The 72089-nt window shown below is 48.2% G+C and overlaps 2 protein-coding genes across 2 annotated transcripts; both read left to right on the plus strand.

Annotated features, from left to right (window-relative positions):
• The first annotated feature begins 30660 nt into the window (after positions 1–30660).
• Positions 30661–34427, plus strand: LOC120999792 (cleavage stimulation factor subunit 2-like). The gene is given in 7 exon segments (XM_040430771.1): positions 30661–30742; positions 32673–32897; positions 32900–33411; positions 33413–33539; positions 33542–33609; positions 33611–33716; positions 33719–34427. Coding segments are annotated over 6 exon segments (1431 nt in total). The 5' UTR covers positions 30661–30742; positions 32673–32749; the 3' UTR covers positions 34189–34427.
• A 5308-nt stretch (positions 34428–39735) lies between these two features.
• On the plus strand, positions 39736–47539 carry SAYSD1 (SAYSVFN motif domain containing 1). Its single transcript, XM_040430772.1, has 3 exons — positions 39736–39992; positions 45290–45481; positions 46881–47539. The coding sequence occupies exons 2-3, from the start codon at positions 45296–45298 to the stop codon at positions 47211–47213; spliced, it is 519 nt and encodes a 172-aa protein (XP_040286706.1). The 5' UTR covers positions 39736–39992; positions 45290–45295; the 3' UTR covers positions 47214–47539.
• The last annotated feature ends 24550 nt before the right edge of the window (positions 47540–72089 follow it).

A 72089-nucleotide genomic window follows, 5' to 3' on the forward strand; every position in this document is an offset into this window, starting at 1 on the left:
TCGATTACCTAATGCATAGAGGTGCCTCCTCGATTAGGACTATCCTCGATTACCTAATGCATTAGAGGTGCCTCTCTGATCAGGACTATCCTCGATTACCTGAAGCATTAGAGGTGCCTCCTCTGAATAGGACTATCCTCGATTAACCTAATGCATTAGAGGTGCCTCCTCTGATTAGGGACTATCCTAGATTACCTGAAGCTTAGAGGTGCCTCCTCTGATCAGGACTATCCTCGATTACCTGAAGCATTAGAGGTGCCTCATCTGATCTGGGGTATCCTCGATTACCTAATGCATTAGAGGTGCCTCCTCTGATCCGGAGTATCCTCGATTACCTGAAGCATTAGAGGTGCCTCCTCTGATCCAGAGTATCCTCGATTAACCTATGCATTAGAGGTCGCCCTCCTCTGAGTCCAGAGTATCCTCGATTACCTAATGCATTAGAGGTGCCTCTCTGATTAGGACTATCCTCGATTACCTGAAGCATTAGAGGTGCCTCCTCTGATCCGGGGTATCCTCGATTACCTAATGCATTAGAGGTGCCTCATCTGATCTGGGGTATCCTCGATTACCTAATGCATTAGAGGTGCCTCCTCTGATCCGGAGTATCCTCGATTACCTGAAGCATTAGAGGTGCCTCCTCTGATCCGGAGTATCCTCGATTACCTAATGCATTAGAGGTGCCTCCTCTGATCTGGAGTATCCGCGATCACCTTAAGCATTAGAGGTGCCTCCTCTGATCCGGAGTATCCTCGATTACTGAAGCATTAGAGGTGCCTCCTCTGAAGAGACTATCCTCGATTACCTAATGCATTAGAGGTGCCTCCTCTGATCTGGAGTATCCTCGATTACTTAAGCATTAGAGTGCCTCCTCTGATCCGGAGTATCCTCGATTACCTGAAGCATTAGAGGTGCCTCCTCTAAATAGGACTATCCTCGATTACCTAATGCATTAGAGGTGCCTCCTCTGATCAGGACTATCCTCGATTACCTAATGCATTAGAGGTGCCTCCTCTGATTAGGACTATCCTAGATTACCTGAAACATTAGAGGTGCCTCCTCTGATCTGGGGTATCCTCGATTACCTAATGCATTAGAGGTGCCTCCTCTGATCCGGGGTATCCTCGATACCTGAAGCATTAGAGGTGCCTCCTCTGATTAGGACTATCCTCGATTAACCTAATGCATTAGAGGTGCCTCCTCTGTTCAGGACTATCCTAGTTACCCTGAAACATTAGAGGTGCCTCCTTGATCTGGGGTATCCTCGATTACCTAATGCATTAGATGGTGCCTCCCTCTGATCAAGACTATCCTCGATTACCTGAAGCATTAGAGATGCCTCCTCTGATCCGGAGTATCCTCGATTACCTAATGCATTAGAGGTGCCTCCTCTGATCAGGGGTATCCTCGATTACCTGAAGCATTAGAGGTGCCTCCTCTGATCCGGGGTATCCTCGATTACCTAATGCATTAGAGGTGCCTCCTCTGATCAAGACTATCCTCGATTACCTGAAGCATTAGAGGTGCCTCCTCTGATCAAGACTATCCTCGATTACCTGAAGCATTAGAGGTGCCTCCTCTGATTAGGACTATCCTCGATTACCTGAAGCAATAGAGGTGCCTCCTCTGAATAGGACTATCCTCGATTACCTAATGCATTAGAGGTGCCTCCTCTGATCAAGACTATCCTCGATTACCTAATGCATTAGAGGTGCCTCCTCTGATTAGGACTATCCTCGATTACCTGAAGCATTAGAGGTGCCTCCTCTGAATAGGACTATCCTCGATTACCTAATGCATTAGAGGTGCCTCCTCTGATTAGGACTATCCTCGATTACCTGAAGCATTAGAGGTGCCTCCTCTGATTAGGACTATCCTAGATTACCTGAAACATTAGAGGTGCCCCCTCTGATCTGGGGTATCCTCGATTACCTAATGCATTAGAGGTGCCTCCTCTGATAAGGACTATCCTAGATTACCTGAAGCATTAGAGGTGCCTCCTCTGATCAGGACTATCCTCGATTACCTAATGCATTAGAGGTGCCTCCTCTGATCTGGGGTATCCTCGATTACCTGAAGCATTAGAGGTGCCTCCTCTGATCAGGACTATCCTCGATTACCTAATGCATTAGAGGTGCCTCCTCTGATCTGGGGTTTTCTCGATTACCTAATGCATTAGAGGTGCCTCCTCTGATTAGGACTATCCTCGATTACCTGAAGCATTAGAGGTGCCTCCTCTGATCTGGGGTATCCTCGATTACCTAATGCATTAGAGGTGCCTCCTCTGATACGGGGTATCCTCGATTACCTAATGCATTAGAGGTGCCTCCTCTGATCAGGACTATCCTCGATTACCTAATGCATTAGAGGTGCCTCCTCTGATCAGGACTATCCTCGATTACCTAATGCATTAGAGGTGCCTCCTCTGATCAGGACTATCCTCGATTACCTAATGCATTAGAGGTGCCTCCTCTGATCAGGACTATCCTCGATTACCTGAAGCATTAGAGGGGGTTCCTCTGATCAGGACTATCCTCTATTATCAGAAGCATAAGGCTACTTTCACACTCACGTTTGGTGCGGATCCGTCCTGGATCTGCACAGACGGATCCGTTCAGATAATACAACCGTCTGCATCCGTTCAGAACGGATCCGTTTGTATTATCTTTAACATAGCCAAAACGGATCCGTCTTGAACACCATTGAAAGTCAATGGAGGACGGATCCGTTTTCTATTGTGCCAGTGAAAAGTCTGAGACTGGGACGGAGGTTCACCTTCCAGTAGGACAATAAGCCGAACCACAGGGCTAAAGCTTATCAAAAAGATTTAAAACATTCTTGGCAAAAAAGTTGTGATAAAAACCTTAGGCCTTTTAAGTGTCCATATATGTTGCTGTGGTATCCCGGCATTTACATGCATACAGGGAGCAGCTCCCTGTCGCTGGTGTGAACATGCCCTAGGAAAGGACGCCGAGCGGAGTGCACAGAGGATGCATGAAAATGCCAGTATACCGCAGCGAGATTTATGGGAGCTTAAAGGGGTCCTCTCACTTCAGCAAATGGCATTTATTATGTAGAGAACGTTAACACAAGGCGCTTACTAAGGTATTGTGATTGCCCATATTGCCTCCTGTGCTGGCTGGACACGTTTTTCCATCACATTATACACTGCTCGTTTCCATGGTTACGACCACCCTGCAATCCATCAGTGGTGGTCGTGCTTGCACACTATGGAAATAAAGCACCAGCCTATGTGCGCTCCCACGGTCGCGGCCACCAGAGAGGTCTGCGCTTTTTCCTACAGTGGGCAAGCACGACCACCACTTATGGTTTGCAGGGTGGTCGTAACCATGGAAACGAGCAGTGTATAATGCGATGGAAAAAATGAACCAAGCCAGCAAGGGAGGCAACATGGAGAATAACAATACATTAGTAAGTGCCTTGTATTAACTTCCTCTACATGATAAATGCCATGTGCTGAAGTGAGAGGACCCCTTTAAACAAGCAAAGTTTTTATGACAACTTTTTTTTTGCTAAGAATGTAAAATCTTTTTGACATAAATAAAGAGAAATGAAATAGTCCCAATCATACATTTATTTGACACCTCGGACACCACACGACTCATTGTCCCGCCGATGCAATACTCGCTGTGGTAGGAGCCACCCTCCCCGTCCGTCTATAACCCAGATCGTATTAACACAATTTATCCTTATTTACCTAAAGATATAAAGTTTCTTGTTGACAAGATGTTAAGTGGACGGCTTCATTGTATATCTTGGCAGCGGTCTGCTCGTGTAAGTGCCGTGATAACATCAAACATATAAATGAGTGAGTTTGTGTGAGAAGAAGCTCAGCTCTTGGCACATTGTCAGAGTTTACAATGCGGCATGGAAAGTAATCCAGACAAACATGTGAGAGGAAAGGCCTTCAGCCTGCTGCTAATATTCACCAGCATACTGCCATCTAGTGGCTGCACCGGGGTGGTGCGGAGGCTGACCAGAGCTGTCCAACTCCTGAATGTAATAATCAAGGAATGGCACAACATAGAGTCAGAGAAAAGACGCTCCAGAATAAATACTTCATAGGAATTGAACTATGAGGATATGAAAGAACCAGTGAGAAAACTGCAACTGAAATCTTTGTGTAACCCTTTAATGCTTGTCTTCATCTTTAGGGAACCAGAGACCTCAGATTCTTCAGAGACCGATTTGCAATTATATTATAGTCTATGTACAGTGGCCCTTTTGCTAGGAACCCCTTTGTAAAGACCTCGCGTGGCACTAAAGTGATATTTTTCCACTTTAATGTCTCCCGTGAAATGTAAAGCAGTGTGCGGTGGCGAGGCCTGGCAGAGGACAGGACGGAGCAGGTGCTGAAGCTGTCATGTTTGCATCTCTTCTCATGCCTCTTCCATCTCAGCACTGATTTATCCCGATTGAATGCGGGCGATTATCCTGGGGGACTTCAGTAACAAATTCAATAGGTCCAGCGCCTTGGAATTTAAAATAAAACGCAAATTTTATTTACAGAAATAAATAAAAACTCCATGGTGTCCTCGGGGGTTATCCTTGGAAATGAGAAGGTGAGCGGCAGCCATGCTGGGACTGAGGAGAGTGAATGAGGAGAGGAGAGCCATGCCGGGGAATAAGGAGAGGGGAGCCATGCTGGGGAATGAGGAGAGGGGAGCCATGCCGGGGAATGAGGAGAGGGGGGCCATGCCGGGGAATAAGGAGAGGGGAGCCATGCCGGGGAATAAGGAGAGGGGAGCCATGCCGGGGAATAAGGAGAGGGGAGCCATGCTGGGGAATGAGGAGAGGGGAGCCATGCTGGGGAATGAGGAGAGGGGGGCCATGCTGGGGAATGAGGAGAGGGGGGCCATGCTGGGGAATGAGGAGAGGGGAGCCATGCTAGGGAATGAGGAGAGGGGGGCCATGCTGGGGAATAAGGAGAGGGGAGCCATGCTGGGGAATGAGGAGAGGGAGGCCATGCTGGGGAATAAGGAGAGGGGAGCCATGCTGGGGAATGAGGAGAGGGGAGCCATGCTGGGGAATGAGGAGAGGGGAGCCATGCTGGGGAATGAGGAGAGGGGGCCATGCTGGGGAATGAGGAGAGGGGAGCCATGCTGGGGAATAAGGAGAGGGGAGCCATGCTGGGGAATGAGGAGAGGGGGGCCATGCTGGGGAATGAGGAGAGGGGAGCCATGCTGGGGAATGAGGAGAGGGGAGCCATGCTGGGGAATGAGGAGAGGGGGGCCATGCTGGGGAATGAGGAGAGGGGGGCCATGCTGGGGAATGAGGAGAGGGGAGCCATGCTGGGGAATGAGGAGAGGGGGGCCATGCTGGGGAATAAGGAGAGGGGAGCCATGCTGGGGAATGAGGAGAGGGAGGCCATGCTGGGGAATAAGGAGAGGGGAGCCATGCTGGGGAATGAGGAGAGGGGAGCCATGCTGGGGAATGAGGAGAGGGGAGCCATGCTGGGGAATGAGGAGAGGGGGGCCATGCTGGGGAATGAGGAGAGGGGAGCCATGCTGGGGAATAAGGAGAGGGGAGCCATGCTGGGGAATGAGGAGAGGGGGGCCATGCTGGGGAATGAGGAGAGGGGAGCCATGCTGGGGAATGAGGAGAGGGGGGCCATGCTGGGGAATGAGGAGAGGGGAGCCATGCTGGGGAATAAGGAGAGGGGGGCCATGCTGGGGAATAAGGAGAGGGGAGCCATGCTGGGGAATGAGGAGGGGGGGGGCCATGCTGGGGAATGAGGAGAGGGGGGCCATGCTGGGGAATGAGGAGAGGGGAGCCATGCTGGGGAATGAGGAGAGGGGAGCCATGCTGGGGAATAAGGAGAGGGGGGTCATGCTGGGGAATAAGGAGAGGGGAGCCATGCTGGGGAATGAGGAGAGGGGAGCCATGCTGGGGAATAAGGAGAGGGGAGCCATGCTGGGAATAAGGAGAGGGGAGCCATGCTGGGGAATGAGGAGAGGGGAGCCATGCTGGGGAATGAGGAGAGGGGGGCCATGCTGGGGAATGAGGAGAGGGGGGCCATGCTGGGGAATGAGGAGAGGGGGCCATGCTGGGGAATGAGGAGAGTGGAGCCATGCTGGGGAATAAGGAGAGGGGAGCCATGCTGGGAATAAGGAGAGGGGAGCCATGCTGGGGAATGAGGAGAGGGGAGCCATGCTGGGGAATGAGGAGAGGGGAGCCATGCTGGGGAATGAGGAGAGGGGGCCATGCTGGGAAATGAGGGGAGGGGGGCCATGCTGGGGAATAAGGAGAGGGGAGCCATGCTGGGGAATGAGGAGAGGGGAGCCATGCTGGGGAATGAGGAGAGGGGAGCCATGCTGGGGAATGAGGAGAGGGGAGCCATGCTGGGGAATGAGGAGAGGGGAGCCATGCTGGGGAATGGCTCCCCTCTCTTTATTCCCCAGCATGGCTCCCCTCTCCTTATTCCCCATACTGTATCCAGCAGCAGGGGATCGGTGACGTGAATAATAATTGTCTTTTTAAGTAATTTCAACCCTGTCATAAATAAAATCATCCCCCAGAAAACCCCTTTGGTGTGACATCTGATGCAAGGATCCCACATCTATCAGACAATGACCCTACTACTAAAAGAAACCACAATACTCTTTTATCATTGATGATGTGAAGGGCACCTGTAGGCTTAATAGTGGTTATCTGGAAACTTAAAGTGGCCCTGTACCCTCATAAAACTTTTGATATGTCAGAGGGACGTATCAAGAGTTTAGATCAGTGGGGGTCTGTGTGCCGAGACCCCCACGATCTCTAAACGAGGGGAGAGTCGCACAGAGAGTCCTTTCTGTCCTGCAACAAGGAGAGAGAACGTGCCCCCTCCCTCCTCTTTCTAGAGGTCGTTGGGGGTCTCAGTACTCAGACCCCCACCGATTTAAAATGTTGACATGTTCCTATGACATATGGAACGTACAGCGCCACTTTAAGAGAGTAGAGTGAATTAAAACACAACTATTACATTACCCAATACTCTGGTGGTCACAGACCTCAGCTGTAATGCCCGCATGTATGACACCGCTCGGGCTGGTGATTATATGGCGCGGTCGCGTGGCTGTACCGGAGGATCGGTGATATAACGGGTCGTTGTTTTCTTATAACATTTCCTGCTGTTAGCTTCATTTCTTAAACTCCCAGAAGACCCCTTTAACTCCAATTTCTTGTGACGTATTCAGAACATTTGTAACCTAAACGTGTGCGCGGCCATTCGATTAGTTCACTTTATTCTCACGTCTTGAAGTCTAGAACAAAATTTGTTTTAATGCAAAATGGCAAATAGTAACAGAATCGGGAATTGTGCCTTAGAGCAATAATAGAATTGCATCAGCTTCAGCCCCGTCCTGTGTAATAACTGAGAACATTGCTCAGCGATTATATGGAAGAAAGAAATACATGGTAAAGCCTACAAGCTAGCCGCGGTTCAGCATTTGTAACGACTTCTATACCTGGTTATGGTATTGTGGCAGAGGAAACTACCCAGAATGCTGTGTCCAGCATAGCCAGACAACGCCAGGCATGCCCTGTGTCATGGTATTGCGGCAGAGGATCGACTACCGAATAGCTGTATCAGCATAGCCAGACAACGCCAGGGCATGCCCTGTGTCATGGTATTGCGGAAGAGACAACTACCGGAATAGCTGTGTCCAGCATAGCCAGACACCGCCAGGGCATGCCCTGTGTCATGTATTGCGAAGAAAATCAGACTACCGGAATAGCTGTGTCCAGCATAGCCAGACAACGCCAGGGCATGCCCTGTGTCATGTTATTGCGGTAGAGAATCGGACTACCGGAATAGCTGTGTCCAGCATAGCCAGACACCGCCAGGGCATGCCCTGTGTCATGGTATTGCGACAGAGGATCAGACTACCGAATAGCTGTGTCCAGCATAGCCAGACACCGCCAGGGCATGCCCTGTGTCATGGTATTGCGACAGAGGATCAGACTACCGGAATAGCTGTGTCCAGCATAGCCAGACACCGCCAGGGCATGCCCTGTGTCATGGTATTGCGACAGAGGATCAGACTACCGGAATAGCTGTGTCCAGCATAGCCAAACACCGCCAGGGCATGCCCTGTGTCATGGTATTGCGGAAGAGGATCAGACTACCGGAATAGCTGTGATCAGCATAGCCAGACACCACCAGGGCATGCTCGATCCCCATTCACCATAATGGGATCCGTCGGGCTTCTGGGTGAATACCGCTGCTTGCAGAATGTTTGTTTCCAGCAGAAAGCCAGAAACCCAAATGTCCCATTATAGTGAATAAGGATCAGGAGGCCCCGGCAGTGTCCGGATACGGCAATTCCAGGGCTCTGCTCCTCTGTCAGAATACATTTCCAGAATGCCTAACCCTTTTTTCGTTTTTGAGTTTTCATTTTGCTTCCCTATCCTCCTTCAGCCATAACTTTTTATTATTCCGTTTCACATTTAATATGGCATACAATGTAGTGGGAAGCAGAAAAAAAAATCCAAATGTGGTGGAATTGGAAACGCAATTCCTCCACTGTTTTACAGGTTTTGTTCCCACGGCGTTCCTTTTTCTGACAAAAATGACCTGCACCCTGAATTCTCTGGGTCAGTTCGATTACAACGATACCACATATGTATAGGTTTTTTATGTCTAAATAATGTAAAAATAATTATAAAACTTCGAGAATTTTTTTTTTCTACATCACCATTCTCTGACCCCCATAACTTTTTTATAGTTATATCTACTGAACTGTGTCCAGGCTCATTTTTTGCAGGACAATCTGTAGTTTTTATTGATATCATTTTGGAGTGTGTGTGACCTTTTGATCACATTTTATTACTTTTTTTGGGTAAGAGAAGCAATGAAAAAATGGCAAATTGGCCCTTTTTTCCATTATGCCATTCGCTGTATTGGAAAAATATTTTTATATTTAATAGTACGGGAGTTTTCGGTCGCAGTGATGCCCATGTTGTTTTATATTTCTTGTTATTTATGTTTTTTTTATTCTACAGAAAGGGGATAACTTTTTATATATATTTTTTTAATTATATTTAAGTTTTTTTACTCTTTGTTATGATTTTGAAGCTCGCATTTGAGTGTACAAAATCCTATTTTTTTTTTAATTCTGAACAATAATGGATTTTTTACATCTATTTATTGCTCACAATTGTTCATTTCTTACGTTGGCCTGCCACCTGCTGGCCAAAATAATTGCAGATTCAATACCCTTCAGCGAGACCTAGAGCATTGAATTCAATGGCATCCTCATTGGCCGCAGAGAATGACGGTAAGAAGCCAGAAAGCACGAGCTCCCGGGTTTTTCACATTTTAGATGCCGTGATCTCACTTGATCACAGCATCTAAAGGCTTTAATTACCGCGATCAACATTATTGCCGGTCACGGTAATTAGCCGCGGGTCTCTGCTTTTGAAACAGCGGAGATCCACCAGGCATGACACCCTCTGCACGTGCGAGCGGGCGCCTTGTTTGCCCATCAAAGGGGTTATCCTGGAAAAGATGAAGACTTATCCTCAGGATAAATCATCATTATCACATCAGTGGGGTCCTCGTCCCAGCATCCCCACTGATCAGCTGTTTCAGGGAGCCGCCGTGCTCACCGGAGCTCTGGTTAGTGCTAAAGGCTCCCAGAAGCTTTCCAAGGACAGCGCCGTACATTGTATAGTGCTGTGCTTGGTATTGCAGCTCAGTCCCATTGACTTGAATGGGGCCGAGCTGCAACTAGGTCATGTGACCGACGTACGGTGACATCACTGGTGTAGGAAGAGGCTGCGGTGCTCAAGGTCTCTTCTAACAGCTGATCGGTGGGGGTCCTGGGTGTCGCACCCCTGCAGATCTGATGAACTACCTGAAGATAAGTCATAAATACACTGCTCAAAAAAATAAAGGGAACACTTAAACAACACAATGTAACTCCAAGTCAATCACACTTCTGTGAAATCAAACTGTCCACTTAGGAAGCAACACTGAGTGACAATCAGTTTCACATGCTGTTGTGCAAATGGGATAGACAACAGGTGGAAATTATAGGCAATTAGCAAGACACCCCCAATAACGGAGTGGTTCTGCAGGTGGTGATCACAAACCACTTCTCAGTTCCTATGCTTCCTGGCTGATGTTTTGGTCACTTTTGAATGCTGGCGGTGCTTTCACTCTAGTGGTAGCATGAGACGGAGTCTACAACCCACACAAGTGGCTCAGGTAGTGCAGCTTATCCAGGATGGCACATCAATGCGAGCTGTGGCAAGAAGGTTTGCTGTGTCTGTCAGCGTAGTGTCCAGAGCATGGAGGCGCTACCAGGAGACAGGCCAGTATATTAGGAGACGTGGGGGAGGCCGTAGGAGGGCAACAACACAGCAGCAGACCGCTACCTCTGCCTTTGTGCAAGGAGGAACAGGAGGAGCACTGCCAGAGCCCTGCAAAATGACCTCCAGCAGGCCACAAATGTGCATGTGTCTGCTCAAACGGTCAGAAACAGACTCCATGAGGGTGATATGAGGGCCCGACGTCCACAGGTGGGGGTTGTGCTAACAGCCCAACACACGTGAAGGACGTTTGGCATTTGCCAGAGAACACCAAGATTGGCAAATTCGCCACTGGCGCCCTGTGCTCTTCACAGATGAAAGCAGGTTCACACTGAGCACATGTGACAGACGTGACAGAGTCTGGAGACGCCGTGGAGAACGTTCTGCTGCCTGCAACATCCTCCAGCATGACCGTTTGGCATTGGGTCAGTAATGGTGTGGGTGGCATTTCTTTGGAGGGCCGCACAGCCCTCCATGTGCTCGCCAGAGGTAGCCTGACTGCCATTAGGTACCGAGATGAGATCCTCAGACCCCTTGTGAGACCATATGCTGGTGCGGTTGGCCCTGGGTTCCTCCTAATGGAAGACAATGCTAGACCTCATGTGGCTGGAGTGTGTCAGCAGTTCCTGCAAGACGAAGGCATTGATGCTATGGACTGGCCCGCCCGTTCCCCAGACCTGAATCCAATTGAGCACATCTGGGACATCATGTCTCGCTCTATCCACCAACGTCACGTTGCACCACAGACTGTCCAGGAGTTGGCAGATGCTTTAGTCCAGGTCTGGGAGGAGATCCCTCAGGAGACCGTCCGCCACCTCATCAGGAGCATGCACAAGCGTTGTAGCGAGGTCATACAGGCACGTGGAGGCCACACACACTACTGAGCCTCATTTTGACTTGTTTTAAGGACATTACATCAAAGTTGGATCAGCCTGTAGTGTGTTTTTCCTGTTTAATTTGAGTGTGACTCCAAATTCAGACCTCCATGGGTTAAAAAGTTTGATTTCCATTTTTTATTTTTGTGTGATTTTGTTGTCAGCACATTCAACTATGTAAAGAACAAAGTATTTCAGAAGAATATTTAATTAACTCAGATCTAGGATGTGTTATTTTTGTGTTCCCTTTATTTTTTGAGCAGTGTATATTTTCCTGGATAACCCCTTTAAACACAGATGTGGATATATATATTGTAGGTCGCGCCACCAACAGATAACTAAGGGACCACGTGCACTATCCAATGGCGACCCCACCCCCGCCAGTGAAAAGAACAAGTATAAATGATATAGAAAGGAAGGCACTCTTATATCTGGTGTTACAACAAGTAGGAAAATATTAATTTATTCGGATAAAAAAACATACTATTTGAACAATAATAAAAAAAAAAAATATAGAAAATATATATAAAAAAAAGGCGTAACTGTCTTTATCTCTATCCGTGATCTGTAATTGTTCTGTGAAGATATAACTATTAATGAAGCTCAGTACTCACGGAAAGAGGTGCAGGCAGAATGCATTATTATTGCAGATGTAAAATAAAACTTCGGCTGGGTACATGAAGTGATTGCTAAATGTGTAAACGATAGAGATAAAAAGATTCTGCAGTTGAATATGGCGACCAAGTATCTATAACATATATCCAGATATAATTCATCACTTAAATGTTAAAGTTACACCTTCAGATCAATGTATGCAAATTTTAAAGAACAAGCCAGCAGAGAGGAACGGGGACAGGCAATCTAAAGACACGTGGGACGCCACGTACAACGCAAAAACCAACAGCGAGAAGAAAGCACACCTAAGATACCGCGGTCTACTTCCACCTTCCACAAGTTGCGGTAACGTAACCAGCGATCCCCTATATCTTTCCTCTATACTGTTGACAAAAGTATTGCTTCTTCATTGCACATGCACTCACCAGTAGGGTGAGGCCATTAATTCTATATGGGCGGATTCTATTACTACCCACCGTTATCAACGCATGGATTTTAATACATTATAATACAGCGGGCCAACTCTATATGAGCTGAATTTAAACACTCCTTACCGTTACCGATTTACTCAATACAGCTGATAGTGCCTAAAAAAATCAGAATACAGGTGGATAAAGATCCCTTCTTACACTTAACCAGTGTATACATCTACAGGGGAGCCATATGTATTCAGCTTTCAGCAAAGATCGGATGTACTCAGAGTGAACTTGTATATTGTACAAAAATTGAATTCGATATATTCAACGTGAACTTTTATATTCTACAAAAATTGGATGTATTCAGCGTGAACTTCTGTACTCAGCAGAGATGGATGTATTCAGCGTGAACTGCTATATTTATACTTATGTATTCAGCAAGAACCTGATATATTCAGCAAATACCGGATGTACCCAGACGATTAGTGTTGCCATCTGCAGCCTGTGCTGTCAAAGCATAAGTTGTGGTAAGCCCAACACTCACCTAGGGCTGACCGCCTTAAGAAGGCACCTGGCCTCACATCACAGAGCCCAGTGGGAGCAACGCCATCAGAACCCACAAAGCCACACGCCCTGCTCCCACGTCCTGCCTCTTCTACTCCAATTTGTCCTCCACTCCAACTTCCACCGTGCCGCCAACTACTGCCATATAAAATGGTGGACTCGGAGGCCTTTAGAAAATTTGTGGCCATTGGCACACCGCAATGGAAGGTCCCCGGAAGGAAATATTTCTCCCAGAAGGGCAATCCAGAGCTATATGGCCATGTTCAACGGCAAGTAAATATATCGCTGGCACACAGTGTCGGAGCCAAGATACATCTGACCACAGACACGTGGCCTAACAAACACGGGCAGGGAAGGTACAAAACTTTTACTGCCTACTGGGTGAACCTTCTAACGGCCTTCAAGCATGTAACCCGTGGCATCCGTGTAGATTTAGTGTTACCGCATAATAGGCCTGCCTCTTCTTCTCCTCCTTTTCCACTGCTACCGCCTCTTCCACTGCGCCCCCCCCCCCCCCCCAGAACCTATTCGAGGTGCCAGGTGAGACGTTGCCATGCTGTGCTGCGGCTGTTGTGCCTGGAAGCCAAGAACCACATCGGTCCTGCACTGCTTTCAGCTTTGTGGTCATAGGTCGATCAGTGGCTAACCCCGCTCAATTTGACAGTTGGTAAAGTGGTGTGCGACAACGGTGCCAATCTGCTGAGCGCGCTGAAACAGGGCAAAATGACACGCGTGCCGTGCATGGCTCACGTCCTGAACTTAGTCGTGCAGCGATTTGTTGCCAAATACCCCAGGTCCAGGACATCTTGCAGCAGGCCAGGAAAATCTCTGGCCATTTTAGAAGATCTTACACGGCCATGGCTCACCTTGCTGATGTTCAGCGGCGAGCCACCTGCCCGTCAGACGTCTGATTTGTGACTGCCCGACGCGCTGGAACTCCACCTTGTATATGCTTGATATGCTGCTCCAGCAGAAACGTGCCATTAATGACTACCTGTACGAACTCTGCGGCAGGACAGCTTCTGGGGAGCTTGGTTTCTTTCCACCGCTCCAGTGGCTGCTCATGCTCGACGCATGCAGACTTCTGCGGCCATTTGATGAGATCACCAAACTGGTTAATCGCAGCCAGGGCACCATCAGTGACATCGTACCTTACGCCTTCTTTCTGGCGCGTGCATTGCGTTGTGTCATTGATCAAGCCGTCGAGGAGCAGGAGCAGGAAGATGAGGAAGTCGCAATGCTGGATGAATTCCCAGGGGGGCTACTCCATCTGAGACAAGTCAGCAGGAGTCTGAAGAGGAGTCAGAGGAGGATGGTGGCTGGGGGGAGGAGGAGCAAGAAGAGCAGGCTTTGAGAGACTTTAAACTTTTCGGGGATCCCTGGTGTTGTCCGTGGCTGGGGGGAGGAGACCGGGACGACATTCTACTGTGAGATGAGCAGGAGCCAGGGTGCTCTACCGCTTTCAATTTAGTGCAAATGGGGGCCTTCATGCTCCAGTGTTTGAAGCGGGACCCCCGTATAAAAAGCATAAAGGGCAAGGACCAGTACTGGGTGGCAACGTACATGTAAAATATAAGAAAAAGAACTGGATCGCACATCCTCAATACTATGCTTTTATCTAACTGCTTCTCAGCATAATTAACATCGCTTCTCAGCACAATTTATCGTATACCTAACCCTATGCTGCATGCTGTACATAAGTGGGTGGCAACGTACTTAGACACCCGGTACAAACACAAAATGGCGGACATGTTACCAGCTTCACAGAGGGCTGTCAGAATGCAGCATTTCCAGGCCTTGCTGCGAGAGTTGCTGCATTCTGCTGTTGCGGGCGCTGGCAAGGAATTTCCACCAACAACAAAACAGTTGCGGGTACCAATCTTACCGCACCTGCAAAAAGAGGCGGTTTGAAGATGTGTTGGTCACTTCGGATATGAGATCATTCTTGCAGCCAACCCATCGACAGCTGCCCTCCAGATCCAGCCTCAGGAAACGCCTAGACCGACAGGTGTCTGACTACATCAGGTTAACGGCTGATGTGGATGCTCTGAGAAGCGAGGAACCCCTGGACTACTGGGTGTGCAGGCTTGACCTGTGGCCAGAGCTGGCACAATTTGCCATGGAACTCTTGGCTTGCCCCTCGTCGAGTGTCCTGTCCGAAAGGACGTTCAGCGCAGCAGGAGGGATCGTGACCGATAAGCGCACTCGCCTAGCTCACGACAGTGTGGACTACCTCACATTTCTGAAAAATGAATGAGGCATGGATCTCAGAGGAATTCAACGCCTGTGATGACCACGTGTAATTGAATTTCCTCATGCCAGCCCACACATATCCGCCACCACCCAGAACAAAGAATGGTCCTTGTCTTATGTATAAACAGCGGCATAAAAGGCCTTTTCTGTCCGGTGAATGCCTAATTTTTGGGGCCTCTACTCCAGTGGCCTACAGTAAAATTGTTATTCAGTAACCGCCTAATGTTCCTCCAGCCACATCATCACAAGTTCTTTTCTGTCAGGTGAATGCCTAATTTTTGGGGCCTGTACTCCCGTGGCCTAAAAAAAATGTTCTAGGCTCCAGCAGGGCACATTTTGAGAGTTTCCCTTTAAGATGAATAAAAATGGCCCCTGATTAAAATACATATTTTTTGTGGGAATTTTTGCCATTGATCCCCCTCTAGTATATCACTGTCCATGTTGTAGGACTATTTGTACACTTTTACTAGGTATTTGGTGGCTGCAAATATAACCTGAAGATTTTAAAGGTTCGCCTGCCATGAAAGTGAATGGGGCCGGTCGCGAACGAGTGGTTCGCGAAGATTTGATGGCGAACGCACGTTCGTGAAACGTCCTGGCCGATGTTCGGCCATCACTACTCCAGAGCTGCACTCACTATTCTGCTGGTGCAGTCACTGTGTACTAGGGCTGCACGATATGGGAATTTTGTGCGATTGCGATTAGGGCCCTAAAAATTGCGATAACGATATGCGATGCGATATTTTAAGGGAATTGTGCTAGAGGTCTATTTGCTTGGATTTTCCCAATGAGCCGCTGACGCGGCTGGGTATGACATAGTTATAGGGGATCTGTGGATGGCACTGTTATAGGGGATCTGTGGATGATGCACTGTTATGGGGGATCTGTGGATGATGCATTGTTATGGAGGGGATCTGTGGATGGCACTGTTGTGGGATCTGTGTGGACTATTGTGGGGGATCTGTGGATGGCACTATTGTGGGGGATCTGTGGATGGCACTATTGTGGGGGATCTGTGGATGACGCTGTGTTGTGGGGGATCTGTGGATGACACTGTTATGGGGTGGATCTGTGGAGGACGCTGTTATGGGGTGGATCTGTGGAGGACGCTGTTATGGGGTGGATCTGTGGAGGACGCTGTTATGGGGTGGATCTGTGGAGGACGCTGTTATGGGGTGGATCTGTGGAGGACGCTGATATGGGGTGGATCTGTGGGGGGCGCGGATATGGGGTGGATCTGGGGGGGGCGCGGATATGGGGTGGATCTGTGGAGGACGCTGATATGGGGATCTGTGGAGGACGCTGTTATGGGGGATCTGTGGAGGACGCCGTTATGGGGGATCTGTGGATGGCACTGTTATAGGGGATGTGTGCTATGACACATAGGGCCATGAGGGGGGGGCAGCATAAGACATATAGCATCTTATGCTGGTCCCCCTCATGGCCCTATGTGTCCCCTCATGTGTCCTAAACTGTGCACATAACTGGCTTTGTGTTTAAAGTATTTTACTGGTGTGTAAAACAATCTCTCTCCTATTGATAACAGGTCCAGCCTCTGTACTCACTCTCACTATGAATGCACTACAGCGAGCGGGAGCGAGCTCTGACGTCACTTAGTAACGCTCCTCCCACTTCAGGAAGCAGGAGCCGGCCGGCCCGCTCGCTGCAGTGCATTCATCGTGAAAGTGAGTACAGAGGCTGGACCTGTTATCAATAGGAGAAAGATTGTTTCACACACTAGTAAAATACTTTACACACAAAGCCAGTTATGTGAGCGGGGCCCCTTCATATATAATAGCAGCATTTTCGGGTCAGCCAAATCGCCATATCGCATTTGCCGATTATCGCGATTCGATTATTTTTTTCGATTTATCGTGCAGCCCTACTGTGTACATACATTACTTATCCTGTACTGATCCTGAGTTACATCCTGTATTATACTCCAGAGCTGCACTCACTATTCTGCTGGTGGAGTCACTGTGTACATACATTACTTATCCTGTACTGATCCTGAGTTACATCCTATATTAACTCCAGAGCTGCACTCACTATTCTGCTGGTGCAGTCACTGTGTACATACATTACTTATCCTGTACTGATCCTGAGTTACATCCTGTATTATATTCCAGAGCTGCACTCACTATTCTGCTGGTGCAGTCACTGTGTACATACATTACTTATCATGTACTGATCCTGAGTTACATCCTGTATTATACTCCAGAGCTGCACTCACTATTCTGCTGGTGGAGTCACTGTGTACATACATTACTTATCCTGTACTGATCCTGAGTTACATCCTGTATTATACTCCAGAGCTGCACTCACTATTCTGCTGGTGCAGTCACTGTGTACATACATTACTTATCCTGTACTGATCCTGAGTTACATCCTGTATTACACTCCAGAGCTGCACTCCCTATTCTGCTGGTGCAGTCACTGTGTACATACATTACTTATCCTGTACTGATCCTGAGTTACATCCTGTATTATACTCCAGAGCTGCACTCACTATTCTGCTGGTGCAGTCACTGTGTACATACATTACTTATCCTGTACTGATCCTGAGTTACATCCTGTATTATACTCCAGAGCTGCACTCACTATTCTGCTGGTGCAGTCACTGTGTACATACATTACTTATCCTGTACTGATCCTGAGTTACATCCTGTATATACTCCAGAGCTGCACTCACTATACTGCTGGTGCAGTCACAATGTACATACATTACTTATCCTGTACTGATCCAGATTTACATCCTGTATTATACTCCAGAGCTGCACTCACTATTCTGCTGGTGCAGTCACTGTGTACATACATTACTTATCCTGTACTGATCCTGAGTTACATCCTGTATTATACTCCAGAGCTGCACTCACTATTCTGCTGGTGCAGTCACTGTGTACATACATTACTTATCCTGTACTGATCCTGAGTTACATCCTGTATTATACTCCAGAGCTGCACTCACTATTCTGCTGGTGCAGTCACTGTGTACATACATTACTTATCCTGTACTGAACCTGAGTTACATCCTGTATTATACTCCAGAGCTGCACTCACTATTCTGCTGGTGGAGTCACTGTGTACATACATTACTTATCCTGTACTGAACCTGAGTTACATCCTGTATTATACTCCAGAGCTGCACTCACTATTCTGCTGGCTGCAAGGCTTAAATGTTCCAACATTAACTGCTGGTTCAGGGTCTGCACGGGACTTGCTTTGAGGATTTGCATTCTTGGATGTGAGGTGTTTATGCCTCGGGAGAGGTCATCAGTTTCTGATTGGTGAGGGTCTTACACCCAGGGCCCCTCCGATAAGCTGTTTGAGAAGGATCCTGTAAGCGCCGCAGCCTTCTCCCACCTTTTTCTAGGCTGTGTGATGTAATGTTCATTGGTCACATGGACTAGGAGCAGCTCAGCACCATTCAAGTGAATGGGGCTGAGCGCAATACCATGCACGGCCACTATACAATGTATGGCGCTGTGCTTGGTGAGCTGAGAGAAGGCCACGGGGCTAGCACCTGTGCCTTCTGAAAACAGCTAATGGGCGGGGGTCCCAGGTGTTGCACCCCCACCAATCAGTATTAAAATCTCGGAAACCCCTTTAATAGTTCATGAAACACGGATGGCGTCCGTGTTTTTTACAGACCCTTAGACTATGATGGATGTGATGGATCCATAAACACAGACAAAATAGGGCATGCTTCTGTGCTAATAAAAGTTAGGTTTTTGGAAGCGGAGTAGGAGGGGGAAGCAACAGGAGGCAAACTGAAGCGCCCTGCAATCCTTGGTGGCGGAAGGACATGCGCCAAACTGCTATCCGCCTCAGGCCCAGCCGCCACTGCATTTACCCAGTGTGCTGTTATGGAGATATAACGGCCCTGACCGTGCTTACTGGTCCACGTATCCGTAGTCAGGTGCACCTTGCCACAGATGGTGTTGCACAGTGCACACCTGATTTTGTCCCCTACTTGGTTGTGCAGGGAAGGGATGGCTCGCCTGGAAAAGTAGTGGCGGCTGGGCACAACTTACTGTGGGACAGCCACCGCCATAAGGCCTTTAAAACTGTCCGTCTCCAGCAGACGGAATGACAGCATTTCAAAGGCCAGTAATTTAGAAATGCTGGCATTCAGGGCCAGGGATCGTGGGTGGGTAGGGGGGTACTTCCTCTTCCTCTCCAGCGTTTGGAGATGGAGAGCTGAACGCTTCCGTGGGACATTGTGGAGATGCTTGGTGACCCAGGTTGTGGTGTTGCTGGCAGATCCTCTGTTTGCGGGGTGGCAGGTGGCACTGTCACTCCAGAGGTGGATGAAGAGGCCGAGACTGCAGCAGAAGAGGAAGCAGGAGGAGCCAGAGACCTTTCTTGGTTTTTGAGGTGTCTACTCCACTGCAGCTCGTGCTTTGCACTTAGATCTCTGGTCATGCAGGTTGTGCTCAGGTTGAGAACATTTATGCCTCGCTTCAGGCTCTGATTGCACAGCGTGCAAACCACTCGTGTCTTGTCGTCAGCACATTGTCTGAAGAACTGCCATGCCAGGGAGCTCCTTGGAGCTGGCTTTGGTGTGCTCGGTCCCTGGGTGCAGTGGGCAGTAGCAGGCGTACTGTCTAGAGGACGGCCGCTCCGCTTTTGCACCCTGCTCCCTCTTCTGCTGTGCTGGTGGCTCTGTGCGACCACCGCCTCTTCCTCCGAACTACATGGGTCACTCGCATGACCTTGATTCCATGTGGGGTCGAGGACCTCATCGTCTTCCACCCAGTCTTCACCCTGCCCTCCTTGTCGGTCTGCACACTGCAGAAAGCCCCAGCAGTTGGCACCTGTGTTTCATCATCATCCGAGACGTGCTGCGATGGTCCTCCCATGTACCCATCCTGAAACATAAGTGGTTGGGCATCGGTGCACTCAATCTCTTCCTCTTCTGGGGCAGGGCAAGGTGGATGGCCCTGGGAAACCCTGCTAACAGAGTCATCAAAAAGCAGAAGAGACTGCTGCATGACTTGGGGCTCAGACTGCTTGGCTGATTTGCAAGGGGGTGAGGTGAAAGACTGATGGACATCGGCTGCAGGTGCCAACTGTGGTCTTTCAGCAGGAGACTGGGTGGGAGACAATGTGAAGGAACTGGAGGCACTGTCAGCAACCCAATCTACTATCGCCTGTACTTGTTCTGGCCTCACCATTCGTAGAGCCGCATTAGGCCCGACCAAATACCACTGCAGGTTCTGTAGCCTACTCGCACCTGAGGAAGGGGTTTCACTTGTGAGTGTAGCTGGCACAGATCGACCACGTCCTCTCCCTGCAACAGGAGCTCCACCAGCAGCACCACGACCTGGGCCACTTCCCTTATTTGACGCTCTCCTCATATTTCTCAAATTTAGGATCTTGCCCTAAATGGGTGTTTAACTAATAGTAGAATAGAACAACAGTATGTAAAGTGTATCTCACACGTACAGATGCAGACTAGGCCGCAATTAAAGTTTTTTGCCCAAAAAGGGTGTTTTATTAATAGAAGCATATAACCACAGTATCTAAAGGGTGTAATCTCACACGTCCTGATCCAGACTAGGCCGAAATTTAAGTTTTTTGCACAAAATGGCTGTTTTGCAAATATCTGTATAGAACCACAGTATCTAAAGGGTGTATCTCACAATGACATATGCAGCAAAGGCCTCATGTACACTACAGTTGTTTTTTGCTTCCCCAAATTGTGCGTCTGCCAAAAAAAAAGGATGCCGCATACGTTTTTTTTTTGGAGGATCCGTTTTTTTCCACAGATCCCTTGTAATAATTGCCTATCCTTGTCCGCAAATGTGAAAAAAGTAGGACATGCACTATTTTTTTTGCTGAAGGGAAAGACGGACAACGTACCGGAACACAAACGGATGAACTATCAGCATTTTTTCTCTGACCCATTGAAATGAATGGGTCCCCATCTATCCGAAAAAAAAAACAGAACGGAGGCCGAGAAAAACAACTGTCATGTGCATGAGGACAAAGGCTGCAAAATTCTTTTTTTTGCCCAAAATGGGTGTTTGTTTAATAACAGAATATGACAGCAGTATATAACCCTTGAATTTCACACGTGCTGATGCTGCAAGGGCTGTAAAATTGTGTATTTTGCCAAAAAAGGGTGTTTTTAAAAACCCAGGAAATTATGGCTCTATTTCTAGCTTAAATTGCACACTGAATAATCCTGCAAAGGCACCAGATGTTGGATATTGCCAAAAATTGGTGTTTTTTCAAAGCCAGGAAATTATTTACATTTTTTAAACAATCACAGATGCAGCAAGGGCTGCAATATTAAGTATTTTGCAAAAAAAGGCAGTTTTTTTTTATAACAGAATATGAAAGCTGTATATAACGATTGAATTTTACACGTCCAGATGCAGCTAGGGCTGTAAAATAGTGTATTTTGCACAAAAAAGGTGTTTTTAAAAACCCAGAAAATGATGGCTGTATTTCTAGCTTAAATTGCACACTGACTAATCCTGCAAATGCACCAGATGTTGTATATTGCCCAAAAAGTTTGTGTTTTTTTAAACCAGAAAAAGTTTTTTTTTAAAACCAGATTATTAGTGCAGCATTTCAAGCTTGGATTTGAATGTCACAAAAGCTCAGATGCAGTGCTGGTGCACTGAGCTTGCATAAAATGGCCGCCGCCACCCACCTAACTAACAGATGGATAAAAGTTATTTTTTTCTGTCACTGGGCTCAGGGCAGGGTAAAAAGATTGTGCCCTGCACCCACACAACTAAATGTATGAAGATCGCTGAGTTAAATTGGGGTTCTGATCACAGATTCTCTCCTATTCTCTCCCTGAAATCACCAGCAGCCGCCTCTCCCTACACTAGTAAGAGCTGATGTGACGTGCAGCGCTACGTGACTCCAGCTTATATAGAGGCCCTGGTCACATGATGCACTGGCCAATCACAGCCATGCCAATAGTAGGCATGGCTTCTAAGGTCAGACAGTTAAACGCTTGTTAATTGGCTGCTCTGCAGCCTTTCAAAAAGCGTTAAGAAATCGTCGAACAACGAACCGGAACTTTTACTGAAATGTTTGGGTTCGGGTCCGGGGTCCAAAAATCCTAAAGTTCAAAGTTCGGGTTCACTCAACCCTATTCATGACCTATCCTAAGGAGAGATCATCAGTATCCAAAAACCCAGACACTCTTTAATGGGTTGTACAGAACTAGAAAAAGTTCCCTTTTTTGTCTCCAGGTTGAGCCCCATGGGTGACCACAGACAGAGAAGGCCTTGTTTCTGGGGACTCATTTAAAGGGTTTTTCCACAAATATCATTAATTATAGTTTATCCACAAGATAAATGTCTGTTTCACACGAGCGAGTCCATTGCGGGAATCGTGCTCCGTGTGAGAGTGTGATCCTCCGCTCTGGACTTGCAGGAGCGCACGGCATTATCATGATTTATAATGCTATGTGTCTCTGCTTGACCTTATTTCTACAGAATCATAGTGACAGCTTTATGTCACTATGATTCTGTGGAAAAAAGGCCATGCAGAGACACATAGCATTATAAATCATGATAATGCCGTGCGCTCCTGCAAGTCCAGAGCGGAGGATCACACTCACACACGGAGCAGCAGAGCGCTGTACATGGAGAGTGGACGGAGCAGCAGAGCGATGTACATGGAGGGTGGACGGAGCAGCAGAGCGCTGTACATGAAGGGTGGACGGAGCAGCAGAGCGCTGTACATGGAGTGGACGGAGCAGCAGAGCGCTGTACATGGAGAGTGGACGGAGCAGCAGAGCGCTGTACATGGAGAGTGGACAGATCAGTAGAGCGGTGTATATGGAGGGTGGACGGATCAGTAGAGTGCTGTACATGGAGAGTGGACAGATCAGTAGAGCGCTGTACATGGAGAGTGGACAGATCAGTAGAGCGCTGTACATGGAGAGTGGACGGAGCAGCAGAGCGCTGTACATGGAGGGTGGACGGAGCAGCAGAGCGATGTACATGGAGGGTGGACGGAGCAGCAGAGCGGTGTACATGGAGGGTGAACGGATCAGCACAGCGCTGTACATGAAGGGTGTTGTCACGATGCGCTCTGTGCGTGGTTCCAGGAGGCGGGGACGGTCGAGGCGCACTCACGTCAGCGCGCCCAGCGTCGCACTTTCCCTTGGTAACCACACTGGGGCTGAGTGCCGAGCTGATCACTCGGTGCTCGGCTGGATTGGAACTCAGGAGTCATGTGACGCTGGCCACGTCACATGACTCCACTAGCACCCTATTTAAACAGGCAATCTGCTGGCCACAGATTACCTGTTATTGAGGTCCTTCCTGCAATATTACTTACCTGGTTTGTTGATCCTGCTTGTCCTCTGATTACCCGTCCGTCTCATCCCTTGGTCTTGGGCGTTTCCTCCTGGTTCTGACTTCGGCTTCTCCTGACGATCCTCCGCTTGCTCCTTTGGTTTCTGACTTGGCTTGTTTGACTACTCTGCTGCTTGTATTGTCTGTCTTCCCTGCACTTATCCTAGCTGAGGGTTTGTCGACCAGTTGTCCCTTGTCACTAGGACTTGCGAGGAAAGTAGGTAGGGACAGGGGCGCGGGTTGAGCTTAGTGTTCACTTCCCACCCCCTGTGTGTGTGACAGGTGGACGGAGCAGCAGAGCGCTGTACATGGAGGGTGGACGGAGCAGCACAGCGCTGTACATGGAGGGTGGACGGAGCAGCAGAGCGATGTACATGGAGGGTGGACGGGAGCAGCAGAGCGCTGTACATGGAGGGTGGACGGAGCAGCACAGCGCTGTACATGGAGGGTGGACGGAGCAGCAGAGCGCTGTACATGGAGGGTGGACGGAGCAGCAGAGCGCTGTACATGGAGGGTGGACGGAGCAGCAGAGCGATGTACATGGAGGGTGGACGGAGCAGCAGAGCGATGTACATGGAGGGTGGACGGAGCAGCAGAGCGCTGTACATGGAGTGGACGGAGCAGCAGAGCGATGTACATGGAGGGTGGACGGAGCAGCAGAGCGATGTACATGGAGGGTGGACGGAGCAGCAGAGCGATGTACATGGAGGGTGGACGGAGCAGCAGAGCGCTGTACATGGAGGGTGGACGGAGCAGCAGAGCGCTGTACATGGAGGGTGGACGGAGCAGCAGAGCGCTGTACATGGAGGGTGGACGGAGCAGCAGAGCGCTGTACATGGAGGGTGGACGGAGCAGCAGAGCGCTGTACATGGAGGGTGGACGGAGCAGCAGAGCGCTGTACATGAAGGGTGGACGGAGAGCAGCAGAGCGCTGTACATGGAGTGTGGACGGAGCAGCAGAGCGCTGTACATGGAGAGTGGACGGAGCAGTAGAGCGCTGTACATGGAGGGTGGACGGAGCAGCAGAGCGCTGTACATGGAGGGTGGATGGAGCAGCAGAGCGCTGTACATGGAGAGTGGACGGAGCAGCAGAGCGCTGTACATGGAGTGGACGGAGCAGCAGAGCGCTGTACATGGAGGGTGGACGGATCAGCAGAGCGCTGTACATGGAGAGTGCACGGATCAGCAGAGCGCTGTACATGGAGAGTGGACGGAGCAGCAGAGCGCTGTACATGGAGAGTGGACGGAGCAGCAGAGCGCTGTACATGGAGAGTGGACGGAGCAGCAGAGCGCTGTACATGGAGGGTGGACGGAGCAGCAGAGCGCTGTACATTGCTCCGTCAGTCCCATAGATTATGTAGGTTCCTCCACCTCCCTGAATAATGTAGGCTTAAAGGGATTCTGTCACCAAGATTTGTGCTATAGAGCTGTGGACATGCACGGCTAGATCGCCGCTAGCATGTCCGCAATATACCTGTCCCATAAAGCTGTGTGCTTTTATTGCAGTGCTCCAGACAAAAAAAAAATGACCAGGAGCCATTGGCTTCTAAACTAAAAAATTTAGGAGCCAAATTACATTTTTTTGTCGCCTCTGTTCATTCGGCGCAGGCGCTCTGAGATGAGGAGGCTCGTCTCCTCAGCACTCCCTCAGTGCGCCTGCGCCGATGACGTCTTCTCTTTCGGTGATGTCATCGGCGCAGGCGCACTGAGGGAGTGCTGGGGAGACGAGCCTCCTCATCTCAGAGCGCCTGCGCCGAATGAACAGAGGCGCCTGCGCCGAATGAACAGAGGAGGAGATCACGGCTGGCCCTGTCAATCAACACGGCGAGGGGGCGGTTTTCTGCTGCGGCTACCAGCAAGTAGACGCCCTACTTGCTGGTAGAGCCCTGATTTACATATTATAAAACTTCGTTTTCTAAAGAAACGGCCGCATGAAAGTAAGACCATTATATTCTCCTATATCGCACTATAAGGAATGTAACTATCCAAAAAAAAATATATGATTTTTGTGGGGTGACAGAAACCCTTTAAGCATGCATGGGATAGGCATAAGGCCATCCTTCATCTAAGATAGGGCCAGGGGCTATCCATAGTACTCAGTATATTGGGCAGACTAGATGGGCCAAATGGTTCTTATCTGCCGACACATTCTATGTTTCTATATGTGTAATTTTTTGGGTAAATAAATTCCATTAATCCATTCACAATGTCATGCTCTTCCAGAGGTTTTTAAGATTATTGGTCAGTTTCTCTGCCTACAAGATATTATGACAGAGGCTTGGTTTACTTTTGCAGTTCTCAAAACTGAATTTGACTCAGCAGAGATCACATGCCTCTTCTTCACAGCAAAAATGTTATAACATGAACAGAGTTGAGAAAAATACCTTAATCCGAATGCAGAATCAACCTAATTAAACTAATATGGAAAGTTGTTATTCTAAAAAAATCTTCATCTACTTGCATATAAGTTATACCAGCAAGAATTAGTCTTTATGTAGAAAACTGATTTAAATCAAGCCTTACTGACTAGTGATTTAAATCATTTTGATTTAAATCAAATCCACCCTGGTTCCTATGCTTCCTGGCTGATGTTTTGGTCACTTTTGAATGCTGGCGGTGCTTTCACTCTAGTGGTAGCATGAGACGGAGTCTACAACCCACACAAGTGGCTCAGGTAGTGCAGCTTATCCAGGATGGCACATCAATGCGAGCTGTGGCAAGAAGGTTTGCTGTGTCTGTCAGCGTAGTGTCCAGAGCATGGAGGCGCTACCAGGAGACAGGCCAGTACATCAGGAGACGTGGAGGAGGCCGTAGGAGGGCAACAACCCAGCAGCAGGACCGCTACCTCCGCCTTTGTGCAAGGAGGAACAGGAGGAGCACTGCCAGAGCCCTGCAAAATGACCTCCAGCAGGCCACAAATGTGCATGTGTCTGCTCAAACGGTCAGAAACGGACTCCATGAGGGTGATATGAGGGCCCGACGTCCACAGGTGGGGGTTGTGCTTACAGCCCAACACTGTGCAGGACGTTTGGCATTTGCCAGAGAACACCAAGATTGGCAACGGCCACTGGCGCCCTGTGCTCTTCACAGATGAAAGCAGGTTCACACTGAGCACATGTGACAGACGTGACAGAGTCTGGAGACGCCGTGGAGAACGTTCTGCTGCCTGCAACATCCTCCAGCATGACCAGTTTGGCATTAGGTCAGTAATGGTGTGGGGTGGCATTTCTTTGGAGGGCCGCACAGCCCCCCATGTGCTCGCCAGAGGTAGCCTGACTGCCATTAGGTACCGAGATGAGATCCTCAGACCCCTTGTGAGACCATATGCTGGTGCGATTGGCCCTGGGTTCCTCCTAATGCAACACAATGCTAGACCTCATGTGGCTGGAGTGTGTCAGCAGTTCCTGCAAGACGAAGGCATTGATGCTATGGACTGGCCCGCCCGTTCCCCAGACCTGAATCCAATTGAGCACATCTGGGACATCATGTCTCGCTCTATCCACCAACGTCACGTTGCACCACAGACTGTCCAGGAGTTGGCAGATGCTTTAGTCCATGTCTGGGAGGAGATCCCTCAGGAGACCGTCCGCCACCTCATCAGGAGCATGCACAGGTGTTGTAGGGAGGTCATACAGGCACGTGGAGGCCACACACACTACTGAGCCTCATTTTGACTTGTTTTAAGGACATTACATCAAAGTTGGATCAGCCTGTAGTGTGTTTTTCCACTTTAATTTTGAGTGTGACTCCAAATCCAGACCTCCATGGGTTGAAAATTTTGATTTCCATTTTTTATTTTTGTGTGATTTTGTTGTCAGCACATTCAGCTATGTAAAGAACAAAGTATTTTAGAAGAATATTTAATTAATTCAGATCTAGGATGTGCTATTTTTGTGTTCCCTTAATTTTTTTGAGCAGTGTACAATTGTCTGCAGCGGTATCACAGATCCGGCAGCCGGCCTCAATAACAGGGCATGCGATCTGTGGCACCTGAGGGGTTAATTGCCGCGGATCGCATACCCTGTTAGTGAGGCCGGGTGCCGGGTCTGTGATACCGCTGCCGACACTTATGTTTTACATTCATTGGTGGCGCAGTGGCGACAGCTCCTCCCTGCTATCTCCCCATTGGTGGTAGTGGCGGCCGCGTCACAGTGGAGAGGGAGGGACTCCTTCCTTCTCCACTGTGCTACTGAAGAGAACTTAGGCTGCGCAGGATCGCGGCGGTACAGTCGCAAATGGCGACAAGACTAAAAATTCTTGTCGTCATCTGCAAATTTTAAGGCGCATTGGCGACCGTTTTGGTCGCCATCTGGAGCCCTGTATTGTGCTTAAAAAATGATTTAATATATATGTAAATGAGTCTTGTATGTGTCCAAGGGGCTGTACGGACCTTCCTGGAGCCCAGCCACGCCCGCCTGTGAAGGAGCCCAGCACCGCCTATGTCCTCCGAATCTCCTCCTTTCATCACCGACAGATTGCCGCGAGGTCGCGCATGCGCAGTGTCGGTATAGTGTTCCTTCCCTGTGCTGGCATCAGCCTCAGGGAAAGAACTGCGCATCGCGAGATTACGGCAATCTGTCGGTGATGAAAGGAGGAGATTCGGAGGACATAGGCGGTGCTGGGCTCCTTCACAGGCGGGCGCGGCTGGGCTCCAGGAAGGTCCGTACAGCCCCTTGGACACATACAAGACTCATTTACATATATATTAAATCATTTTTTAAGCACAATAAAAGCACACAGCTTTATGGGACAGGTATATTGCGGACATGCTAGCGGCGATCTAGCCGTGCATGTCCGCAGCTCTATAGCACAAATCTTGGTGACAGAATCCCTTTAAGGCTTATTGTAAGTCCAAGAGAGGCAGTTCTGTTAGTGTTAGGCACCCATCTGCAGAAGCCACCTTGACGTCGGTAGATGAGCCCGACACGTTTGATCAAAAATGTGCGCAAGGAGCTTCTATTTTTTCATTTATAGTAGGTAATCTAGAATGACCCCCATTTCTCAGTTCTGTTGCTTCATGTGAAATGTTGTGCAGCCATGCTTTTATTAGTTCACTGATTGGATAGAGTCAGACTGTGCAGGGACCCCCCCCCCCCAGCCGGTTACACCCCTCTGTACCCTTACTACAGACTGCTAGAAACGGCACAGCACAGAGCCATAGGAATAGAAGCTCCACAATGGGGAATACATAATTCATAACTTCTAGCAGGAATAATAGAGGAATGGCACAACATACAGCCATAGGAATAGCTATTAACACAGGCAGGTCAGGAGGGGGGACGGGTCCTCTTTAAATGTGTGAGGTGGGAATGGAGCAGTGGCCACTCATGCACTTTGCCGCTTCATAATTAGGGATGAGCGAATCAACTTCGGATGAAACATCCAAAGTTGATTCACATAATATTTTGTTCTAATACTGTACGGGGCAGAAGCAGGAGCTCCATACAGTATTAGAATGTATTGGCTCCGATGAGCCCAAGTTATTGCTTTGCGAAGTACCAATTGGAACCGCACCCGAGTTCGGGAAATGTTTTTTTTTTTTTTAAAAAGGACCCGTCCCCGCTCCTGACATGTCCGTGTTAATAGTGTCATGTATCCCCCAATTCTGGAGCAGCTATTCTTATGGCTGTATGTTGTGCCATTTCTGTATTATTCCTGCTAGAAGTTATGAATTCTGCATTATTCCCCATTGTGGAGCTTCTATTCCTATGGCTCTGTGCCGTTCCTAGCAGTCTGCAGTAAGGGTACAGAGGGGTGTAATAAAAGCATGGCTGCACATTTCACATGCAAACAACAGAACTGAGAAATGGGGATCATTCTAGATTAAAGTGGTATTATACCTACTATAAATGAAAAAATAGAAGCTCTTTGCTCACATTTTTGATCAAACGTGTGTCGGGCCCATCTACCAGCGTCAAGGTGGCTTCCGCAGATGGGTACCTAACACTAACAGAACTGCCTCTCTTGGACTTACCTAAGCCTACAATGTTCAGGGCGGTGTAGGAACCAGCTACAATTGTACACTTGCTTGGCTGTTCTCTAAACTCCACACAAGTGGAAGGGGCATGCTGGGAGTTGTAGTTTCACAACAGCTGGCGTGCCGAAGGTTCTGATCCTTGGAATAGAAGCCCCACAAATGGGGAATGCATGTCAGGAGCGGGGACACGCTCGCTTTAAGGAAACCCCTTCATAATTGTGCCTCCAATTTCAGAAGAAGAGTCAGGGTGGGTGCGAGCTGTGAGACCCCCACAGCGGCTGACACCAGAGGATGCGCCTCCTATGGGCCGTATCCCAAAAGCACATTCAGAACTTCCTATGGATTTTAAAGGAGAATCTGCAGGGTAAACTACGCGGCAGATTATTTTTACACTTGAGATTTAAAAAGAAATGTCCGGACCGTTCTTGACACGGAATCCACATCCAGAATTTCACTGAAAATGGCCAAAAATATTCGGTGTGAACATAACCAAAATATATTCGGTACACTTAGGCCTCCTGCAACACGACCGTAGGTGTCCCTGTTGCCGTATTGCGTTCCGTATGCATTCCGCCTCACGGATGAGGACCCATTCACTTCAATGGGTTCACAAATCCGGACCCCTACGGAGTGCTTCTGTGGGGTTTCGTCCCCGCAAAGAGATAGAACATGTCCTATCTTTTGCGGAACAGGCGGATCTCGGACTCATTAAGCTACTTTCACACTAGTTTTGGCTTTCAGTTTGTGAGATCCGTTCAGGGCTCTGCGGCCCAAAACGGATCAGTTTGCCCTAATGCATTCTGAATGGAGAAGGATCCGCTCAGAATGCATCAGTTTGGCTCCGTTCAGTCTCCGCTCTGGAGGCCGCCTGCGGCGTTTTACTGTCCGCCTGACGTAACTGAGCCAAACGGATCAGTTTTCTCTGACACAATAGAAAACGGATCCGTCCCCTATCGACTTTTAATGTTGTTCATGACGGATCCGTCTGGCGATGTTACAGACAATACAAACGGATCCGTTCATGACGGATGAATGCGGTTGTATTATTGTAACGGATCCATTTTTGCCAAAACGCCAGTGTGAAATTAGCCTAGAAATGGTCGGCGATCCGCTGTGGCTGCCCCAGGGTTCGGTGTCAGGAGGCCTTATACCGTATATGACCCGTATATAACGGCCTCCCTGTCTACATCACTCATGATGAGGCTGCCATCTCAATCATTCTCCTCAGAAAGCCGCCCGCCCTCCACCTATTTATACCGCAGGATCACGTGCGCACACGAGCTTCCTCCGGCCAATCAGAGCGCGTCAGTCTCCCGCTGATGACGTCATTAGTCTCTAAGAGGACGTGGTGCAGTCGAAGCCGGAAGGAGTTCAGTTGGGCTCCCGCGGGGTGCAGGTGAGAGAAGTGGGGTGAGGTCTGGATAGGTGGGGCCCTGCAGGTGCACAGGAGCGGCTTCCTAGTCCAGAATCACTGTGACCCCGGTGTAAGGGACGGTTTCCCGCCATATGGTGTAGTTACCTCAGCGCTCCGCCGCCATGTTCACACACGCCGCAGGCAGCAAGCGGTCACCGCAGAACTGGGGCCCGGAGCGGCTGACTGAGGGCCCCCGGGATCTAGAGTGAGCTGTGTATCTAAGCCTGCATGTGTGCGATACCTTCTACTGAGCAGTGTATCTACGCCTGCCGTGTGCGATACCTTCTATTGAGCCCGTGTATCTAAGCCTGCGTGTGCGATACAATGGCTCAGTAGAAGGTATGTCATGAGTGATACATCTGCTGAGCTGATGTATCCAAGCCTAACACGTGTGGGATGCTGTGTATCTGATCCTGTCACGTGTGAAACCCTCTACTGTAACTGTACCTAAGCCCATCATGTGTGATACTGATGTATCTAAGCCCTATAATGTATGGTGTCATCGGCTGAGCCCCCTTTGCAGAGCGGTTACTGCAATTTTAGAAATATTTCGGTAAGAGCATGAAAGGTGTATAGTAAGTATCAGACGGTCCCCGGTGACGTGCGCCTCACTGGAGTACAACCCCCTTCAGGAGGGGGGCTGGCGATGACCGCAGGGCTCTCACTAGAAGGGGCCGTCCACGTATTATGGACCGTGATATACGGGCACTGGCCATGTGCTCTGTGCTGTGCTCCCATTGACTTGAATGGGTCAGAGATCTGTAAGATTGGGACGCGTTATCTCTGCGGTGCGGAGGCACGGATCGGAAGCGCTTCCTTAGGCAATCGCTCCGTGCCTCCGCACAAGACATGTTCTATCTATGGCCGTGTGTTGCAGATCATGGACCTATGTCCAAGTCAGAGTCCACATCCCGAAGCGACGCGCACACGGCTGGTGCTTGTGTATTGCGGTCAGTAGTGGTAGTAGCAATGGCTCCCGGTTTTCTTTTATCGCCGATTGTGCCGTCTCCTCAAATAATTAAAGTTATAAAGTTTAATTTCTTTATTATGAAAAATATGGTAAAAAACCAACACAGGTTTAGAGGAGCTCTCCCTCTGTTGACGGATCAGTTGTAGTAAGGATCAGTGAAGTGGACAGAACTGGTCACTGCAGTTCTGTGTCGCAGTGACCGGCTCCATCCACTGCAGAACAGCTGATCGCAGGGGGGCGGGGCTTTCGGCCATCACAGGTAAAGGCTATGCACACATTTGCAGTGTTTTTTGTTTTTTTCTATTATGTGATAGAAAATATTCTGTAGTATTGTTTCATTAAAAAAAAAGTTCTTAAAGGGTATTCTCCAGCTTTTAATATTGATGACCCATCCTCAGAGTAGGTCATCAACATCAGGTCAGTGGGGGTCCGACAGCCAGCACCCCCGCCGATCAGCTGTATGAGGAGACGGCGCGCAGTGTGCACCTTCCATCTCTCTTCCTGCTGCTTTGACATAGCAGTATCAAGAGAGGGGATGTGCACACTGCGCGCCGTCTCCTCATACAGGTGTCGGGCCCCAACGATCTGATATTGATGACCTATTCTGAGGATAGGGTCATCGATGGTAAAAGCCTGATGGACATTGAGATTCAGGCGGATACTTGTGTATTAGATCTGTCCTCCTAATATATGCACTAAACATTGAAGCAGAAGCGTCCATAGCATTGAAAAAAAGGAATGGCGGTGCCTCCTGCCCGAGCATTTGCACCTATGTCCGGGCCATGGAGCATCGCCGAGTGTATATTCGTTTGATTTTCGGGGTCATGTAGACTTCTGAGCCGGGCTTAGCTGGTACTTCTCCTCTTCATCAGGTGACTTTTATGGATCTCTGTGATTTTTTTTTTTTTTTTTCCTGGTACTGATGAGATATTTTTCACGCAGATATAAGATCTCATCCAAGGAGGAAAAGACGAGGAGAACGCCTTGGACGATTGTGGTGAGGATCCACGTGCTATCAAATGGCGGGATTGAATGTTCGAGATCCTGCCGTGGATCGATCTTTACGGTCGGTCTTCGTCGGGAACATCCCATATGAGGCCACCGAGGAACAGCTGAAGGATATTTTTTCTGAAGTGGGACCAGTTGTCAGCTTTAGACTGGTGTATGACAGGAAACTGGTAAACCAAAAGGTTATGGCTTTTGTGAGTATCAGGACCAGGAAACCGCGCTCAGTGCCATGCGCAACCTGAATGGAAGAGAGTTCAGCGGCAGAGCTCTGCGGGTCGATAACGCAGCCAGTGAGAAGAACAAAGAGGAGCTGAAGAGTCTTGGAACAGGGGGACCTATAATCGAGTCTCCATATGGGGATCCAATGCCCCCAGAGGATGCTCCGGAGTCTATAAGTCGAGCTGTTGCTAGTCTACCCCCTGAACAGATGTTTGAACTTATGAAACAGATGAAGCTGTGTGTGCAGAACAGTCCCCAAGAAGCCCGAAATATGCTCTTACAGAACCCACAGCTGGCCTATGCCCTCCTTCAGGCTCAGGTGGTCATGAGGATTGTGGACCCTGAAATCGCCATGAAAATCCTTCATCGTCCAAACATGGCTCCACCCATGTTAACAGGAAACCCACAGACCATTCAAGGTCCAAATGTTCCACTTGGTCAAGCTAATGCTCCTGGTTGGGCCGCCTGCACCTGTGGGAGGTATGCATGTGAATGGTGCTCCACCAATGATGCAGTCACTACCCATGCAGAGTGGAGGTCCAGGTCCTATAAACCCTGGACAAGGACCAATTCTTCAGGGCGTTAATATTCGGATCCTCGAGCTCCTCTACAGCGTGGTCCTCCAGCAAATAGCGCCCCACCACGTGGGCTTCTTGGGAGATGGCCCTAATGACCCACGAGGAGGAACACTGCTTAGCGTTACCATTGATGAGCAGCCTAACCGTGGCTATTTGCCACCACCTTTACAAGGTGGTGGACTTTGCACCATGATAATAGAGGTCCTGCAACCCTTGAAATTAGAGGGGGCCCCATGGGAGAACCACCTCGTGTCATGATCGGAGATTCAAGAGGAGCGCCCATGTTGGATCCACGTGTTCCTGCTTTGGATTCAAGAGCCCCTAGAGACTCCAGGGCAATGGAACCTCGACCCATGGATGTAAGGGGCTCTGTTCCTGCTCCCACATCCAGAGGTCCCATGCCTGGCATGCAGGTGTCAGGATCTGTGGGTCCTCAGCCACCGAGACCAGTTGCTAATGTTCAAGCAGCTTCGGGACAAGGTGGCTTTAGTCCTGGACAGAACCAGATCACCCCACAGGACCATGAGAAGGCTGCTCTGATAATGCAGGTTCTGCAGTTAACCTCAGACCAGATCGCCATGTTGCCACCTGAGCAAAGACAGAGCATCCTCATCTTGAAGGAGCAGATTCAGAAGTCCACAGGCGCCCCGTGAGCGTGGCATTACCGTCATGTGGAAACTAAAGCAGTCTTTTTCAGAATTTTCTGCGCTGCTAGTTTTTGTGTGATTTAGTGTCTGTAATAAACGGTATTACATTGAATATTTCCGCACAGCTCGGGTGTAGGCCTCAAGGCCAAACTGAGAAAATAATGATCCTTCTTTCCGGTATCTGCAGATGATACCTGCTGGTTCACCATGTCCTCTGTTCTGTAAAATAAAGTATTACCACTGATTGTAAGACTCCGTCCTACTGTCAGACGTCCACCAGTCGGTAGCAGATGTGAAGTAGATTTAGGAAAGTGTCCCCTAAGAAATCAAGTGAACCGTTCCCATTTCTCTAGACTCGTGTGGAGTAAGTGTCCATTCAGACGTCCGTAAGTGTTTTGCGGATCCGCAAAACACTGACACCTGCAATGTGCGATTCGCACATCAGACACTATATAGAAAATGCCTTTTCTGGTCCGTAATTGCGGACAAGAATAGACATGTTCTTTTTTTTTTTTTTCAGGAACGGAATTGCGGATCCCAAGAAAACGGATGCAGATCCCGAAAAATGCGGATTCACATCTGTTCCAGCCCCATTGAAAGTGAATGGGTCTGCAAATTGCGCAACGTATGCGGGCCCAAATTACGGACGTGTGAATGGACCCTTAGTGAGGGTTTTCTGCGTTCACCTGCCAGTTTCTGTTCATTGAGGTAGGGAGGCGAGTACCAAGCTGGAGGCACACACTTGTAATCACACAGAGCATCGTGGATCCGTATGATGCTATGAATTTGGGTCAGTAACCCAGCGGCCGGCCCAGGACACGCATGCAGCAAAGTCCGGCCTTACAGTTGTATCTCCTAGAGATGCATCCTTTGCCTCCTTTACGTCTGCCGTCTGAATTATCTGTGGACCACACACACTTGCCCATTGCTTTTTAATGTGTAGTATTTTTTTTACTGACGGCGGGTCACTTGAAAATTTTTTTTTAAAAATCAGACGTGCACTACTGTGGTCTATGATGTGGGCCAAATACGAAGTTTATAGGTCCATGAAAAATCACTGACAACACGGATGGTGTCTGGTCTGTTATTCACTGACGTGGGGGGGGGGATCCTCTGAAAATTAGTTTTCAGCTGAGCAGTGTATGGAGTACGGATAACACACGGAGGGCAAAAAAAACGTTTTTGTTTGTGTTTTTCATGACATCAATCGGGAATGCATGGTAATGTAGCTCTGATTCCTGACGAGGTCTCGGCAGGGCAGAACGTGGACGTCTTATTGCACGAATAGGTCGAGCTCACAGTCGTGAATGAAAGCAGTCTAAAACACTCCGTACATACAGGATGTATTACTGAAGCAACGCTTACGTTTTTTTTTAAGCCTTAAAAGTTGGTGCTGACTCTTATGAGGATGGGTCCGTCAGAGCCAGGGTAGCCTTCATAGACAAACCGCTTCCTGCCAAGATGCAGGGCAGTCGCAGCCATGGATGAATGTCACCCGTCCTGATTGCGTTGCAGTGAGTACTCCGCAAAATCTGCTCCATGTTTAGCGGTTTTCCTTATTTTGGCTTTGGCGATCTCGTCACTCACAGGTTTGTGGTTTCTCCTCCAGTAAACTGGAGATGGGGTTAATGACTGCCCGTCACTTTATTACAACACCTGCAAGGATGCATTAAAGGGACACTGACAGGCCGTATGTAATTGTCCCAGCAGGGCGGGAGCGTGGATGGGCCTCGGCTCATTAGTATTTCTACAGACTGCCTGCCAGTCCGGTGTAGTTCTGTGATTGCAGTATATACTGACACGTCAGCCCGAGCTCATTAGTGACATTTCATGACAAGTCCGCACAGTGTACTGGAGGTCCGCCAGGTGAGGGGAGGCCATGAATTGTGCCGTATGGTCCAAGCTGATAACATCTTGTCCACAGAATAGCGATACCGGTCAGGTACCGACAGCTTTATTATACAGGAGGCTCAGTCTGGGAGGATTCTGATTAAAAGTGGTCCCCCCCCCCCCCCTATTTTATTTTTCCTCCGTCATTACCCCAGCTCTGCCGTGTGGACCTGGAGGCTTGGGAAACTTGACCTCAGTGAGGATCCATTTGTAGTGGAAAGAAGTTCAGAAGATGTTAAAGTGGAGGACATTGTGCATCTGGGGCACAAAACACAAGAAACAGCGATTAAATCTGTTCAGGGACATTTTTAGAGCTTTAACTCCATCTTGCCCGTTGTTATCCAGGTTGAGGTCTGAGGCATTTACCGCTGTATGCAGTTGTGCAGCCAAAGCCGCTCCTGTGGGCCTCGTTGCCTCTTCGTGCAGTAAGGATGCAAACGATGCCAGTTATATAAAACAACCCCCCCCCCCAGTATCATTGGCGGCTGCACGTTCCTGTTTACCCCTCGTTCACACGTCAGTATTTGACAGCTAAAACCAGGATTAGACCATAAACTGAGTAATAGGAAGATTTGTGCTTCTTTGTTTTAGACCCACTCCTGGTTTTGGCTTATAAATCCTGATGTAAAATGCTATGTGAATGAGACCCTACACAACAGGTTATCTGCACGCATAAAAGGTACAGACGAGGGTTTTCTCGTTTGTTGGCCGATTGCCCCTATGTGCAATCGTATGACTGATCGTTGGAGTGTGTAAATTGGCCTATACCACAAAAAAAAAAAAAAAAAGCTGTAATAAAATATACAAACCTGGAACGAAAGGCTCAATAAATTCCGGATAAAAAAATACTCGTCAGCCAGTTGGCGCACTCCAAGCGAGGTCTGAAGGGCCAGTGCAGACCAGCAGTTTCCGAGGTAGTTTATTACTAGTGATCAGATACTTATCACCTCTCCTGTGGTGAAGAACATTTATATTACGGCTATGGACACCTTTCACGTGGGAAAAGGATTCTTTCATACGTTACCATCAGTAAAAAAAAAAAAACACGGAGCCCGTGTTCACATCACTGTTTAGTTTTCCATTCTTCTGATCCGTGAGAACATAAAAAAACCAACAAAAACGGATCCTGTATTTTAAGCTTCCATTAGGCACAGTTATACACATTTTGCATCCGCTTTAGGGCTCTTTCACACTTGCGTTGTCCGGATCCGTCGTGCACTCCATTTGCCGGAGGTGCCCGCCGGATCCGTAACACCGCAAGTGAACTGAAAGCATTTGAAGACGGATCAGTCTTCAAAATGCGTTAAGTGTTACTATGGCAGCCAGGACACTATTAAAGTCCTGGTTGCCATAGTAGTAGTGGGGAGCGGGAGAGCAGTATACTTACCGTCCGTGCGGCTCCCAGGGCGCTCCAGAATGACGTCAGGGCGCCCCATGCGCATGGATGACGTGTCCATGTGATCACGTCACCCATGCGCGTGGGGCGCCCTGACGTCACTCTGAAGCGCCCCGGGAGCCGCACGGACGGTAAGTATACTGCTCCCCACTACACTTTACCATGGCTGCCAGGACTTTGGTGTCTTGGCAGCCATGGTAACCATTCATTACCGTCGGATCCGGTAATGCGCCGAAACGACGTTTAGCTTAAGGCCAGATCCGGATCAATGCCTTCCAATGGGCATTAATTCCGGATCCGGCCTTGCGGCAAGTCTTCAGGATTTTTGGCCGGAGCAAAAGCGCAGCATGCTGCGGTATTTTCTCCGGCCAAAAAACGTTCCGGTCCGAAACTGAAGACATCCTGATGCATCCTGAACGGATTTCTCTCCATTCAGAATGCATTAGGATAATCCTGATCAGGATTCTTCCGGCATAGAGCCCCGACGACGGAACTCTATGCCGGAAGACAAGAACGCAAGTGTGAAAGAGCCCTTAGCCATTTCCATCTGAGATCCATTATTTTAGATGGGGGAAAAAAAGTCCTACACAAAGTATTTTTTCCAAAATCTCAGATGGAAATGGTTAAAACGGAAGCCAAATGTGTGTAACTGCATAACGGAAGCTTAAAATAAAGGATCCGGTTTTTTTTGTTTGTTTTTTCTGTTCTTCTGATGAGTCATGTAAACACGGCCTAAGTTTAATTCTGCAACCTTTATCCCTTCGCTCATTTTTAATGTCCCTTCACAATATACAACCGGCTCCTATTTTAAAAATGTTCTCGTGTCATATCCCTTCCTGTCACACTTGCTGGATGTGAGTTGTGTGTGTTCAAGATGCTGCTGCCCTCACTAGCTCTCGTGTATCAGCACAGCTTCTTTCCAGGGATCTCACTCCTGTACAGACTTGCTGAGTGTTTAATTCTCCCTCCTCTTGCACAGTTGGCTGTGGGTGCTGTGTTCTCTCTGCACGATACACAACAGGATTCACCACCTCTCCCCTGCAGGATGTATTGTGTGCTTTCTTCTACAGTATGATGCAGTACAACGTACGCATTGCCTGAAGACTTTGATGCTTTCCTCTTCCGCTGCTTTCTGATCGGCCGTGTACAACCTCCTCCCCCTCCCTGCTGCATTCTGATCTGCCGTGTACAACCTTCTCCCCCTCCCTGCTGCATTCTGATCTACTCTGTACAACCTCCTCCCCCTCCCTGCTGTATTCTGATCTACTCTGTACAACCTCCTCCCCCTCCCTGCTGCATTCTGATCTACTCTGTACAACCTCCTCCCCCTCCCTGCTGCATTCTGATCTGCCGTGTACAACCTTCTCCCCCTCCCTGCTGCATTCTGATCTACTCTGTACAACCTCCTCCCCCTCCCTGCTGCATTCTGATCTGCCGTGTACAACCTGCTCCCCCTCCCTGCTGCATTCTGATCTACTCTGTACAACCTCCTCCCCCTCCCTGCTGCTTTCTGATCTACTCTGTACAAACTCCTCCCCCTCCCTGCTGCTTTCTGATCTGCCGTGTACAACCTCCTCCCCCTCCCTGCTGCATTCTGATCGGCCGTGTACAACCTCCTCCCCCTCCCTGCTGCATTCTGATCGGCCGTGTACAACCTCCTCCCCCTCCCTGCTGCATTCTGATCTGCCGTGTACAACCTGCTCCCCCTCCCTGCTGCATTCTGATCTACTCTGTACAACCTCCTCCCCCTCCCTGCTGCATTCTGATCTACTCTGTACAACCTCCTCCCCCTCCCTGCTGCTTTCTGATCTGCCGTGTACAACCTCCTCCCCCTCCCTGCTGCATTCTGATCTGCCGTGTACAACCTCCTCCCCCTCCCTGCTGCATTCTGATCGGCCGTGTACAACCTCCTCCCCCTCCCTGCTGCATTCTGATCTGCCGTGTACAACCTGCTCCCCCTCCCTGCTGCATTCTGATCTACTCTGTACAACCTCCTCCCCCTCCCTGCTGCTTTCTGATCTACTCTGTACAAACTCCTCCCCCTCCCTGCTGCTTTCTGATCTGCCGTGTACAACCTCCTCCCCCTCCCTGCTGCATTCTGATCTGCCGTGTACAACCTCCTCCCCCTCCCTGCTGCATTCTGATCGGCCGTGTACAACCTCCTCCCCCTCCCTGCTGCATTCTGATCTGCCGTGTACAATCTCCTCCCCCTCCCTGCTGCATTCTGATCTGCCGTGTACAACCTCCTCCCCCTCCCTGCTGCATTCTGATCTACTCTGTACAACCTCCTCCCCCTCCCTGTTGCATTCTGATCTGCCGTGTACAATCTCCTCCCCCTCCCTGCTGCATTCTGATCGGCCGTGTACAACCTCCTCCCCCTCCCTGTCGCATTTTCTAACACTGCAAGAAGGAAGATGGAAAACAGAGTGGACACAGCCAGGAGCAGTGTGCTGTCTGATCTGTCACATGAAGCCACACAGCCGGCTATGTGAAGGAATTACACACAGTCTACAGCAACAGCACGGTAGGACATATTTAATGAAGACTAGAAAGTTGCTTGAAATTTAGCATTTAGAAAGTGAATGAGCATTAACAAAATATCAGTGCAAATGTGTCCATAGCTTGTAAGCTTCAGAGCACCCTGTGTAGCATCTTCTGTACGCGCTGTACAGTAAAAGAGTCAGATCATGTATAAAAGTTGGAAGAACTGAGCTCGCGGAGCAGCTTCCGGGCGGCAGAGAAGCAGCCGTGATACAAACACCAGTTTAAAAATAGATTTTCAATGACCGCGCAGTTTTGCCGGCTAAAACTGCTGTCTACGTAAGTGCCATTTAAAGGGGAAGGGAGAGAACAGCACACGTGCATCCACCTGTCCATTCACAGGCGTGAGACGGGGCCCAGCATCAGATGGATGTGGATACGGCCCTTTAAGAGTCTGTTCAATAATGGCTGCACAGTTTTGCAGGTAAACAGCAGCTTTACCCATTAACAATCGAATTGAAGACCGCACAGAGCAGGATTTTGGCATGGTTTTCAGCTGCACCTCGGACACCCAGAGATTGCTCTGTGGGGACTTAAAAATCTAAAATTTGTGAACCCACACTGATGACTGGAAGAGATTAACCCCTTAACGACCACCCACCGTCTCTTAACTATTGCAGGTCTCTGGTCTGCAGCAACGTCTTTGGTGTTGTTGCCGATGGGGGGGTGGGGGGGGTTTAAATGGCTGCCGGAGCGCTCCAATGCTTACTGGTACAGCCTGTGTTCCTAGAGCTGACTCCTGCTTAAAGGGGTTGTCCCGCGAAAAATATTCTACAGTTTTCAAACCAAGCACCTGGATTTGAAGACTTTTGCATGTCATCAAAAAAATTTCATAGCCATTAAAGGGAACCTGTCACCAGGATTTTGTGTATAGAGCTGAGGACATGGGCTGCTAGATGGCCGCTAGCACATCCGCAATACCCAGTCCCCATAGCTCTGTGTGCTTTGTGTAAAAAAAAAATGATTCGATACATATGCAAATTAACCTGAGATGAGTCCGGGACAGGACTCATCTCAGGTTAATTTGCATATGTATCAAATCGGGTTTTTTACACAATAAAAGCACACAGAGCTATGGGGACTGGGTATTGCGGATGTGCTAGCGGCCATCTAGCAACCCATGTCCTCAGCTCTATACACAAAATCCCGGTGACAGGTTCCCTTTAAATTATTCATTAAAATGTATCTGTATAGCGCCACCTGATGTTTGTTTTATTTTTATTTCTTTGTCCATCTCACTGAGAAGGCCGCACATGCTCAGTTTCATCCTTCAGCTGCCTCCTGAGTTGTGATCGGGAGAGTGCTCCAGCAGAATGGACACTCCCCTTGAGCTGTGATAGGGAGAGCATGGACACGCCCCCTCAGCTGCAGCAGAAAGGACACTCCCCTTGAGCTGTGATAGGGAGAGCATGGACACGCCCCCTCAGCTGCAGCAGAATGGACACTCCCCTTGAGCTGTGATAGGGAGAGCATGGACACGCCCCCTCAGCTGCAGCAGAAAGGACACTCCCCTTGAGCTGTGATAGGGAGAGCATGGACACACCCCCTGAGCTGCCCCAGAAAGGACACTCCCCTTGAGCTGTGATAGGGAGAGCATGGGCACGCTCCCTCAGCTGCAGCAGAATGGACACTCCCCTTGAGCTGTGATAGGGAGAGCATGGACACGCCCCCTCAGCTGCAGCAGAAAGGACACTCCCCTTGAGCTGTGATAGGGAGAGCATGGACACGCCCCCTGAGCTGCCCCAGAAAGGACACTCCCCTTGAGCTGTGATAGGGAGAGCATGGGCACGCTCCCTCAGCTGCAGCAGAATGGACACTCCCCTTGAGCTGTGATAGGGAGAGCATGGACACGCCCCCTCAGCTGCAGCAGAAAGGACACTCCCCTTGAGCTGTCAGCTTGATATAAATATGGCAGATCAATGAATGGGAAGATCTGAATCCATGTGAGGTGCAGGGCTGGTTCTAGCTTTGTTAGGAAGAGATCGTCATGTTCTGTATGATGTCTGATTTACATTTTTAATTAGTCATGGGATAACCCCTTTAAAAGCCAGGTTCTGACAAAGCTCCGACGCCTGCTGTTAACCCTTTGATCATGCCACGATCCATACCATGGAAGCAATTCTACGAAGGACCCCAGGGCTGTCTGTGCTGTAAGCCTGCGGTTAGGACGCACTAGTCTCCCTCACAGCAGCCGTTAGCACATGAGTAGGCTAATACGTTATAAATGTGAAATAATGTAAAAATAAAAGTTATAATAAAAAAAATTACTATTTACTGTAAAATATATTCTATTTGCACACATAAAATTCATACTGGTATCCAGGCAACTATAATGACATGAAGAATTTAACCACCTCCCGACTGCCTAACGCAGGGATGCATCCTGCGGGCGGCCGGGTTATTCCTCCTGGACGCATATACGCGTCATCTCGCATGAGCCGAGATTTCCTGTGACCGCGAGCTCACAGGAGCGCAAGGTAAACGAGTTGATCTACAGCCTGCCAGCGGCGATCATTCGCTGGCAGGCTGTAGATGCGATTCTTTTTTTTAACCCCAGAAAGGTATATTAGACGCTTTTTTTTTAACAGCGTCTGATATACCTGCTACCTGGTCCTCTGGTGGTCCCTTTTTCTTGGATCGACCACCAGAGGACACAGGTAGCTCTGTAAGTAGCACCACTACACTACCCCCCCCCCCCCTGTCACTTATTAACCCCTGATCACCCCCCTGTAAGGCTCCATTCAGACGTCCGTATGTGTTTTGCGGATCCGCACATTGCCAGAACTATATAAAAAATGCCTTTTCTTGTCCGCAATTGCGGACACGAATAGGACATGTTCTATAGGCTCTACAAAAAACGCAGTGTTCGCCCGATCAGGCCTGATCTTGTGCGCACACTTGCGTTCAGTCCGCCCCACCACAGTGACAGAATTTTATTTTTTTCTGATCACTGCAAAAACACCGTAAAATTGCTGCGGCGCTATAAAAAGATCACTTTTGAGGGGCATGGCGAGTTCATAGAAGATTTTTTTTTTTTTGGCACAAGTTTGCGGAAATAGATTTATTTTTTTTATTTATTTTTTTCTTACAAAGTCTCAAATTCCACTAACTTGTGACAAAAAATAAAATCTTACATGAACTCGCCATACCCCTCACGGAATCCAAATGCGTAAAAATGCCCTGTGAAATCCTAAAGGTGCTCATTGGAATTTGGGCCCCTTTGCACATCTTGGCTGCAAAAAAGTGTCACACATGTGGTATTGCCGTACTCAGGAGAAGTAGGGCAATGTGTTTTGGGGTGTATTTTTACATATACCCATTCTGGGTGAGAAATATCTCTGTAAATTGACAACTTTGTATAAAAAAATGGAAAAAGTTGTCATTTACAGAGATATTTCTCACACACAGTATAGGTATATTTAAAAATACACCCCAAAACGCATTGCCCTACTTCTCCTGAGTACAGGGATACCACATGTGACACTTTTTTGCAGCCAAGATGCGCAAAGGGGCCCAAATTCCAATGAGTACCTTTTTAGGAGGGCATTTTTAGACATTTGGATTCCAGACTTCTTCTCACGCTTTAGGGCCCCTAAAATGCCAGGGCAGTATAAATACCCCACAAGTGACCCCATTTTAGAAAGAAGACACCCCAAGGTATTTCGTGAAGGGCATGGCGAGTTCATGTAAAATTTTATTTTTTGTCACAAGTTAGTGGAATATGAGACTTTGTAAGGAAAAAAAATAAATCATTTTCCGCTAACTTGTTCCAAAAAAAAAAATATTCTAGGAACTCGCCATGCCCCTCACGGAATACCTTGGGGTGTCTTCTTTCCAAAATGGGGTCACTTGTGGGGTATTTATACTGCCCTGGCATTTTAGGGGCCCTAAAGCGTGAGAGGTATTTCGTGAGGGGTATGGCGAGTTCATGTAAAATTTTTATTTTTTGTCACAAGTTAGTGGAATGAGATTTTGTAAGAAAAAAATAAATAAAATCCATTTCCGCTAACTTGTGACAAAAAATAAAAACTTCCATGAACTCACTATGCCCATCAGCGAATACCGAAATGGGGTCATTTGTTGGGTGTTTCTACTGTTTGGGCATTGTAGAACCTCAGGAAACATGACAGGTGCTCAGAAAGTCAAAGTGCGTAAATTTATTTTTTTGCACCATAGTTTTAAACGCTATAACTTTTACCCAAACCAATAAATATACACCTATTGCAGTTTTTTTTATCAAAGACATGTAGAACAATAAATTTAGAGAAAAATTTATTAGAAATGTAGTTTTATTTGAAAAATTTTACAACAGAAAGTGAAAAATGTCTTTTTTTTTTTCAAAAATTTTGGTCATTTTTGATTAATATCAAAAAAAGTAAAAATGTCAGCAGCAATGAAATACCACCAAATGAAAGCTCTATTAGTGTGAAAGAAAATGAGGCAAAATTCATTTGGGTGGTAAGTTGCATGACCGAGCAATAAACGGTGAAAGTAGTGTAGGTCAGAAGTGTAAAAAGTGGCCTGGTCTTTCAGGGTGTTTAAGCACTGGGGGGCTGAGGTGGTTAATTATCAGGTTATTTAGCGTAAAACATGAATGACGTATAAAATAAAAATACCAAAAATTCCTTTTTTCTATATTTCCAAGGCAAAAAAAAGTATTTAAATTACAACGTAATTCATAAGTATCTGCAAACCATGCCAAAAAAGACAATTTCTCCCATATAAAGCCTCATTCACATGTCAGTCCCCATTCATTGTAATGTGTGCCGGCTCTATGTTGTCTGTGTTCACGTCCATTATAGTCTATGGCTCCGTGTAAACCACGGCTGCCCTCCGTGTTGCGTCCATGTTTCGCTGATGATTAAGAAGCGATGCTTTGAAAATTTATTTTTCAGCTGTTCAGTATCAGTGAAACACGGATCCTTCACGGATGCATCACTGACCACGTGCTCACGGATTTGAGCACGGACGTGTGAATGAGGCGTAACACAAAGACTGACGGTCAAAAACGTTACGGCTGCTGTAATGCAGAGAGGCAAAAATGAAAAACTGTTTCTGGTGATTTAAGGGGTTAATAACGAGGTGGATAGCTTTTACCGAACGACATCCTTACTCAAGAAGTCACTTCAGCGTCTTCTAACGATTCCTCACACGCCCGGCGCTCACTTATCTCTCATTATGAACCTTTATGAGCAGCCTCCTGCGTGTTGATTTCTATTGATTGCTCGTTTAGTTTCTGCACTTGTTCCTAGAGTCAAACCAATTGTCTTTCCGCGGCAGGGACCCATGGAGCAAAGGCTGGCGGAATTCAGAGCGAGAAAAGCCGAAATTCGTCTGCCGCCTGGGCCAAGCGGTGGCGGGGAGGGGAGCAGAGACGCAGAGCAGAAAGGAAGGACGTTTATACAGGCGGCAAAAGAAAAAATATTCAGGGTCTGCAGCAAGTGGAAAACCGTGGAGCCTGCAGAGACCGAGGTGAGACCGCGGCGCCAAAATGCAGACCGTTAAAAGAACACGGGCAGAACTGACGTGTTGTGCCTGGGGCAGGAAAGTGACATAACACATCAGAGCGCTCCTTTTAACCCCTTCGACCTCTGATGTGTACGTATGTCCAAGGATTGTCACCATATGCAGCGGCTGCTGGCGGTGTAATACAGCTGACACCCAGTCATTTAACCCCTCAGATGCCGCGGTCAATAATGGCTTCAGTATGTGATGGGTTACACAGATGGTGGGGGGGGGGTCCCTGCCATAGTGAAGCTTAGTCTCCCAGGCACTTCAGAGAGCAGAATCTGGCAGAATAAAGTTTCATAATCACTCTACTTCTGGTTATGAAAGCTACCTAGTGCTGTCAGTAGTGTTAGGTGAAGCGAGCTTCAGATGTTACATCCGAGGTCAAAACTTCGGATTAATACTGTACCAAGATCTGGCTTCGGTTCCGACTAGAACCTCGGAACCGAAGCAGAGTTTGGTTTCAAGTTTTAAAGTGGTTTTCCACTTTAAAAGTCAACCACCGAAGTTATTCAGAGAAGTCATGCACGACTTCGTGAAAAACAAACTTGGGCTCATTGGAGCCCGTACATTCTAATACTGTACGGAGACGGATCTCTGTACAGTAGTATTCCGAAGTTTTGAATGAAGTGACATCGGATGAATCATACGAAGCTCGCTTTGCTCAACACTAGCTGTCAGCAGTTTAGCATGGTCAAAACTGCTGACAGACTCCCTTTAAGGTGGAAAAAAAGTAAAAAAAAAAAAAGAAAGTATAAATGTATTGCTATACAAGTTATCGTGTCATTTATACCACACGGTGAATGCCATAAAAAAAAAAAAAAGGAATTCTGGAATTGCTGTTTTTCTTCATCCCCAAAATAGTACAAATGAAAACTACAATTTATCCTTTAAAAAACATTCACACAGCTCTGTGAAAAAAAAAAAAAGTTATGGGTCTTAGACTATGGCGGTAAGGGATTATATTGCGCCAAAGTAGTAAAACATAACAGAACGATATCAATTGTGTATTGTTATAATCACAGGGACCCACAGAGGGAAGATATCATGTCAATTATCCTACACAGTGAATGCTGTAAAAAAAAAAATAGAATAAAAAGTCGTGTGTGTACCCTGAAATGGTGCCATAGAAAAAAACTTGTCCCACAAAAAAAATGAAAAATTAAAATTATGGCTATTGGAATATGTAAAAAGATCCCTGCGCTCTGAAGACCAAAATAGGCTACGTCCTTCAGGGGTTAATATATAGTTTAATGCTAGAAGAGGTCTTGTATGAGCCGTGCAGTACCCGACGGCCGCTCCGTTTTGTGTGGACGCACAGTAGCTGGCGATTTTTAGATTTCGGTTTGTTTTTTTTTTGCAGGTTTTGCGGAGGATGCCAATGACCCCAGAAGACGCAGCACAGTCCGATGCCGAGCCTGCCTCCCCCTCCAGGTGGAAAACCATCCTTCTATTGAAGTTCATCCTGTGGCTCGTACTGCTCGGACTGTTTGTGGAGCTTGAGTTCGGCCTGGCCTACTTCGTCCTTTCCATGTTCTATTGGATATATGAAGGAACTCGCGGGCCTGGCCAAAGAAAGAAAGGGGAGAGGAGCGCTTACTCCATCTTCAACCCCGGATGCGAGGCCATTCAGGGAACGTTAACTGCAGAGCAGTTCGAGAGAGAGCTTCTGTACAGTCCCCTGGTCGGCACCTAGGACGAGCAGGCAGCGGTCAGCGTATGTTATATAGGCCGGCCAGTCCCATCCTGCACTGGGGCATTGTAAAGTTTTCACATCTGAGACAATTGGGCCATATTGCAAGGATAAGCCTGCATTGTCTGATAGGTGCGGGTCCCGAGAGCTGAGCGGTGAAGGTGGTGGCCTAAGCACCCTGGACTTTCTGGGGTTCGGCCACCACCACGCTTTCTCTTCGTAGTGGTGAATGGGATTGCACCGCACTTGTGTGGCCACCACTCCCATTCATTTCTATGGGTCCGCAAAAAAAGCGGAGGTTACTCCATGTGCATTCCGTTTCCATATGTCCGTTCCGCCAAAAAATAGAACATGTGCTATAATTGTCTGCATTATGGACAAGGATAGGACTGTTCTATTAGGGGCCGGCTGTTCCGTTCCGCAAATAACGGATTGCACAAGGATGTCATACATACAGTCGTGTGCATGAGCCCTAAGTGCGATTTTCTCCCTGTTAGCTCCGGAGCTGAGAACAAACAGCGAGGGAAGTAAGGGAAAGGACGTCACAGCAGTACAGTGCTGGTAGAAGGGAGACGCCCCCCCCCTGCTTCTGAGTGAAATGCATCTAGCTGTGCTGCTGAAACATGAATAATATGGCTGAAAAAACATTAGGGAAACCTGAACATAACTGTTCCTTCACAGTTATGATTGTACAAAGAAGCACAGCCGTTATGAAAACCTTTTTTTTTTTTTTTAACTCGGCTACGGTTTAAATAGTCAAATCCTGGCCTACACCTTTAAGGGATCTTTAATAAATGCAATAACTCCCCCTACGGTCATGTTCACGTGTGGTAAATACACTGAGGATTTTCCTTCACAGAATTGTAGCTGTAACATCGGCAGCATACTACAGTGCCCGCATAGTGGATGAGGTTGCAGCCGTCAGCAGCAGACATTGACTTGTGGTGCGGATTTTAAATCTCAAGAAAGTCAATTTATGCTGCAAATTTCGCCCTTTTCAGTGCATAAGGTGAAAACCGTGGAAAAAATTTCTGCAGAAGCATCACAGGTTTATGGTGTGGAATCCCGGTGAAAAATTCGCCCCATGTGTCTGTGACCTAATAAATAGAAAGTGGTGAACTGTCATATACCAATCTCCTCTGTTCTTCTGCCGCAGCCTCAATGGATCTGTGTCCTGTGGTGTTAAGATCACATCTACAGTATATATCATACGTGACCACAAGCCGTGAAAGCATGTGACTGTCAGAAAACCCCTTTTAAGGGCTCATGCATGCGGACGCGGATCCATTCACTTGAATGCATGCACTATATGCCTTATATTGTGGACCCGCTGTTTGCGGGCCACAATACCGTCCCGGCGGGCACATGGTCGTGAGCATGAGCCCTAAAGGAATAGCCTCATTTCATCAAATGAAAACCAGTCATTGTATAATATAAGACTAGCGGAAGGAGCCGGCTTCGCTCGGGTATATTTAATCTATTTTATTTACCCTAAGTTTACACCTGAGCGTTTTACAGCGCGTTCCTATGCGCTGTAAAACGCACAACAAGGAGAAACCAATGCTTCCCTATGGGAATGGTTCTCACCTGGGCGTTTTACAGCGCGTACAATCGCGCTGTAAAATGCCCGACGCTCAAACAAGTACTTGAGCTTCTTTGGGGCGTTTTGTCGCGCATCCCGTACATAGACTTTCGGGAACGCGTGACAATGGGCGTTCGCTTGTCTCTGTATGCACGCTTGTAAACGCCCGTACAATCGCGCATACAGAGCGCTCCTTTCAGAACGCTCAGGTGTGAACCCAGGGTTAATGTTTGTGTGTGTCGTTAAAAGATATCAACACTATCCACTATAACAGTGACCTCTACAGCACCCCGCCCCCAAAACAGTGACCTCCACAGCCCCCCACCCCTTAACACTGACTCCCCCACAGTGCCCCGTCCCTTAAAATTGGACCTCCACAGCAGCCCACCCCCTTAACTTTGACCTTTACAGCAGCCTTCCCCTTTAACAGTGAGTTTCACAGAACACCGCCCCCTTAACAGTGGCCTTTACAGCAATCTGCCTCTTAACACTGACCTCCATAGCGGACCATCCCCTTAACTGTGACCTCCACAGCAGCCTGCCCCTAGGGTGGCCAGAGGACCAGTTTTAGGCCAGACAGTCCGGCTTTCAGACTCCCTGTCCTCCATCCGGCGCAGGGCCTGGACGGACACAAGGATGTCCTTTTGAAGAGCTCACTCTCAGACGGCAGCACTGTACTGTCTGAGTGTGAGCTGCAGGGAGAAAGTCACCCTCCCTCCCACCCCTGCAGCTGACAGAAGTTCCTTTTTACCTTCATTTTTTTCAATCCCCGTCAGGAGTGGTAGGGGGCGTGGCCTACCAGAAATAGGGGGCGTGGATTTTGCTGAGGTCTGGGGGCGGGGTTTTAAGTTCGTCTTTTGAGGGTTGACACATTGTGGCAGGGGCTCCTTCCTGCAAGAGTGACGCCCCTCTGGGCACCTTACTGGCTCATTTCCATACCAAACAAACTGGATTTTCAGAGGGTAAAAACATCTATTGCTGGAACAAAGGCACCTCTTAGGCCAGGGCTTTACTTCAATAGCGATTATCCTGGTGACAGATTTCCATTAAAGCTCTCCTACAGCAGTGAAGATAAATGGCTGGGTTGTTATGGAAACCTGGAGTAAAACTGTGTGTGTGGAGGCTGGAGAACCTGCGAGCTTCTATTGGCTGATAAGGGTCATGTGACCAAGCTTCTATTGGCTGATGCATTTTTTGGGAATATCTCAGAAACGGTACGTCCTAGAAAGCTGAGACCTGGTCTAAAACCTTCCCGGACACCTGATGTACCTGTGTGCCAAATTTCGTGATTGTAAATGCGACCGTGCGGATTCCTTTAGCAGACATACACTCAGCTTTCTTTATTAGATCTCTGCTTGCAGTCATTGTGTACTTCCAGTGGATACTTACCTGTCCTGGTCATGTGATGGGTGTCCATAATGTGAAATTAGGTGCAATTATCAGCATGGGTGGCAGGGATCATGATTAGAGTTGAGCGAACACCTGGATGTTCGGGTTCGAGAAGTTCGGCTGAACTTCCCGGAAATGTTCGGGTTCGGGATCCGAACCCGACCCGAACTTCGTCACGAAGTTAATGGGGACCCGAACTTTTCGGCACTAAAAAGGCTGTAAAACAGCCCAGGAAAGAGCTAGAGGGCTGCAAAAGGCAGCAACATGTAGGTAAATCCCCTGCAAACAAATGTGGATAGGTAAATGAATTAAAATTAAAATAAAAAATATAGGAAAATAAATCAGGGCAGCACTCCTGGTGGTCGGGTGTGGGTGCCAGCGGCGATAAACACCTTACCAAGGTGTACAATATAGAATAAAGAAAGACACCGCAGCACATCCGTTTGGTGAAAAAAGTGGGACCCTTTATTCACCTGTGCGACGTTTCGGTCCGCTTACTGGGACCATTCTCAAGCAATACAGCATTGTGGGAACTGTGAGCATTTTATGCAGTCATAATCAATTAACATACACAAGTGGCAATCGATAAAAAATACAGAAGATATAGTAAATAACAGAAAAATACAAATGTGACAAGCCCGGAGGGTAGTTAAACTCAAAGCCGTAAACGGCGTACATAAGGCTTCCAGGTATACATACTAGTCATAAATACAGTAAAAATACAAAAGTGGCAATTAATAGTGAATCATTATCACCTGTGAATATGTGATGTTGACAGGACCGAACATGGAGTGGGGCGTGCTCGATGGTGGGAGGATGAACTGTAGCGTGATGCGCCACATGGAAGTGGCGTCCCGGAACTGCTACTGCGCATGTCCGTGACGTCACTGTAGGTCAAACACATGATCACCTAGTGAAGCGTCACGTGACGCGGCAACGTAACATAACAATGCCATAAGTAAAGGTAAAACCAACAACAAAACAAGAAATTCTGTGGCAGTACACGGATAGAACACCCAGGGTATGTGGTCGGGCGACATGCCATCTTGCGATGCGCTGTCGTCCGGCGTCAACGGGCACAGAAAAGGGGAAGGTGAAACAGCGGCAGCCATCACCCTCCCACTATGCTCGTCACAGTTAACCCCTTATCGGGTGGGAATCCTGCACAGTAACTTTCTAAGTATGCAAGTGACAATAGTAAATATAGCTGTAATTAACAGTATAATAAGCAGTAATTCAGGAATAAGCCACACATGTTTAAAGTAAGCATCACGCCTCCCGCTGAGCTAAGCCCATCCAGTAATAGGTCCTGAAAAGTGAAACAATAAAAAAATATATTATCCAAATATATTCATTAAAAACAAGAAAACATTTTTTTCAACACTTAAGCCGACAAGGACAAAGCCAAAGGGAATCATATGAAAAGCCATGGCCTGTATTCTACATTCAAGCCCATCGGACGAATGGATTGTAGCTTAAAAATCCATTCGGACTCGCGTTTTTTGAGCATTTTGATACGGTCACCACCAGTCCGCGGTAACGGAACATGATCCAGGATCATAAACTTGAGATCTCCTTCAACATGTTCCATGGCCGCGAAGTGTTGTGAGACAGGCAGGTCTTTACGTTTTTTCCGTATGGAAAATCGATGTTGATTGAACCGGGACTTGAAATCACATGTGGTTTCACCCACATATAATAATTTACAGGGGCACCATAAAACATAAATCACAAAACTAGAGTCACAGGTCAAATAAAATTTAAGGGGGTAAGAGATCCCAGTTTGTGGGTGGATGAATTCCCGTCCCTTCACCATGTATTTACAGTTTACACAGTGAAGGCACGGGTAGCTTCCAGTTTTTTTAGGGGCCAAAAGTAGTTGACTGTACTTTTTTGTGAGCCTATATCATTTTTGACTAATCTGTCTTTTATGTTACGAGCTCTTTTGTAAGAAGTGAGTGGTCTATTGCAGAATTCAGGAATGTTTTTATGCTCTGTTTTGAGAATTGACCAGTGTTTGTTAATTATTTTATTGACATGTGAGCTTGCTTCACAGAAGGTAGAAATAAAAGGTATTCTTTGAGAATACTCACGTTGAGTGCCTTGAAGCAATTCGCTTCTCTCTTTTAGATTACTCCGTTTGCGTTGTTGCTGCAGTATAGGAGCTGGGTATTGTCTCTGTCTAAAGTTTTGTGTCATAGTCTCCAGAGTAGCATCGAGCACAGAGGTATCACTGACTATACGTTTAGCCCTGATAAACTGGCTGTAGGGTAATGACCGCACCATCATTCGAGGATGAGCACTGTCAAACCTCAAGATGGTATTCCGGTCAGTGGGTTTCGTGTAAACCTCTGTGCTCAATGCCCCCCCAGCACTGCGTACGTTTACATCCAAAAAATGTAGCATAGTGGTTGAAAATTCCAAGGTAAATTGTATGTCTGGAATCAGGCTGTTCAAATAATGGTGAAATAAATGTAACTCAGAGGCAGTACCTGTCCAAATAACAAAAATATCGTCTATGTATCTCCACCACCTCAGCACATGGCTGAAGTGGTGGGACACATAGACATGTTGTTCCTCCAAATGGGAGGCGACCATGTTGGCGTAAGTGGGGGCCACATTCGTCCCCATGGCCGTCCCTCTGATTTGCATATAATAGTCATCCCCAAAAAGGAAATAGTTATTATATAAAATCATGCGCAATAAAGCCAGAAAAAAAGTACGTGCCTCAATGGTGTAATCAGATTTAGCTAAAGCAGATTCCACAGTTGCCAACCCTATATCATGCTGTATAGAAGTATACAGACTGACGATGTCGAAGGAGGCCAGTATGGCGTCCTCCGGCATCGTCACGTCTGCTAACTTAGACAAAAAGTCAGTGGTGTCACTTAGATAAGATTTTGAGTTGACCACATACGTCTGCAGAATCTTATCTAAAAAAATGGAGGCATTACTGAGTAAAGAGCCACGGCCAGAAACTATAGGTCGGCCGGGCGGACACTGTAAATTTTTGTGGATTTTTGGCAATAAATAAAATAAAGGGGTGACAGGGTGTTCAATCAGTAAAAACTCACTTAGTTGCTCATCAATGAGACCAATTTGTGCATAGGTGTTAACAAGTGACTTGAATTCACGTTGTATGTCAAATCTGGGATCCCTTTGGAGTTTTACATAAACTTCAGAGTCAGATAATTGGCGGACTGCCTCTGTCAAATACATAGCAGTATCCATGACCACTACCGCACCACCCTTGTCAGCAGACTTGATGGTGAGGGAGTGGTCATGGATTAACTGTTCAAGTGCCTCTAATTCCTGTTTAGAAATGTTGGGGTGCTGGATGTGATCCAAGAGTCCAGAGTGTTTGAGCTCCTGTATGTCACCCAGCACCGCGTCTGAATACACGTCAAACGCCTTGGAAGATATTTGGGGGGAAAAATCCCTCTTGACCCTCAATCCCCAATCAGATAAACGTAATTCATGCAAGGGTAAAGTGGTAGCACTATGTACATCCTGAAAATGGATTTTTAGTTTAATTAATCTAAAGAAATACAATAAATCGGCTTCCAACTCATACCAATTAATACCACTCGCCGGACAGAAACTCAGACCTTTTTCAAGTAACTGCTTTTGTACCGGTGTCAATATGTGAGAAGATATATTTACCACCGTCAAGCATTGGTCTTTCTCAGCATCTTTTGACTCCTTGTTTTTACGGTATCGATTTCTGTTTCGACCACCCCTTCTAGTGGCTTTTTTCCGTGTGCAGGTAGAGGCCCTAAAAAAGTGGCTGAATTGCCAGTGTTGGAATCATCCCGCTTTTTTATTTTTTTCTGACTCTGATTTGGGTTTGTTCGGTTGCTTTCGTTCCAATTATAGACATGGCCCGTAGTGTAGTCCATTGTGTCCCTTTGCCATTTTCCTCGCTTGGTTTCTAAAATATATAAAAATAAACCAATATCAATTGGAGAGAGGTCCCATAGCAGAGAATCTGGCTTCATGTCAGCACAGAATCTGTCTTCATGTCATAGCAGAGAATCAGGCTTCACGTCACCCACCACTGGAACAGGCCACTGTCACATATTTAGGCCCAGGCACACAGGCAGAGAAGAGAGGTCCCGTAACAGAGAATCTGGCCTTATGTCAGCGCAGAATCAGTCTTCATGTCATAGCAGAGAATCAGGCTTCACGTCACCCACCACTGGAACAGGCCACTGTCACACATTTAGGCCCCGGCACCCAGACAGAGGAGAGAGGTCCCGTAACAGAGAATCTGGCCTTATGTCAGCGCAGAATCTGTCTTCATGTCATAGCAGAGAATCAGGCTTCACGTCACCCACCACTGGAACAGGCCACTGTCACACATTTAGGCCCAGGCACCCAGGCAGAGGAGAGAGGTCCCGTAACAGAGAATCTGGCCTTATGTCAGCGCAGAATCAGTCTTCATGTCATAGCAGAGAATCAGGCTTCACGTCACCCACCACTAGAACAGGCCACTGTCACACATTTAGGCCCAGGCACCCAGACAGAGGAGAGAGGTCCCGTAACAGAGAATCTGGCCTTATGTCAGCGCAGAATCTGTCTTCATGTCATAGCAGAGAATCAGGCTTCACGTCACCCACCACTGGAACAGGCCACTGTCACACATTTAGGCCCAGGCACCCAGGCAGAGGAGAGAGGTCCCGTAACAGAGAATCTGGCCTTATGTCAGCGCAGAATCAGTCTTCATGTCATAGCAGAGAATCAGGCTTCACGTCACCCACCACTGGAACAGGCCACTGTCACACATTTAGGCCCAGGCACCCAGACAGAGGAGAGCGGTCCCGTAACAGAGAATCTGGCCTTATGTCAGCACAGAATCAGTCTTCATGTCATAGCAGAGAATCAGGCTTCACGTCACCCACCACTGGAACAGGCCACTGTCACACATTTAGGCCCAGGCACCCAGGCAGAGGAGAGAGGTCCCGTAACAGAGAATCTGGCCTTATGTCAGCGCAGAATCAGTCTTCATGTCATAGCAGAGAATCAGGCTTCACGTCACCCACCACTGGAACAGGCCACTGTCACACATTTAGGCCCAGGCACCCAGACAGAGGAGAGCGGTCCCGTAACAGAGAATCTGGCCTTATGTCAGCACAGAATCAGTCTTCATGTCATAGCAGAGAATCAGGCTTCACGTCACCCACCACTGGAACAGGCCACTGTCACACATTTAGGCCCAGGCACCCAGGCAGAGGAGAGAGGTCCCGTAACAGAGAATCTGGCCTTATGTCAGCACAGAATCAGTCTTCATGTCATAGCAGAGAATCAGGCTTCACGTCACCCACCACTGGAACAGGCCACTGTCACATATTTAGGCCCAGGCACCCAGACAGAGGAGATTGGTCCCGTAACAGAGAATCTGGCTTCATGTCAGCAGAGAATCAGTCTTCATGTCATAGCAGAGAATCAGGCTTCACGTCACCCACCACTAGAACAGGCCACTGTCACATATTTAGGCCCAGGCAGAGGAGAGAGGTCCCGTAACAGAGAATCTGGCCTTATGACAGCGCAGAATCAGTCTTCATGTCATAGCAGAGAATCAGGCTTCACGTCACCCACCACTGGAACAGGCCACTGTCACACATTTAGGCCCCGGCACCCAGACAGAGGAGAGGTTCATTCAACTTTGGGTTGCCCCGCAATATAATGGTAAAATGAAAATAAAAATAGGATTGAATGAGGAAGTGCCCTGGAGTAGAATAATATATTGTTAAGGGGAGGTAGTTAATATCTAATCTGCACAAGCGATGGACAGGTCCTGTGGGATCCATGCCTGGTTCATTTTTATGAACGTCAGCTTGTCCACATTGGCTGTAGACAGGCGGCTGCGTTTGTCTGTAATGACGCCCCCTGCCGTGCTGAATACACGTTCAGACAAAACGCTGGCCGCCGGTCAGGCCAGCACCTCCAAGGCATAAAAGGCTAGCTCTGGCCACGTGGACAATTTGGAGACCCAGAAGTTGAATGGGGCCGAACCATCAGTCAGTATGTGGAGGGGTGTGCACAGGTACTGTTTCACCATGTTAGTGAAATGTTGCCTCCTGCTAACACGTTCCGTATCAGGAGGTGGTGCAGTTAGCTGTGGCGTGTTGACAAAACTTTTCCACATCTCTGCCATGCTAACCCTGCCCTCAGAGGAGCTGGGCGTGACACAGCTGCGTTGGCGACCTCTTGCTCCTCCTCTGCCTTCGCCTTGGGCTTCCACTGGTTCCCCTGTGACATTTGGGAATGCTCTCAGTAGCGCGTCTACCAATGTGCGCTTGTACTCGCGCATCTTCCTATCACGCTCCAGTGTAGGAAGTAAGGTGGGCACATTGTCTTTGTACCGGGGATCCAGCAGGGTGGCAACCCAGTAGTCCGCACACGTTAAAATGTGGGCAACTCTGCTGTCGTTGCGCAGGCACTGCAGCATGTAGTCGCTCATGTGTGCCAGGCTGCCCAGAGGTAAGGACAAGCTGTCCTCTGTGGGAGGCGTATCGTCATCGTCCTGTGTTTCCCCCCAGCCACGCACCAGTGATGGGCCCGAGCTGCTTTGGGTGCCACCCCGCTGTGAACATGCTTCATCCTCATCCTCCTCCACCTCCTCCTCGTCCTCCAGTAGTGGGCCCTGTCTGGCCACATTTGTACCTGGCCTCTGGTGTTGCAAAAAACCTCCCTCTGAGTCACTTCGAAGAGACTGGCCTGAAAGTGCTAAAAATGACCCCTCTTCCTCCTGGGCCACCTCCTCTTCCATCATCGCCCTAAGTGTTTTCTCAAGGAGACATAGAAGTGGTATTGTAACGCTGATAACGGCGTCATCGCCACTGGCCATGTTGGTGGAGTACTCGAAACAGCGCAACAGGGCACACAGGTCTCGCATGGAGGCCCAGTCATTGGTGGTGAAGTGGGTCTGATCCGCAGTGCGACTGACTCGTGCGTGCTGCAGCTGAAACTCTACTATGGCCTGCTGCTGCTCGCACAGTCTGTCCAGCAAATGCAAGGTGGAGTTCCACCGGGTGGGCACGTCGCATATGAGGCGGTGAGCGGGAAGGCCGAAGTTCCGCTGTAGCGCAGACAGGCGTGCAGCAGCAGGGTGTGAACGCCGGAAGCGCGAACAGACGGCCCGCACTTTATGCAGCAGCTCTGACATGTCGGGGTAGTTGCGAATGAACTTCTGCACCACCAAATTCAGCACATGCGCCAGGCAAGGGATGTGCGTCAAACCGGCTAGTCCCAGAGCTGCAACGAGATTTTGCCCATTATCGCACACCACCAGGCCGGGCTTGAGGCTCTCCGGCAGCAACCACTCGTCGGTCTGTTGTTCTATACCCCGCCACAACTCCTGTGCGGTGTGGGGCCTGTCCCCCAAACATATGAGTTTCAGAATGGCCTGCTGACGTTTACCCCGGGCTGTGCTGAAGTTGGTGGTGAAGGTGTGTGGCTGACTGGATGAGCAGGTGGAAGAAGAGGAGGAGGAAGCTGAGGAGGAGGAGACAGGAGGCAAAGAATGTTGCCCTGTGATCCTTGGCGGTGGAAGGACGTGCGCCAAACCCCCCTGCCTGGGGCCCAGCCGCCACTACATTTACCCAGTGTGCAGTTAGGGAGATATAGCGTCCCTGGCCGTGCTTACTGGTCCACGTATCTGTGGTTAGGTGGACCTTGCCACAGATGGCGTTGCGCAGTGCACACTTGATTTTATCGGACACTTGGTTGTGCAGGGAAGGCACGGCTCTCTTGGAGAAGTAGTGGCGGCTGGGAACAACATACTGTGGGACAGCAGGCGACATGAGCTGTTTGAAGCTGTGTGTGTCCACCAGCCTAAATGACAGCATTTCATAGGCCAGTAGTTTAGAAATGCTGGCATTCAGGGCCAGGGATCGAGGGTGGCTAGGTGGGAATTTACGCTTTCTCTCAAATGTTTGTGAGATGGAGAGCTGAACGCTGCCGTGTGACATGGTTGAGATGCTTGGTGACGCAGGTGGTGGTGTTGGTGGTACATCCCATGTTTGTTGGGCGGCAGGTGCCAACGTTCCTCCAGAGGCGGAGGAAGAGGCCGAGGCTGCAGCAGCAGAAGAGGCCGAGGCGGCGGCAGCAGCAGAAGAGGCCGAGGCGGCAGCAGCAGAAGCGGTAGCAGGGGGAGCCTGAGTGACTTCCTTGTTTTTAAGGTGTTTACTCCACTGCAGTTCATGCTTTGCATGCAGGTGCCTGGTCGTGCAGGTTGTGCTAAGGTTCAGAACGTTAATGCCTCGCTTCAGGCTCTGATGGCACAGCGTGCAAACCACTCGGGTCTTGTCGTCAGCACATTGTTTGAAGAAGTGCCATGCCAAGGAACTCCTTGAAGCTGCCTTTGGGGTGCTCGGTCCCAGATGGCGGCGGTCAGTAGCAGGCGGAGTCTCTTGGCGGCGGGTGTTCTGATTTTGCCCACTGCTCCCTCTTTTGCTACGCTGTTGCCTCGGTCTCACCACTGCCTCTTCCTCCGAACTGTGAAAGTCAGTGGCACGACCTTCATTCCATGTGGGGTCTAGGACCTCATCGTCCCCTGCATCGTCTTCCACCCAGTCTTGATCCCTGACCTCCTGTTCAGTCTGCACACTGCAGAAAGACGCAGCAGTTGGCACCTGTGTTTCGTCATCATCAGAGACGTGCTGAGGTGGTATTCCCATGTCCTCATCATCAGGAAAAATAAGTGGTTGTGCGTTAGTGCATTCTATCTCTTCCACCCCTGGGGAAGGGCTAGGTAGATGCCCTTGGGAAACCCTGGCAGCAGAGTCTTCAAACAGCATAAGAGACTGCTGCATAACTTGAGGCTCAGACAGTTTCCCTGATATGCATGGGGGTGATGTGACAGACTGATGGGCTTGGTTTTCATGCGCCATCTGTGCGCTTTCTGCAGAAGACTGGGTGGGAGATAATGTGAACGTGCTGGATGCACTGTCGGCCACCCAATTGACTAATGCCTGTACCTGCTCAGGCCTTACCATCCTTAGAACGACATTGGGCCCCACCAAATATCGCTGTAAATTCTGCTGGCTACTGGGACCTGAGGTAGTTGGTTCACTAGGACGTGTGGCTGTGGCAGAACGGCCACGTCCTCTCCCAGCACCAGAGGGTCCACTAACACCACCACGACCATGTCCACGTCCGCGTCCCTTACTAGTTGTTTTCCTCATTGTTACCGTTCACCACAATAAGAAAAATATTATTTGGCCCAATGTATTGAATTAAAATTCAGGCCTTTTTTTACAGACACCGAACACTGTCTGGCTATCTATTTAGGTACCGTATTACACTAATACAGGCACAGCAGTAACGACAGATTTGGTTGAATATAAATGTGAGGCCTATTTTTTACGCGCTGTGTGACAGATATACCTTTAATCACAGAATTAGACTTCTATCTGCACGGTAGAGTGTGTGTTAAGTTTTTCAGAATGACACTATCAGCACCTTGAATCTAGATATCCTTTTTGGGATAGATTTCAAGTAGGCCTGATACAGCAGAAACTAGTTATTTTGAGAATGGCAAATTTGGGAATAGTTTTTCAACCCAGAACAAAAACTGTGCTTTTACGGACACTAAATATAACTGGACCAGCTAAAACTGTACTGATTTGGAGGAATAGAAATGTCAGGCCTATTTTTTAGGCGCTGGGTGACAGGCTCAACTTGCCCCTGATGTAGTATATGGCCAAAAAATAACCACACTATTGATGGTTAAATGTACTTCGGTGACACAGGCTCAGCCTGCAGCTGATGTAGGATATAGCACAAAATAACCACACTATCGATGGTTAAATACACTTGGTGGTAGCTTGTGCTGGCGCACCACAAGTCACAAAATGGCCGCCGATCACCCCAGAAAAAAGTGATATAAAAACGCTCTGGGCAGCCTCAAAAAAGTGAGCAAGTCGATATTAGCACTTCAATGATCCACAGCTGCAGATCGATCACAGAATGAAGTCTTTTGGAGGAGTTAATCTGCCTAATCTCGCCCTAACGTCGCAGCTGCAACCTCTCCCTACACTTGTATCAGCAGAGTGACGTGCAGCGCTACGTGACCCAAGCTTATATAGAGGCTGGGTCACATGCTGCACTGGCCAATCACAGCCATGCCAATAGTAGGCAAGGCTGTGATGGCCTCTTGGGGCAAGTAGTATGACGCTTGTTGATTGGCTGCTTTGCAGCCTTTCAAAAAGCGCCAAGAAAGCGCCGAACACCGAACCCGAACACGGACTTTTACGAAAATGTTCGGGTTCGGGTCCGTGTCACGGACACCCCAAAATTCGGTACAAACCCGAACTATACAGTTCGGGTTCGCTCATCCCTAATCATGATGTGACGGAGTGCTGCACCGTAGTCCTGAATCACAGGGCGCAGCGTCATGTCCGCACAATATCTTCTCATTAGGCAGTGAGGGCCTGGAGCTAAAGCCGTCATGGCGTGTCAATGGCTGCAGCGTATTACCTTCCTCTCATGTTTCTGTGCAGAGCATCTAGACCAGCATTTCTTTTAATATTTAGTGTTTCCTCACCATCTTCAATACCTCAGCTGCTGTCAGTGAATGGGAACTTGTTTCGTCCAAAGTATAATGTCCAGCAGTATTGATCCCTTTAAAACATAACTTTTACTATGCAATTTATAAAATAATACCACCGTAGTGGTTCACCAGTGAATAGTGATATAACAAACAACAATAATCAAAGATAGACAATGTTCCTGGGAGCTGGTCGTGGAACTGGGAGAGGAAGGTAGCCGGGGTCCAGGACAGGGACCATTTACAAATTTGAAACCAACAAGCAGGAAGATGCCCCCACCCATGAATTATGAGTGTGTGGACATCTTCATGCAGATGGTGACGAGTGAGCTGGAGAGTTTAGAGGGAATGTCTCCCCGCCACTTCAATCTGTCTCGAAGGGAGATGTCGGCACTTACTGCCCTGGAGAAAGATAAATCCATCATCATTAAATCATCAGATAAGGGTGGTAATGTGGTCATTCTTGACCATGTAGCTTACCAGACTATGTGTCTGGACCTCCTAAAGGACAGGGAGGGGTATAGGGTGTTAGATACGAACCCCCTGGTCCCTTTTTTGAGGATCTTAAGATCATTTTGACTGATGCCCTAACAGACAGATTGATTTCGGCGGCTGAGTACGACTTTCTTCTCCCGGCTCACTCCACCATCTCTACCTTCTATGGATTACCCAAAATCCATAAGGGTGTGACACCCCTTAAGGGACGCCCCATCGTCTCTGGGGTTAACTCCCTAACCCAGAACTGTGGCATCTACATTGATCGCGTGCTGAGGGAGTTCGTCGTGTCCTTACCCTCCTATACGAGGGACACGATGGACTTCCTCAGCAAGATTGACGCGATCGATGTGGACAAGGACTGCATACTGGCCAGTATAGATGTCGAGTCCTTGTATAGCTCAATCCCACACACCAAAGGGATATTTGCCACAGAGTATTACCTAAGGATGAGGGATATCCACTGCAGAGCACATAACAGCTTTGTTCTCAGACTCCTGGAGTTCTCTCTGACCCACAATTTTTTCCTTTTCAATTCACGGTTCTACCACCAGCTCAGGGGGACGGCAATGGGGAGCCCTTGTGCCCCCACATATGCCAACCTCTTCCTGGGCTGGTGGGAGGACACCTGCGTGTTTCCAGATGCAGTGACCTGGTGGTCTGACAAGATCACCTTCTGGGCACGTTATATAGATGACATTTTCGTGATTTGGAAGGGTGGGTCAGAGGAACTCCGGGAGTTTGTGGGGTCCCTTAACTGCAACGACGTTGGACTGCGGTTCACCTTTGAGTTTGATTATCATTCTATTTCTTTCCTCGATGTACGTATAACCCGGGAGGGAGAAAAACTCACTGCTAACATGTTCAGGAAGGATACCGCGACCAACTCGTTGCTGCATTGGGAGAGCCATCACCTGCCACCGCTCAAACGCGGTATACCAAGGGGCCAGTATCTGCGGACCCGCAGAAACTGCTCTGAGGGAGAGGCCTTCCATACTGAGGCTAAGAAGCTGCAAATGAGATTCAGGGAGAGGGGTTATCCTCAAACGGTCCTTGGGGGGGCGTTTCAGTACGCCGCAAGCAAGGAACGTGTTGAACTCCTTGTTCCCAAACCAAAGGTACAGAGTGGACAACAACCAATACGCCTGATATCTGTATTTGACTGCGCAAACGTGGAAGTAATGTCGGTCCTTAAAAGGTACTGGCCAATTCTTCACATGGACCCTGACCTGAAGTATGTGCTGACGAAGCAACCGAGTGTCACCTACAGGCGGGGAGGAGTATAAGAGATCGTCTTGTCCATAGCCATTACACCACACCAATTGGAGTGGGGACTTGGCTGGACCGGAAACCTTGCGGGATGTTTAAATGTGGCTCCTGTAAAGCATGTGCCTTTATTTCCACCGAAAAGTCTATTGTTTGCTCGGTCACTGGTCATGCCTATGTAATCAGGGATTTCTATAACTGTAGGAGCAAGGGTGCGGTATATATATGCCAGTGCCCTTGCCCCATGGATTACATAGGCAAGACCATTCGAGAGGTCAGGCGTCGTATCTGTGAGCATGTGAACGACGTGGTGAAGAAAAAGATCACACCCGTCGCGTCACATGTAATTGATGTTCATGGCGGTGATCCCAGATGTCTGCGATTTTCGGTCCTGGAAACCATCCCATTGTCACCAAGGGGTGGAGACTGGGACCGTAAAATCCTCCAGAAAGAGTGCGTCTGGATCCACCGTTTTAGATCCCAGGCACCACTAGGGATCAATGAGAGACTCACATTTTCTTGCTACCTGTGATCTTTTCGGGGGGGTGGGTTTCTATATATATATATGTACGTCTCTCCTCTCTCTCTGTCTAATAAATTACGCCACGTCGGTAATCGCATTGATGGCCAAGATGAAAGAACTTGGATACATTTTGTATCCAGACTGCACATTAGCCATCTAATGTGCCATAGGTGTCACCTTTATCATAGGGTATACACCATAGTGAAAAGTATGATAGCGAACTACTAGTACTCCTCAAACTCCATTTCTCGTCCCCCACTATTGATATGCCATAACATACACCATTAGGCCAGATGAGGCTGGTCGGATCTATGTACAGTTATTTAGCGTCGCCTTGCCTACCGTGCTGCCTCCTTTGACATTTGATTTCTATGTATTGCTAAAACGATGCGGCCCATAGACCGGATGTGACGCGACCTTGCGTTTCACAGAACAGGATGTGGCCGCTTTGTGCGTTCCACCTGGGATAGGTATCGCACAGACCGGAAGTGACGCGACTGTGCGTTCCACGCGACCGGATGTTGTCGCAGAGTGCGTTCCACCTGGTCCGGCCGGCTCTTGATGATGGGAGGTATGCACCTGGCCTTGGGAGGGATGAATTACTACACACACATGCGGCTCTCAGGCTGGAAGCGAGGCCGGCTGTGGTGCCTCACTGTTTGGCATAAGCTGACTTTGCATGCCAATTAGCGCTAATGCTCTACAGCGGGTAAGTGGGTATTTGGGGGAATGAGAAAGAGTGAGTGTGATTGAGAGGAGGAACAGGACGCCACCAGGACGCAGCTCAATATGTAAGTAAGGGCCATCTACAGGGAGCTGATACTATCTCAGTATGTAGTGGGTTTCACATTATATATGGTTTTCTGCTCACAGCTTCCTGGGTGAAGTACTGGCCCTTATCTTGTGGGCACTGTAGCCTCCTGACTGCACAGGATATTAAGTAAGTGCCGATTGAGAAGGAGATATGGGGGATATGTATACTATATCCAACATCTGAACTTAGAATATGTTTATCTCTTACAGGTGGGACATATCAAACGGGTCCCTTGGTCCTATGCTTGTTATCATCTGCGTCTCTGGTCCTGTTCCCTCAACTATATTTTAAGTATCTTTGATTTATCATTTGATTGATGGTTGTATCTTTGATCATGCATGCCCCCTGATGAACCTAGTAATAGGGGAAACGCGTAGGGGCTTCTGTGGAACCAACCTGGGAACGCACCCTTCTGATGCCCCTGTGTTTGGTTCCTTTTGTTTAGAGGTGATATCTATCCAATTCACCTATACATTGAACTGGTCTTTATCTATGAACATCCCTGTTAGTATCCATCTACCAGGGACGCATTATTACACCCGTCAGCTTCCTGGGGAGCACATTTTTGTTATTTTTAGAGAGGAGGGTAAACGCAGGGCAGTCAGCCCAGGAACGAGGACAGGGAGTCTCCACCACTAGGGGACGTCCCTGGGCTGAGGTTTCAGTCAGGGAGAACATAGGGAGAGTATAGATTTGCCAACTGCTCCCCTCCGCTGCCTTGTGTTCACTCACCCCTTTATAGGTATATCCACGCCCAGCTCCCAGGAACATTTTCTATCTTTGATTATTGTTGTTTATCCTATCACTATTCACTGGTGAACCACTACGGTGGTATTATTTTATAAATTGCATAGTAAAAGTTATGTTTTAAAGGGATCAATACTGCTGGACATTATATTTTGACTTTATGACCCTTCTTTATTGATTTATATTGATTAAGCTGGACAACTACCCTTGTTTTGTCCAAAGGCTGAAAATCCATTCTCATTTAACCTGCTCACTCGGGGACACCTACAGTTTTTAACATGAATCCCATCAGTGCAGTTTTCATTTTATGACACCAAGCAGAGATGTTGAAAATTGTGGAATAGGGACACAAAGTACACTCAATAACAAAAAAATAAAATACTGCCCCCAGATAGAAATGTTGGATTGCTGCAGAACTCACCCTGCAGGGCCTGTTTCAGGCAGATATGTAATGATTACAGGGGAGGTCTGGGTCCTGCCACAGCAGGCTGTGAAAGTGCTTTCCCCACTTCCCTATAAAAAGGCTCTCAGAGGCTACTTTTGGGTAGTGTACCTAACTGGACGAACTTGAAGACATTTTGCCCAGCTGACAGACTTTAAGAGGGGCATCATTGGAATGAGAGAAGAGGAGGGATGGTCATTTCAATGAATAGTCCTCCATCTAGTATGTTCTGACCTCGCTGTTAGGAGATGTTGTCCACCATCCAAACACAGGCGGCCCCTTTATTACACCCCCCGTCTGTACCCGAAGCATTTCCAGGCGCTTTCAAGAAGGAAATTTGGCGTTGCGGCATCCATTATGTGTCTTGCCACTGACAGCTAGCGTTTCCTTCATTTGCAGTGGTGTCGTAAAACTAGAAGCCTGGACTGCTACAGATTGGACCAGTATCGTTAGTGATGAATGCAGGTTCTGTTAGGGATCCCATGACGGTCGGGATGGAGTATGGAGGGCCGTATCTCACCTTGTATCCAGGCTGGAGGCCGTATCTCACCTTGTATCCAGGATAGAGGCCGTATCTCATCTTGTATCCAGGCTAGAGGCCGTATCTCATCTTGTATCCAGGCTGGAGGCCGTATCTCACCTTGTATCCAGGCTAGAAACCTTATCTCATATTTTATACAGGCTAGAGGCCGTATCTCATCTTTTATACAGGCTAGAGGCCGTATCTCATCTTGTGTCCAGGCTAGAGGCCGTATCTCATCTTTTATCCAGGCTAGAGGCCGTATCTCATCTTGTATCCAGGCTAGAAACCTTATCTCATCTTTTATACAGGCTAGAAACCTTATCTCATCTTTTATACAGGCTAGAGGCCGTATCTCATCTTGTATCCAGGCTAGAGGCCGTATCTCATCTTGTATCCAGGCTAGAGGCTGTATCTCATCTTGTATCCAGGCTAGAGGCCGTATCTCATCTTGTATCCAGGAGAGAGGCCGTATCTCATCTTGTATCCAGGCTAGAGGCCGTATCTCATCTTGTATCCAGGAGAGAGGCCGTATCTCATCTTGTATCCAGGATAGAGGCCGTATCTCATCTTGTATCCAGGATAGAGGCCGTATCTCATCTTGTATCTAGGCTAGAGGCCGTATCTCATCTTGTATCCAGGCTAGAGGCCGTATCTCATCTTGTATCCAGGTTGGAGGCCGTATCTCATCTTGTATCCAGGCTAGAGGCCGTATCTCATCTTGTATCCAGGATAGAGGCCGTATCTCATCTTGTATTCAGGATAGAGGCCGTATCTAACCTTGTATCCAGGATAGAGGCCGTATCTCATCTTGTATCCAGGCTAGAGGCCGTATCTCATCTTGTATCCAGGATAGAGGCCGTATCTCATCTTGTATCCAGGAGAGAGGCCGTATCTCATCTTGTATCCAGGCTAGAGGCCGTATCTCATCTTGTATCCAGGCTTGAGGCCGTATCTCATCTTGTATCCAGGATAGAGGCCGTATCTCATCTTGTATCTAGGCTAGAGGCCGTATCTCATCTTGTATCCAGGCTAGAGGCCATATCTCATCTTGTATCTAGGCTAGAGGCCGTATCTCATCTTGTATCCAGGCTAGAGGCCATATCTCATCTTGTATCTAGGCTAGAGGCCGTATCTCATCTTGAATCCAGGATAGAGGCCGTATCTCATCATGTATCTAGGCTAGAGGCCGTATCTCATCTTGTATCTAGGCTAGAGGCCGTATTTTATCTTGTATCCAGGATAGAGGCCGTATCTCATCTTGTATCCAGGCTGGAGGCCGTATCTCATCTTGTATCCAGGATAGAGGCCGTATCTCATCTTGTATCTAGGCTAGAGGCCGTATCTCATCTTGTATCCAGGATAGAGGCCGTATCTCATCTTGTATCTAGGCTAGAGGCCGTATCTCATCTTGTATCCAGGATAGAGGCGCCCAACAGGGTCCTAGAACCTCCTTTCCCAATAAACGTCTCCTTTCTTCTAATATTGTGATCGCTTCCATTCATCCTCATTACATTCACACAGAGATACCTTCATGTTGCGGTATTTTTCTCGTCAGTGTATATTGGCTCCTGGCCTCCATCTTGTTCTGTTGGAAGCCATGTTACCAGCAGGGGTGGGGGTGTCCACTGTCCCTCACCACCTTCCGCTTTGCCGCCAGGCAGCAATATAAACTGGTTCTCCTCAGCAGATGGTGCAGCGGCTGCAGCCAAATGACTGGGGCCCCGATGATTTCCGGACAGATGGGGCTCGGTATGAGGCGACCTGGTTGGTGGGATTTTCCGCTGTCTCCAGTGAAATTATCTTCTGTTCCGCTTCGTTTCATCCTTAACGCAAAGAAATATTCATAACAATCAGTACAAGACAGGATTCAGCAGCGAAAAATGTGCATTTCTAGACTAAAGCCCCAAATCTTCTGATTATCTTCTGACAACTGAGCTGCGGTCCGGGATGTGAGAAGATTATGGGATGAGACGGGTGAAATGTTTTATTCTGCTTTCACTCTCACACGGTCCATCACTTTACTGTTAGTGCCGTGCTCCCATGTTATACCGCCCGTATGTGTGCTTACTGCTAGTAACTGTCCTGGACGGGCTGCTTCTACTGGAGGCTTCGGTGGGATAGATGATCCGTAGATGATTTCTAAGTATCCATTCATTGTAATGTTTTGCAGCTTTTTAACATATCTTGTGTATTTTACATCTCTGATCAATGTCAGTGAATAGAAACATGATTGAAACCAAAGACCGGCACTCGCTATATTCGAATCAATAACAACATTTCTCCAGTTTGTGCTAATCCTTTACAGAAAGTAAAAAAAAAAGAAGGAAAATTCAGCTGTTCAAAAAAATTGCATTGTCAGCATTTTTCTTTAAAAACCAAAATTGATTATATAAACTGAAAACATTGTCTGAGATCTCCCTTCCATTTGAAGGAATGAGCTATTGATATTTGACGCCATTGTTCCTGAGGATTGGCTGACATCTGTGTTGCATGGAGTAGACCGCTCTCTGGCCCCTCCGAACAAGTCTTCCAGTCCAGGGCGATGGGACTTCATTCCACGGTTCTTCTGCATTTTTGATGTCACCGCACAAGCTCTCTATGGGACTGCGATCGGGGATTGGGCGGCCGCTCCGTTACCTCAATCCTGTTTGGTCTCTTACTGGGAGGTTTTGGGTCATTGTCCTGTTGAACTCATTTCAAGGCCATTTCTTTTTCGGCAACACAATCTCCTCTAGTATTGTGATCTATTCAGACTGATCCCTGGTAAGCGATAAATACAGAGGTATGAGAAACCTCCCCATGTCACGATTTCTGCCCCACCATGCTTTACTGTCTTCACAGTGGCTTCAGTGCTCGGGGGACATCTGACATACTATCTGTGGCCCCCAGACCCAAACTATTCTGCTTTCATCAGTCCACAAAATGTTGTGTCATTTCTCTTTCGACCAGTCAATGTGTTTCTTGGCAAATTCTTACCTCTTCAGGATGTCTTTTTTGCGGGACTTTGTGGGGAGACTTGGCTTCACTTCATCTTCTGATTGTAGCAGAGCTCACCGGTGACCTCACTTCATGGTCTTCTGATTGTAGCAGAGCTCACCGGTGACTTCACTTCATGGTCTTCTGATTGTAGCAGAGCTCACCGGTGACTTCACTTCATGGTCTTCTGATTGTAGCAGAGCTCACCGGTGACCTCACTTCATGGTCTTCTGATTGTAGCAGAGCTCACCGGTGACTTCACTTCATGGCCTTCTGATTGTAGCAGAGCTCACCGGTGACTTCACTTCATGGTCTTCTGATTGTAGCAGAGCTCACCGGTGACTTCACTTCATGGTCTTCTGATTGTAGCAGAGCTCGCCGGTGACTTCACTTCATGGTCTGCTGATTGTAGCAGAGCTCACCGGTGACTTCACTTCATGGTCTTCTGATTGTAGCAGAGCTCACCGGTGACTTCACTTCATGGTCTTCTGATTGTAGCAGAGCTCACCGGTGACTTCACTTCATCATCTTCTGATTGTAGCAGAGCTCACCGGTGACTTCACTTCATGGTCTTCTGATTGTAGCAGAGCTCACCGGTGACTTCACTTCATGGTCTTCTGATTGTAGCAGAGCTCACCAGTGACTTCACTTCATGGTCTTCTGATTGTAGCAGAGCTCACCGGTGACTTCACTTCATCATCTTCTGATTGTAGCAGAGCTCACCTGTGACTTCACTTCATGGTCTTCTGATTGTAGCAGAGCTCACTGGTGACTTCACTTCATGGTCTTCTGATTGTAGCAGAGCTCACCGGTGACTTCACTTCATGGTCTTCTGATTGTAGCAGAGCTCACCGGTGACTTCACTTCATGGTCTGCTGATTGTAGCAGAGCTCACCGGTGACTTCACTTCATGGTCTGCTGATTGTAGCAGAGCTCACCGGTGACTTCACTCCATGGTCTTCTGATTGTAGCAGAGCTCACCGGTGACTTCACTTCATGGCCTTCTGATTGTAGCAGAGCTCACCGGTGACTTCACTTCGTCATCTTCTGATTGTAGCAGAGCTCACCGGTGACTTCACTTCATCATCTTCTGATTGTAGCAGAGCTCACCGGTGACTTCACTTCATGGTCTTCTGATTGTAGCAGAGCTCACCGGTGACTTCACTTCATGGTCTTCTGATTGTAGCAGAGCTCACCGGTGACTTCACTTCATGGTCTTCTGATTGTAGCAGAGCTCACCGGTGACTTCACTTCATGGTCTTCTGATTGTAGCAGAGCTCACCGGTGACTTCACTTCATCGTCTTCTGATTGTAGCAGAGCTCACCGGTGACTTCACTTCATCGTCTTCTGATTGTAGCAGAGCTCACCGGTGACCTCACTTCATCATCTTCTGATTGTAGCAGAGCTCACCGGTGACCTCACTTCATGGTCTTCTGATTGTAGCAGAGCTCACCGGTGACTTCACTTCATGGTCTTCTGATTGTAGCAGAGCTCACCGGTGACTTCACTTCATGGTCTTCTGATTGTAGCAGAGCTCACCGGTGACTTCACTTCATCGTCTTCTGATTGTAGCAGAGCTCACCGGTGACCTCACTTCATGGTCTTTTGATTGTAGCAGAGCTCACCGGTGACTTCACTTCATCGTCTTCTGATTGTAGCAGAGCTCACCGGTGACTTCAGATCTTCTTTCATCTTCTGGAGGGGATCATTGGCTGAGCCTTTGCTATTTTGGCTTTCCTTCAGTCCATATTAACGGTAGTTCTCTGCTTCCTTCCGCGTCTTTCATGTCTTAGTTGCCACTTTAAGGCATTTGAGATCATTTCAGCTGAGCAGCCTAGATTTGCTGCACTTCTTTGTATGTTTTTCCTTCTCCAATCAACTTTTCTGTCCTGTATTGTGGGGAGTCCTTCCCTAAACCGGAGCACCGCGTCATTGAATCGGAGTGCCGACTGAACATCCCAAGTCTGAAAACCTAATACAGCTGATGGTTTGTATCCATTGTATCCAGGTTACACAATAAAGCCTCATGGCCGTGTGCTGTACGTATTCTCCACGGACAGCACACGCCCCCATTCATTTTAATGTGTGTATTCAGAAATCAGTGTTTTTAGCACGGTCCGTGTTTTTAGCACAGATGCACGCTCTATTTTGTCCGTGTTCACAGATCCATCACGCCCATTATAGTCTATGGGTCCGTGAAAGCCCTGGCTGCCCTCCGTGTTGCATCCGTGTTTCACGGATCATTAAGAAAAAATGCTTTGAAAATCATTTTTCAGCTGTTCAGTGTCGGTGAAACACGGATGGCACACGGACAGCAGAAAACGGACCCAACACGGATGCATCACTGACCACCTGCTCACGGATTTGGACACGGACGTGTGAATGAGGCTTAAATAAGGAAACAACCTGGACTCCAGACTGATACATTGTAACAAACTATCAAGCCTGAGGAGGGAGAGATTTGTGTTCAGCTCACGGGGGATGGTCAAGACTGGAAACAATTGTACCAAACCCTCAGATGTGATATAGATCAGGATAGGTTTTCAGCTTCTGAACAGAAACAAGAATGTTCCCGTTCCCAGCAAGCAGAGTTACTTTAATGCACATTAGCTCTGGGTTCTGGGTCAGACTGAGACTCTCCTATAGAATTTACCTTTATTTTCTGCTCTCGGGCTGTGAACAATCCTTATTTGCTGCAGACGGGAGCCGGCCATAAATTTTAAAGGTACAAGACGGCTTTTCCATGATGAATGCAGCTTCACAGCAATAATTCAGGCCTTGCAGAAATATTTATGAAGTGTAATAATTCAGCTGCAATGAATATTTAAACTGGGAAATTAGATTTTGTGGCGTTCTTCTGGCTGTGACTCAGCAGCGGTAGCGCATCCCCCGGGGACGGCGGACATCACTCTGCAGATAGATGTGTCCGTCAGGTGTGCGCAGTCAGGAATCTCTGCTTCATCCAGGGGATTGTCACGCACTCACTTGTTTCTCACTGGACTTTAACCCTTTTAGCCCCAGAGGATTTTCTCGCTTTTGCGTTTGCGCTTTTTCTCTACCTTTCCGTATCCATACCTTTTACTTTTTATTTTTCCATTGGCGTAGCCGTATGGGGGCTTTTTGCAGGACAATTTGTACAATTAGTCACATGACCCTTATTATCCAATAGAACCTCCAGGTCCTTCAGTCTTGACATACACAGTTACATCAAGTTTCCATGACCACTGAGCCATTTTATTTCACTGTTAAAGGTCACTGTTAGGGGGCAGGTGCTGCGGAGGTCACTGTTAGGGGGTGTGGTGCTGCGGAGGTCACTGTTAGGGGGTGTGGTGCTGCGGAGGTCACTGTTAAAGGGTGTGGTGCTGTGGAGGTCACTGTTAGGGGGTGTTGTGCTGTGGAGGTCACTGTTAGGGGGTGTTGTGCTGTGGAGGTCACTGTTAGGGGGTGTGGTGCTGTGAAGGTCACTGTTAGGGGGTGTGGTGCTGCGGAGGTCACTGTTAGGGGGTGTGGTGCTGCGGAGGTCACTGTTAGGGGGTGTGGTGCTGTGGAGGTCACTGTTAGGGGGTGTG

The sequence above is a fragment of the Bufo bufo genome, chromosome 4, assembly GCF_905171765.1.
Source record: "Bufo bufo chromosome 4, aBufBuf1.1, whole genome shotgun sequence".
Lineage (NCBI taxonomy): Eukaryota > Metazoa > Chordata > Amphibia > Anura > Bufonidae > Bufo > Bufo bufo.

What these genes read in the sequence shown, in the direction of transcription:
- SAYSD1 (XM_040430772.1), top strand. Translation starts at nt 45,296, where the DNA reads ATGGAGCAAAGGCTGGCGGAATTCAGAGCGAGAAAAGCCGAAATTCGT. An exon ending in TGGAGCCTGCAGAGACCGAG is followed by an intron (nt 45,482 to 46,880) that starts GTGAGACCGCGG and finishes TTTTTTTTGCAG; the next exon opens with GTTTTGCGGAGGATGCCAAT.